This window comes from Triticum aestivum, chromosome 6A (assembly GCF_018294505.1).
Source record: "Triticum aestivum cultivar Chinese Spring chromosome 6A, IWGSC CS RefSeq v2.1, whole genome shotgun sequence".
Taxonomy (NCBI): Eukaryota; Viridiplantae; Streptophyta; class Magnoliopsida; order Poales; family Poaceae; genus Triticum; species Triticum aestivum.
The window spans coordinates 598,768,893-598,840,981 of NC_057809.1; the positions used below are offsets into that span (position 1 = coordinate 598,768,893).

Below are 72,089 nucleotides of genomic sequence, written 5' to 3' on the forward strand. Positions count from 1 at the left end.
CAATTTTTGAAAAATACAAACATTTAGAAAAACAAATGGAAAAGGAAAAAGGAAAACAAAAAAGGAAAGAAAAAAAACAAAAAATAGAAAAATGGATAGAAAAGCGAAAAAACAAACAGGTTCTAGAACGTTCGCAGAACCGGAAAAAAATCAGTTGGGAATCCTTAGAAGGTTCCCAAATCCGGGATAGCTGAAACGATTAATGGGCCGGCACAGATCGGCGTTGTTCGCTCAGGAAGTCTGTGCGAATCCTTGACAAGTTGACGCAACATGCGTCATATAGGATTTTCCTAGGAATTGTGCACCTCATCTGCTACTAAACCGAAAGTCTAATTACATCCCGAACACACAATGGCTAATAAGCCCACGGGGAACAAACAACCAAAAAGAACAGTGCACCAAATATTCACTCTTGTCTCAAAAAACCATTCTCTATGCAGGTGACGGAAAAAACAGTACATAAAAAAACGGCGAGGGAAGACGAGCGTTAGTCGCTAGCACAATTACTAAGCTCCCTATAAATGAAGACATATGAGAGCTTCACCATTTATTTCCCAAACTGGTCCCGTCTGTAGGGATCTGGACGTGTCATGGATTCTGCATGATAGTATTAGAACTGACATGGCCGTGGCCCATATAGTGCTAGAGCATATTACATTGCCGATTTTTTTTCTCGTCGATCAATCAACCACCTTTTTATTTTGGTCATTTTTCCATTAAAATAGTTTTTATTTATTCAAAAAGTAGGATTGTGAGCAAACGTGTGGCCTTGTGGCCTGTGCCTATTGCGCTGGTGATTGTTACCCCATTTGGTTTTTCAGCAATTATTTCTTTCATCTGATTGTCCTATTGAAATGCTTTGATGTTTTAATGTTCTATAATTTTAATTATTTACAAATTAAGAAAATGTTCAGAAATTTTAGTAAAATCTCAAAAATTTCAGTACATAATTTAATAATTGGTAGTGAATATGAAAAATATATACATGAATTATAAAAACATTCACAAGTTTTTTTACAAGCACAAATATGGTTATTTTTCCAATTTAATAATTCTCATGAATACGGAAAATATTTCATAAAGAAAAAATTCTCATGAATTTAAATCATGTTCCCAATCTTTTTTAAAATATACCTATTTCGAAGAAGATTCATGAATTAATTAAAAAAAGAAATATAAAACATGTTTCCTCTTTTCCAAGAAAGCCGACTCACAGGCGACAAGGTTTTTCTGCCTCCTGTCGGCGTCGATGCGTATCTATCTCATCTCTTGTGGCCTTAGGGCGATGGAGGCGTGGTGGACCGCCGACGCAGTCAAGCGGGAGGGCTCCTGCTCTATGTTGAGGCAATTTCTTGAGTTTGATTATGGTTTGTCTCCTGCTGAAGAAGGCGAGACGATGGCGGCTCCTGAAGATGAAATACGTTTTGCCCCACCTGTCCCATGACCCGGTGATGCGTCTAGTCTTATCGGAGGGCTTGTCAAGGTGTGTCTTCGACTGATCTTACGGGATTCAATGGATGTTTGTCTTTGGTGGATTGTCTACGTATCGATATTTGTTCTTCTATGATCGTGTGTCTACAAGTTTGTTTCTTCCATTCCATGTTTCTCTTCATCAGCTAGAGTGTTGTTTCTAGCGTGTTAGTCCTATGGAGTCTTAGCACGACAACTTCCAATAGTCTAAGGTGGGCTAGACTCCGGCGAGGGAAGGGCAACGGCGGTGGCGCGACTTTAGCTCACTCCAGTTATTGTAGTCGTCGCTAAGTAGTCTACGGACCTGTATGTAACTTTTGTTACTTCCCGTGTTCGTTGTACCACAACGACATTTGATGAATACATTGAAAGTTTCTCTTGCACAAAAATCATGGTTTTTAAAACGAAATGTCCAATTTATGTACATTTTAAACTATAATGTTTAGAAAATGTTCATTAACTTTACAAGCACACAAGATTTTACAAATGTGCAATGAATTTCAAAAAATTACAAACTCATAAACTGAAATTCGAAAATATTCATGACTTTGGGAAATCTTCAAGATTTTCAAAAAAAAAAACATCATGAAACCTAAGATGTTTTCATATTCTAAAATGTCAATAAAGTTTTTTAAAAATGTTTGTTATGTGTTATAAGTGGTGTATCCGAAATTTTTAACATGTACTTTAAAAATGTTCAACATCTCTATTTTTGTAAAAAAAACATTGCAAAAAATGAGTGTAAAAGACTAACTGGAAACGTACGGAAGAAACCGGCTTCGCACAAAAAATTCCACCAAAACCGGCAGAAAAGCCCCTCATGATAAAAACCGGGTTGCCAACAAAAAAAATGTATGTAGCGATCCCTACTGGACTGGCCCAGGTCGAAGCAGCTGTGGGCGGTTCATCCATAGCGCTCGGGCAATATATAGCAATTGTGCCCCTTATCTACTACCACACCGACAGACTAACTATACTCACTCAGAACACAGAAAGCCTAATAAGCCCAGGGGGAACAAACAACCCAAAACAATAGTGCACCAAACATCCATTATACAAGTGATAAGAAAAATATTATATTTTATTCATCAAGTTTCTTCCCAAAATATTATGTTTTCAGCCAAGTTTTTTTTGAATTACAAAAACTATTATTATATTTTAAGAAATGCTCAGAAATTTAAATAAATATTTTATAAATTGTTCACGAATATGAAAATATATTCAACATTCAAAATAATGTTCACCAGTTTTTATGAAGACAAAATTTAAAAAATGGTGAAATCTAAAAAACATTCGAGTTTTTATTTTATTAATTTAAAAATTCTTCACGAAGATGAAATATATTCACAAAATTTAGATATGTTCACATCTTAGGATAAATATTCATGGATGTAAATTATGTTCCCCAATTTTTTAAAATATTACGAAATTTGAAAACTATTCATGAAGTAATTTTTAGAGATTAAAATATATAAAAGTAACAGGAAAAGGAAAAAAAGAAATCCGGAAGAGAGAAAAATAAAAGACCGAAATCAAAGGGAACATTTTCAAAACCAGAATGATCGTCCTAGATAACCGCCCAAAAGCACCCGTAGGGTTCCGCGCTTGCTCAACTGGCTCCATGGTATGCGCGTAATATAAACTGCCGTAATAACCCTTGAAAGAAAATAATAGGATTAATTCTACATGTGTAAACAGCAAGGTAAAACACGTGTTGCCCTCTAGTATCTTTTCAGAGTGAATGAATTTTTCACCCCGAATCTGAGTTACTCCCGTGTGGCGCCTTGACCGATGCCATGTTGGCTTCTATTTTGTAAAAGAAAGGTCATTGATATTTTTAGTTCGTTTTGATCATCACATATTTTTATGTGTGTGGGGGAACAATTGCAGGAGATGACATGAAGGGATAATAGGGTCTAGAACATATCAACGAACACATCAACAGTGTCCACCATCAGAATGGTGGACATTCAATTGTACGGTCGATTGACCACACAACATTTTGACTGAAACCCTTAAATACAAGTAAATATTGTGTATGAGGCAGTATAAAAATTATAAAACACAAATTCATTTCAATCACAAGTTTAAATCAACATAACGTGCTTAAATTCCTAGCATTGCCAGTGCACCATCATCTTCTGCAACATCAAGAAAGAAGCTACGATATGGTAAAGCAGGGACGCATTTGAAATGTCTTAGGGGGATTCGATATTTAATTTGGATGGCTAATATTCCTCAGAAGATCTGGATTTTTGCGTGGCGACCCACAACCAATAGGTTGGTGGTCCAGATGAATAAAGTTAAGAACCATCAGACTGATTCAGGTATGTGTTCTATTTGTGGTGTAGAAGATGAAAAACACTTTTCATGCTCTCGTGAGTTGTTTTAAAGCTCGTGCTCTACAATTGGCCTTGAGAGAGTAGTGGAATATTCCGGATGAAGAGTTCTTCAAGTGCTCGGGACCGGATTAGTTATTGATTTTGCTGGCTCAGTTGAGCTTGCAGCAGAGGGAGCAAATCTTGTTTTCTTTTCCTAGTGAGCATGGCATTTGAGAAACGATTTAACTTTTGGAAAGGGGAAGGAATCCATTAATTCCTCTGCATATTTTATGGACAATTATTGGTCCACTTTCACGTTCTGCCACGACACTGTTTAGTTGGACGCTAGCAACAAGGATAAGTAGAAGGCGAGAGGTGTTATAGCTGATTATGCACCATTAAAAGATCATGTGCACTAGTAGAAAAAGGGGCTTTCGTTCATGCCTGGCCAGCCCATTAGTCCCGGTTCTGCCACGAATCGGGACCAATGGATGAGCCCAGGGGGCCGGCCGGGGCCTCGTGGGCGTTGGTCCCGGTTCGTCTGGGCCCATTTGTCTCGGTTCTTGGCATGAACCGGAACCAATGGGCGTCGCTCCTGGCCCACAAACATAGGTCCCGGTTCTTGGCTCAAACCGGGACAGAAGGCTGGGCTTTAGTCCTGGTTCGAGCCACGAACCGGGAAAAATGAGTTGCCTATATATACCCCATCACCGGCGAGCAGAGCACTCCACAGTGCTCTGTTTTTTGCTGGCCGGCGAGGGGAAAGGCATTGGGTGCTCTAGCTCACCTCCTATGCACATGAGGTGTTCGATGAAATGCCCGAGCCACGCTAGTTAAGCTTTCTCCTCTCGAAGCTCGACCTCGGAGCTCCATTTTTTCCGAGATTTGTCTAGGTTTAGCGGTCCGTCACGCCCTGTCCTTGTCTTCACCGCCGTCGATCGCCCGCGCCGATCTCGTCGCCGGCACCACCGTGGTGAGCCTCTTGTTCTTATCTTCTTTCTGAAAGAAAAAAAATCTTACTTCAGATAGATACTTGTCTAATTTTCTTACTTTTGACACACATAATTATATATAATGCACGCAGATGAATTGGCAATGGATGTACGGTGACAGACACACCTCCGAGTACATTAAGGGCTTGCGTAACTTTCTCGAAGTAGCTGAGGCAAACAAGCAGAATGGTTTTTATGTGTTGTCCATGCCCTGATTGTGGGAATACGAGGTCTTACTCTGACAAGAAAATCTTTCACACCCACCTGCTTTATAAGGGTTTCATGCAACACTATAATGTTTGGACGAAGCACGGAGAAATAGGGGTTATGATGGAAGACAACGAAGAAGAAGAGGATGATGACAACTATGTGTCCCCTGAATACAGTGATGCTGCAACGGGGGAAGCTGAAGATCAAGAGGAAGCTGAAGATCAAGAGAAGCTGAAAATCAAGAGGAACCAAACGATGTGCCCGATGATGATCTCCGTCGGGTCATTGTTGATGCAAGGGAAAATTGCGAAAGTGAAAAGGAGAAGCTGAAGTTCGATCGCATGTTAGAGGATCACAAAAAAGGGTTGTACCCCAATTGCGAATATGGCAACACAAAGCTCGGTACCGTACTGGAATTGCTACAGTGGAAGGCAGAGAATGCTGTGCCTGACAAAGTATTTGAGAAGCTACTAAAAATATTGAAGAAGAAGCTTCCAAAGGATAACGAATTGCCCGACAGTACGTACACAGCAAATAAGGTCGTATGCCCTCTAGGATTGGAGGTGGAGAAGATGCATGCATGCCCTAATGACTGCATCCTCTACCGCGATGCGTACAAGGATTTGAACAGATGCCCGGTATGTGGTGCATTGCGGTATAAGATCGGACAAGATGACCCTAGTGATGTTGAGGGCGAGCCCCGCAGGAAGAGGGTTCCTGCGAAGGTGATGTGGTATGCTCCTATAATACCACGTTTGAAACGACTGTTCAGAAACAAAGAGCATGCCAAGTGATGCGATGGCACAGTGAGGACCGTAAGAAAGATGGGAAGTTGAGAGCACCCGCTGAGGGGTCGCAATGGAGAAAAATCGAGAGAAAGTACTGGGCTCAGTTTGTAGGTGACCCAAGGAACATATGGTTTGGTTTAAGCGCGGATGGAATTAATCCTTTCGGGGAGCAGAGCAGCAACCACAACACCTGGCCCGTGACTCTATGTATGTATAACCTTCCTCCTTGGATGTGCATGAAGCGGAAGTTCATTATGACGCCAATTCTCATCCAAGGCCCTAAGCAATCCGGCAAAGACATTGATGTGTACCTAAGTCCATTAGTTGAAGAAATTTTACAGCTGTGGAATGGAAATGGTGTACATGTGTGGGATGAGCACAAAAAGGTGGAATTTAACCTGCATGCATTGTTGTTTGTAACCATCAACGATTGGCCCGCTCTCAGTAACCTTTCAGGACAGACAAACAAGGGATACCACGCATGCACGCACTGTTTAGCTGACACCGAAAGTATATACCTGGACAGATGTAGGAAGAATGTGTACCTGGGCCATGGTCGATTTGTCCCGACCAACCATCAATGTTGAAAGAAAGGCAAGCATTTCAAAGGCGAGGCAGATCACCGGAAGAAGCCCGCCATGCATACCGGTGATCACGTACTTGATATGGTCTCTGATTTACACGTAATATTTGGAAAGGGTCCTGGCAGACTAGCTGTTCCAAATGACGCTGAGGGACACACACCCATGTGGAAGAAGAAATCTATATTTTGGGACCTACCCTACTGGAAAGAGCTAGAGGTACGCTCTTCAATCAACGTGATGCACGTGACGAAGAATCTTTGCGTGAACCTGTTAGGCTTCTTGGGCGTGTATGGGAAGACAAAAGATACACCTGAGGCACGGGAGGACCTGCAACGTTTGCATGAAAAAGACGGCATGCCTCCAAAGCAGTATGAAGGTCCTGCCAGCTACGCTCTTACCAAAGAAGAGAAGGAAATCTTTTTTGAATGCCTGCTCAGTATGAAGGTCCCGACTGGCTTCTCGTCGAATATATAAGGGAATAATAAATATTCCAGAGAAAAAGTTTCAGAACCTAAAGTCTCATGACTGCCACGTGATTATGACGCAACTGCTTTCGGTTGCATTGAGGGGGCTTCTACTGAAAAACGTCCGATTAGCCATTGTGAAGCTATGTGCATTCCTGTAACACCTGGATGTAACTTTCCCAATTTGTACTCCAACTCTTGCCGTTTCCGGCGTTAAGTTATATTTATTTCCTCGGGTTCGGGTCTTTGTCTCCGTGTGTTGTTATCATTGTCATGCATTTCATATCATGTCATCATGTGTATTGCATCTGCATACGTGTTCGTCTCATGCATCCGAGCATTTTCCCCGTTGTCCGTTTTGCATTCCGGCGCTTCGTTCTCCTCCGGTGGTCATTTCTAGCTTTCTTTCGTGTGTGGGGATTAAACATTTCCAGATTAGACCGAGACTTGCCAAGCGGCCTTCGTTTACTACCGGTAGACCGCCTGTCAAGTTTCGTACCATTTGGACTTCGTTTGATACTCCAACGGTTAACCGAGGGACCGAAAAGGCCTCGTGTGTGTTGCAGCCCAACGCCCTCCAATTCGGCCCAAAACCCACCTAACTCTGCTCCATCATCTAGAGCGTTCGATCACGATCACGTGGCCGAAAACCGCACCTCATTTGGACTCTCCTAGCTCCCTCTATGCCTATATATAGACCCCCTCCTTCAAATTCGCGGTTCCACTCTCCCCCCTAACCCTAGATCCATCCACCGCCGCCGCCGGACGTGTCCGGAGCGGGCCGGACAACGTCCGTCGCCGCCCGCGCCCACTAGCGCGCTGCCATGTGGACGCCGCCACCCACCGCCGCGGCGGCCCGCTCGGCCCACGGGGAGCCCGCCCCTGGCTGGATCGGGCCCGAGCCACCCCGCGCCTCGCGCCTCCTCCGTCCCCGCGCCCGGTGGCCAGCGCCGCCGCGTGCCATTGCCGGCCTCGCCGCACCGACCGGTGACCGCCACCCCGCCACTCGTCGCCTCCGCCGCCAAGCTCGACGCCGGCAGCCCCGCGCCCCGCGACGCGACGCCCCGCCTCCGTGAAGCTCCGGGCGACCGCCTCCTCGTCGCCGGCGGCCTCTCCGGCGAGAGATCCGGCCGCCGCGGCTCCTTTTTTTTCCGGCGGTCCTCGAGCTGCTACAGTGCCCCGACTGCGCCTCGGTTTCCGTGCAAACCCTAGATCTGTCCCGGAGAGGTCGATTTTTTTTCACTAAGTCTCGGATTTTTCCAGTTCAAGTGCTACTGTTCTCGGCTCCGTAACTTTGCATTCGTAGCTCCGATTCATGCATATAACATATCAAAATGTTCATGTCAGAGAGTACATCATTTCGTTCCATTGCATCATTTTCATTTGAGCTCATCTTGATGCCCGAAATGCTGTTAGAAGAGGGCTACTTGAGTTAATTGTCAGATCTGCTACTCCGTTTAGCACTTTTGTCATTTTTGCCATGATTAATGTGTGCATGCTATAACCTGATGCTCTACATATATTTTGTTAAAGGTTTTGTCATCTTTCCAGAGGTGCAACCCATGTATTTTTAGGATGTGTGTGGTGACTTGTGCAAGCTTGCAAAGTGGTGCACTTGCTAATTCTATTTTCAGGGACAGTGATTTCACTAAGTCCTGGAGCTGTTCATCTCATGATGCCATATGTTCATGTTATTTCCTAATGATCCGTGCCTCTTTTGAGGATGATCAGTAAGAATGTTTTGTTAATATTGTAGTGCTCTATCCATCCATATCTTTGTTTGCAATTATGGATCACCCTAGTTTGAGTCAATCGAGCTCTACTTTTGCTACTTTGTGAATCTGGGCAGATTGTCAACTTGTTTGCAATTTTGCCGATGATGTTGTAGTTGATCCGTGCATGCTATGTTATTGTTCTTGCCATATCTAGCTTGAATTTTGTGCCTTCTTGATGGGTGTATGCTTGTCTTTCCATGACTTGCACCGTAGTGAGTGCATCGAGCTCGTAAACATGCCTACTTGAGTTATATTTTAGCATGTGCCAGTTTTCACTAAGTATGAAAACTGATTATGTTTTTGCCATGTTCACATGCTTGCAATTATATTTTCTGATCCCTTTTGGCTCAAGGTCACTAAGGGACTTTTGTTAAGCTCTTTGAGTAGCTCCATGCCGTGCTTTACTTTGCCATGTTCAGGTCCTGTAGCAGGTAGTTTTGTTTCTCCGAAGAGGGCTACCTGATCTGAAATTCCAGACAAGTGTTAATTTCACTAAGTCTGAGATCTGTTTGCCATTTGCATTTTTGCCATGTTTGTTTGAACCTGTTAATGGACGAATTAGCCGTAGCTCAGTGCTAGACTTTTGCTAAGCATCTTGTAAGCATCCCTGCCATGTATTTTGTTGTCATGTTTGGGTGCTGTAGCATGTTCATCTCATTGCATTTAGATGCCTACTTGCTGTAAATCGCAGACCGGTGTCATTTTGAATCGCTTGCCATTTCCAAACCGTAACTCCGATTCCGGCGTTCTTTATATCGTTTTCAAGCGATTTCATCTCATCTTTCCAGTGGCACACTTGGTTTTCCATGTTGAGGCCCGGTTCATGCATTTCCTGTCATATCTTGCATTTTGCATCCCGCATCGCATTCCACATAGCATATCATCTTTGCATCGTGTTGTTTGAGTTGCACGTGGTTGATTGTATCCTTGTTACTTCTTTGTCTTGTTTGGGTAGAGCCGGGAGACGAGTTCGCTAACGAGGAGCCCGTTGAGTTTGCTTTCGAGGATCCAGTCAACTCTGACAACTGTGCAGGCAAGATGATCATACCCTCGAAATCACTACTATCTTTGCTATGCTAGTTTGCTCGCTCTTTTGCTATGACATTGCTATGATGCCTACCACTTGCTTGCAAGCCTCCCGAATTGCCATGTCAAACCTCTAACCCACCATGTCCTAGCAAACCGTTGATTGGCTATGTTACCGCTTTGCTCAGCCCCTCTTATAGCGTTGCTAGTTGCAGGTGAAGATTGGAGGCCGTTCCTTGTTGGATCATTTATTTACTTGTTGGGATATCATTATATTACTTTGTTATCTTAATGCATCTATATAATTGGTAAAGGGTGGAAGGCTCGGCCTCTCGCCTAGTGTTTTGTTCCACTCTTGCCGCCCTAGTTTCCGTCATATCGGTGTTATGTTCCCGGATTTTGCGTTCCTTACGCGGTTGGGTTATAATGGGAACCCCTTGACAGTCCGCCTTGAATAAAACTCCTCCAGCAATGCCCAACCTTGGTTTTACCATTTGCCACCTAGCCTTTTCCCTTGGGTTTCGCGGACTCAAGGGTCATCTTATTTTAACCCCCCCGGGCCAGTGCTCCTCTGAGTGTTGGTCCAACCTAGAGCACCGTGTGGGGCCGTCCCTTGGCAACTTGGGTTACGTTGGCTCCCGTACGCTTAGCTTATCCGGTGTGCCCTGAGAACGAGATATGTGCAGCACCTATCGGGATTTGTCGGCACAGCGGGCGGTGTTGCTGGACTTGTTTTACCATTGTCGGAGTTGTCTTGAATTACCGAGATACCGAGTCTGATCGGAACGTCTTGGGAGGAGGTCTATTCCTTCGTTGACCGTGAGAGCTTGTCATGGGCTAAGTTGGGACTCCCCTGCAGGGATTGAACTTTCGAAAGCCGTGCCCGTGGTTATGGGCAGATGGGAATTTGTTAATGTCCGGTTGTAGATAACTTGAACCTTAATTAATTAAAATGAATCAACTGAGTGTGTTACCGCGATGGCCTCTTCTCGACGGAGTCCGGGAAGTGGACACGGTGTTGGAGTAATGTTTGCGCAGGTTGTTCTCTAGTTTCTCGCTCGTGCTTTGCCTCCTCTTCTCGCTCTATTTTGCGAATAAGTTAGCCACCATATTTGGTAGTCGCTTGTTGCAGCTCCACCTATATTTACCTTGCCTTACCTATAAGCTTAAATAGTCTTGATCGCGAGGGTGCGAGATTGCTGAGTCCCTGTGGCTCACAGATTACTATTACACCAGATGCAGGGCCTGATGATTCTGCTCCAGGAGACGCGTATGAGCTCAAGTGGGAGTTCGACGAGGACTCTCAACGTTACTATGTTTCCTTTCCCGATGATCAGTAGTGGTGCCCAGTTGTGGGTGATTGGGACCGTGTCGCATGTTGGGTTCTCTTTTATTTTGGCGCCGTAGTCGGGCCATGAGTGTTTGGATGATGTAATGTTATTTATGTACTTGATTGACGTGGCGAGTGTAAGCCAACTATGTTATCTCCCCTTTTATTATTATATTACATGGGATGTTTGTGAAGATTGCCTAACTTGCGACATATGCCTTCAATGCGATTATGTCTCTAAGTCGTGCCTCGACACGTGGGAGCTATAGTCGCATCGAGGGTGTTATAATTCCTCAATGCAATCTCTCAGAAGGTGATCGATCTAGATATCATACCAAGGCTAAGGAGTGATGTGGCGCAATGTCTTGTCAGTTTCGAGCTGGTGTTCCCACCATCCTTCTTCAATATCATGACACACGTCCTAGTTCATCTAGTCGACGAGATTGTCATTCTGGGGCCCGTATTTCTACATAATATGTTCCCCTTTGAGAGGTTAATGGTAGTCCTAAAGAAATATGTCTGTAACCGTGCTAGGCCAGAAGGAAGCATCTCCATGGGCCATCAAACAGAGGATGTCATTAGGTTTTGTGTTGACTTCATTCCTGGCCTTAAGAAGATAGGTCTCCCTAAATCGCGGTATGATGGGAGACTGACTGGAAAAGGCACACTAGGAGCAGACTCAATAATATGCAGGGACGGGCATTCTTGGTCTCAAGCACACTACACAGTTCTACAGAACTCTACCTTGGTGACCCCGTATGTCGATGAACACAAGAACAGTCTGCGCTCCAAACACCCGGAGCAGTGTGATGACTGGATTACATGTGAACACATCATGACTTTCAGCAGTTGGTTGGAAACACGTCTCAGAGGTGACAACACTGTTTGTGATGAGTTGTACTCGTTGTCCAGGGGACCATCTTTGAATGTATTGACTTACAAAGGATATGAGATAAATGGGAATACATTTTACACGATCGCCCAAGATCAAAAGAGCACCAACCAAAACAGTGGTGTCCGCTTTAATGCAGCAACCGAGAGGGGAAATGACACATATTATGGTTACATAGTGGACATATGGGAACTTGACTACAAATATGATTTTAAGGTCCCTTTGTTTAAGTGCAAATGGGTCAATCTGTCAGGAGGCGGGGTACAGGTAGACCCACAGTACGGAATGACAACAGTGGATCTGAATAATCTTGGGTACACTGACGAACCGTTCTTCCTAGCCAATGATGTGGCACAGGTTATCTATGTGAAGGCCATGTCTACCAAACCGAGAAAAAGAAAAGATAAGGAAGCGAATACATCATACGATGAGCCAAAGCGCCACATAGTTCTTTCAGGAAAAAGGGACATCATGAGAGTGTAGGGCAAGACAGGCATGCCCGAAGATTATGAAAAGTTTCATGAAATTCATCCCTTCAAAGTCAAGGCTGATCCCAAGCATCCTGATAAACGATGAAGATTATCCATGGTTACGGTGCAATAAGCAAAGCACACAAGCGGAAAAAAGTGAAGACTTTCTCTCCATAACTATTATGATGATACCATGCCAATTTTTAACCTTTTCATAGTTCATTTGAAATGCTTGTTGTAACAGACGAGTTTCCGTATGAAATCCTGATACTTCGAAACAGATTGTCCATTTTTTACACGAAGTGCATCCATTTTTTGCCGTAACCCTCTCTAATTTCTTGCACATGCTATGTGGGTGAAATGATGATACCATGCCAACTTTCAACCTTTTCAGAGCTCATTTGTAGTGCTTTTCAATTTCAGGGTCTTATAGCTCAAAATAATCAGTAAATGCATGGAAAATAACAAATGAAGTCAGAAAAGATTGAAAATTGATGATGTGGCTTTGAATGGTGCATTTTGAACACAGAAAAACTATGGAGTTCAAATAAATTCTAAAAAATGAAATCCCTTTGTAACAGACGAGTTTTCGTATGAAACTCTGATACTTCAAAAGAGATTGTCCGTTTTATACATGAAGTGCATCCAGTTTTTGCCGTAACCCTCTCTACTTTCTTGCACATGATATGTGGATGAAATGATGATATCATGCCAACTTTCAACCTTTTCAGAGTTCATTTGTAGTGCTTTTCAATTTCAGGGTCTTATAGCTCAAAATAAATCAGTAAAATAACAAATATCATAAAATAAAATAAATAAGTAATTAGAAACAGAATAAAATAAACTTTAATAAAATATATAAGTAGAAACAAAATAAAATAAAATAAAATAAACTTTAATAACATAAATAAATTTATGAAACTAAAATTATCAGCGTATTTTCTGTTCAAAACATTATAAGCAACCTCTAGTATTATTGAAACTAAAATTATATAAAATTGATGCAACTAAAATTATCAAAGTTTTTTCTGTTCAAAATCATTAAAAGCAAAAAGAATTTTCATAAAGAACTTTTTTGTTAGAAACTTTAATAGCAAAAAGAATTATCATAAAATAAAATAAATAAGTAATTAGAAACAAAATAAAATAAAATAAATAAGTATTTTGATGTAAGTAGAAACAAAATAAAATAAATAAAGCAAAAAAAGAAAAGAAATAAACTGGGAAAAAAATAAAACATGCCACCTACTGGGCCACCACGGCCTGAATACGACTAGAAATCCATCCATGGGCAGGAGTCAAGCCCGCAGAAGGCCCACCAGGCCCACAGGCATAGCAGTGCGAGATTAGGCCCAGAGGCCTGCAATTCAGAGGAGTTCAATGGAGATGGCGGGGCAGGGCTTATAAATAGGTCCTGCCGCTCCTCGGCTAGCGAGGTGGGACTAAATATCCCACAGCACCGCGGCTTTGGCAGGCGCAGGCCTTTGGTCCCGGTTGATAGCACCAACCGGGACTAAAGGGAGGCATTGGTCCCGGTTGGTGCCACGAACTGGTACCAAAGCCCCCCTTTATTCCCGGTTGGTGCCACCAACCGGGACCAAAGGCCTCTTTGGGCTGCCGAAAAGAGGCCTTTGGTCCCGGATGGTGGCACCAACCTGGACTAAAGTGGGGCTTTGGTCCCGGTTGTTGCCACGAACCGGGACTAAAGCCTTTCCTATATAAGCCATCACCTAGCATTTTTTCCAGATTTCATCGCCAGTTGTCGCCCGACGATGCTGACCTCCTCGACGCTGCCAGGCTGCCCGCCACCGTCGCCGTCGCCCATGCCCCCGAGCCCACGCCGACGCCGTCCGCCGTCCCCGAGCTCACGCCGTCGCCCTCTGCCGCCCCCGAGCGCGCCCGGCCGCGCCCCTGCGCCACGACCCGCCCCCACCGTCACAGTTGTCACCGGCCACGCCCTGCCCCGGCCCGCGTCACCCACCGTGGCCGTCGCCGACGCCCTCGTCGCCCCCGCTGTCACCGACGCCCTTGCCGCCCCCGCCGTCGCCCTCGCCGGCCGCCCCCGATGTGAGCCACCGCCGCCATCGCTCTGTTTTTCAGTGCTTTTTTTTCATATAATGTGTATTATTTTTTTGTTCATTGCATTTTTTTCATATATAATGTATATATGTATGTGGTAGCTAGATGATGAATGGACGTGGCTATGTATGTATGAATATAATGTTCATAGCATTTTTTGTTTATATATGTTTTTTTCATATATGTATTAATTTTTTATTTGATTGTTAGTAGATATCGATTTTAGGTTAGTGCATTTTAGGTTAGTGTAGAGGAAAAAGTAAAATAAGGAAAAGGAAGAAAAGATGAAGAAGGAAAGAAGGAAGAAGAAGAAGAAAAAGAAGCTGCGGGAGAGGAAGAAAGAGAAGAACAAGGAGAAGAAGAGGATAGGAATATTCTATTTTTTCTTCTTCTCCTTTATTCCTTTCTTCTTCTGTTCTTTTTTGTTCTTTTTTTCCTTCGATCTTCTCCTCTATTAATCCTTTCTGCTTCTCCCCTTTTTCTTCTTCTTCCGGACACCGCGGAGGTGGTTAATTAGTAGTTGAACTAGTTAAACTAGTTTATATATAGTAAATGCTTAATTAGTAGTTGAACTAGTTGATTTACTAAAACTACTTTATTTATAGTAAGTGCTTAATTAATTAGTAGTTGAACTAGTTGATTTAATAAAACTACTTTATTTTACTATATATAGAAGTAGTTTATTTTTAATAGGTACTTCTTTATTCTATTTATAGTAAGTGCTTAGTAGTTGAACTACTTGATTTAATAAAACTAGTTTATTTTACTATAGAAGTAGTTTATTTTTAGCAAGAAAATTAATAGAACTAGTTTATTTTTTTAGTTAAAGCAATTATTCCCACATCGACGTTGACGATGCCTATCCCGCATCCTCGTCGTCGACTCGGTGGAGGAGGCCGACTTGATCAGAGGGGCCATGTCCGGGACTGGGCTCCGCCGAGATGGTTTTGGGATGTGCTACCTTCCGGGGGCGTAGGTTGGTGAGGAGCCAGCCTATCGTTGACCCGATCCTTGTTTGGTGGTGGTCGCGTGGGCCAGTGACGATGCCGAGGCTCCCGGACACCGCGAAGGTGGTATGTCACCGTGTCAGCGAGGAGGACGAGCACGTCCGTCGCTACATGATTGCGTTGGAGGGCAGGTTCGACAATACCTGGAAGGTTCTTCAGGGATCTCACTAGAGCGATCCTATGATGATTCCTTCTCTTTGGGTGTCCACCGCCCGTGCCGATACCTGTCGGGTGCTACGTTTCTAGCTGTACTAGCGAAGTTATATGTATGATAGTATTCGAGGTGTATTAGTGATAATATTCGATGATGTACGGACGCAAGAGATGATGTCATTTTGCTTATAATTGAATGCATCCTAATTTGAATACTAATTTATTTTGCGATTTGATTTTGCTTATTGAATGCTCAAATTGGAAAACTACTCCTACTTTGAATGCTAAAATTGGAGAGCACTATGCAAGGCGTATGCATATGATTAGTTGATAGCGTATAGGGTTTTTGTTTTGGCAGAAATCTAGGAGCCCCCCTCCATCATCCCCGCCGTCGTCTCCGTCACCGACCCCCTCCGACCTTGAGGTGAGACCAGCCAAATCCTTTTTTAGAAAGATAATTAAACGATATTTCGGGTTGACTTTAAGTCTGTCGAGTCTCCACCATCTATGAGAGGACGAAGAAGCCCGACTGCTGTCGTGGGGGTCGTTTCTCCTTCTTCTCCGGGTGCTAGACCTTTGTTATGCACTAGGGGAAGAAGGAGTAACGACCATCACCGATGGTCGCAAATGTCAGAGAGGAATCAGTGAGGGAGAGTTCCACCATATATATATGAGAGGACGAAGAATCCCGAATGTTGTCGTGGGGGTCGCTTCTCCTTCGTTCCCGTGTGCTAGACATTTTGGTGTAATGCACTCGGGGACAAAGTGAGGAGCGACCATCACCGAGAGTCGAATATATACACCACGTGAGTTGAAAGTTTTCAAGAAAAGACTCGACAGACCGATAGTCAACCCGTGATGAATAATAATGATCTAATTTAGTTTTTGTAGTACATATATTTAATTGTACAAGTTTAATCTTTGAATTATGAACGTAGGAAATGTCGTCATTAGATGACGAAAGTCTCCCGAGGGAGTGCAGCTGGTGCCACGACGATTGAGGTCTGTGCGACAGGCCTCACCTAGACGATGATCGGCGCTTCAACATTAAGCTCGAGGAGACCTTCGATGTTGAAACGGTACGCAACGACGACAAGTGTTTTTTCTTAATTAAGCATGACTACAACTATTTCAACGTGTAATTTTCATCTTTTACAATTCGAGTAGATTATCCCATGCCATGCAAGGCGCTATGCCTTGGAGAGGATGGGTTTTGAAGACCATGAAAGTTTCGAACTAAAGAAAATTCACCTAAGGACTCATCATGATGTGGATTTTGAAGTAAAGTTGTACAATTCTGAGAGCGTAACCCATTTTGGTTGCAAAAAATGAGAAGCACTTTGCAAGATGTATGGTTTTGATGAGGGTATGCTTATCACCATGGATCTTGGTGATCCTGAAATCGAGCAAGACAATATGGACATTTGGGTCCTTGTTGATACGCCTCCAATTTTACCGCTATGTGAGTTTCTCAAACATAGTTATTAGCTAATTTATATTGTTTATTTCAAAATAGTTGACAGTTTATTTCCATTGGCAGCTTATTTTTATTCTTCAAAGAATGTGCGGGAGATGGTAGACAAAACCCACTACACCAATGGCTCCGAATTAACTTACAAGGAGAAAAATCATCTGGTCGGATTTTGTACTGACATTGAGAATTACAATATCTACAACAAACTCCTCAACATTATGGTCAATACGTGCCACTAGTGCATGTGTTGAACTACGGTAACTACCATGGAGATACCCTGGTAAGATTTTTTACTATTACGACATCCGTGCATCTTTTCCATACTTCTAAAACTAGTACATGATTGATAACTATGAAGTTATTACTATGTTTTTCAACAGATAATCTCAGAGAATTGTGTGCCTCATTTGATGTATTAGAAAGGTAGCCTTAATGTTTTGAACATACAGCCAGGTCATCCTACGAATCTCAACTGTCCATACCAGATTTCTAAAAGGAATGGAGACATGCAAATCAAAGGATGAAAAAAATGTATGGACAGTCGTAAGGAGGTTCTTGGAAGCAAAAGGAAGCGAATCGCAAGAATTGGAGACAGGATGATCTCCATTCTCCATAATGGAGAGTCAGGGTCTATATTATTTTATGCTATTTTACACTACTAGGAAAAACCTTATACACAGAAGCTTATCAGCAGCGAGGTCTAAAAAAGGGTATAAAACCCGTGCTACTACTAACTTGATAGTAGCAGCGAAGGTTATAAACCCACGCTTCTACTAAGTGATCTCCACCAATGCCCCCGGTACAGGTCATAGTAGTAGCGAGGGGTATAAAACCTGCGCTACTACTACGTACATAGCTATAGCCACTACAAGAAATATGTTAATTCATGACGAACTTCCGATGACGTTCCTAAAAATTGTCATAGACCATGACGGTTTAAGTAGATCCGTCATGAATCTGGGAGCGGCTGACTGGTCCTAAGACTAGCCACAATGGATAGTAACATACACTAGTAACATACATATATCCCTAGACTATGTTACTACCTTCATAGTGGGTAGTAACTTAAGTGTGGTAACATGCAAAGATTCATTTATTAGGTTATAGACTCATATTGCATTGAGACATGTGATGTTATAGTAACTAGCTAAGTTACTACAATTACCTCTTTCTTCATTAACTCATTGCCACATAAGCAAATCTGCTGAGTTGGACTCGATGTTACCGCTGAAGTTACTCCCACTGTGGCTAGTCTAAAATGCAGAGTTTTGTCTTTCATTTTTACAATGTTGTAACCGTCATGGATTTATAGTTGCAGACGTGGCGTGAGAGGGTTGGCCCAGCCCATGATTCTTTTTTAACTACGCTGCCGTGTACTGTCTCACGAGCGGGGAGAGCAGTCCTTGCCATTGAGCTACAGTTGCAGATGTGTGAAGCCCTTACACCTTGTATATTAGTACTATAGAAGTTCAGCCTTAAATGGCTAGTTTTTTTAGTTGGGCCTTGTGTCGCTTGTTACAATTGAGACTCCAAGTTCGAACACTGACCTCTAAATTGAGGTAATCACTTACCCGCGGTGCTCAACTGAAAAAAAACTTGCCCGTGATGCTAGCTAAGCTATGGTTTATCAAGTAAAATTTTACGAATTTTGTACACTTAGTACTACTTTCTCCTATACATACCAATTCTGTCTATTGCTCACCTCGCATATATTTGGGCCACCCTGTACGCGAAGCGGGTGGTTTTCTACTGGATTTCTTTTTTATTTTGTGCAAGTTCATGTTTAATTTCCTCTTTTTATTTTTAAATTTGTGTTCCCTATATATAAAAGTTTCAACAATTTTTATTGTACAATTATTGTGTATTCTAAATCTCTACTCTATTTTTGTTATTTTGTACCTTGAAGAGGTAAACATGAACTAATTTTCTTACACACTAATCTTTTAATGCACGTTGAACATTTTTTGAAAACACGTCGACCAATTTCTAAAAACACATTGATAATTGTGTAATAGTAATAAATTTTAGAAATGTACTAAAAATGTTAAAGATTTTTGTAAATATCTAAGAAGAATTTTACACAATAATATTTGAATGCACATTGAACATTTTCTAAAAATATGTCGAACATTTTTTTCAAATACACTTTGCCAAAAAAATAATGCTTGACGAACATTTTGCAAACACGTTGGCAATCTTTTAATTTTGTAAAATGCAAACGTGATGCGGAGCATCCCTCCATCATCCCCGTGGAGTCTACTACAAATCATCAAGCACCTTGAGAAGGACCAATGACCAGAGCTCGTGCACGTGCCATCGAAACTGAGGTTAACTCTTTCCTCTTCGATCTTCATTGGAATTCACATGAGAATTGGGTTCAACCTCAAAGAGAAACATTGTGTATTCATAGGTACCAACGAGATGGCCGTAGGAAGCTAGCAGGGAGTCACAAGCAACCAAGAAGGGAGAAGGAAGAGCTCCAAGACACGAAGCACCAGAGGCTCTCTGGACACCCCAGGTGCCCGCACCATCCACCCCTGAGTGACCAGACCCCCCGGTGCCCCCGGACTTGTTCTTGAGTGTTTCTCTTGTGATTTCCCCTCTTGTTCTTCGTGTTCTTCGTGTTTTTTGTGGATCACCCTCCAATTTGTGAAAGATCTCCACTTAGGGTCTCCACCCTACATCAAAATGAAGTCTTGAAAATATGAAACTTGGCATGGTGCCCTCGTATGATACCTAGAGGCTCTGGTAAAAATTTGAGAAAGTTTCACAATAGTGGTTGTATCCGCTACTTAGAAATTGGCCACTTTGAGGAAGAATCTATGTTACGAGAAGGAAGAGGTCAGTTGTGAAGGTAAAGCGACCATTGCATCATATGTTGACCTTAAAATGTTCCGTACACTTAATATACACCGTTGTATGATCCATGTCAAAAATTGAGATTTTTCGGGATTCGTTTGCCATATTTAAGTCATTTCATGCATTTTTGTGGCATTTAATGAATACAATTCAATTTTGAATTGCAAGTGCATGAAAAAGTTGGCCAATTTGGTTTAAAAAACCCTACTTGTTTTACTGAGTCTATATTTGCGTCTTATCCAAGAAAATAAAAGGAGTTACACACATGAGGGTGACAGACTCAACCTTGAACATGGAGTTTATTGATTTTTTTAATTCTACAAAATGCAAACGAATTTTGAAAAAAATGGAACTTGGCATGGTGCCCTCGCATGAATACTATTGAATGCTCCCGCAAAAAAAAGAATACTGTTGAATGCATGCACGAAAGCATTTTTTATTATTCTCAAAAGAATTAGTACGCTGTTGAAAAAATTGTACGCATGACAATACTACCTGTAGAAAATATGCAAACAGCCTATAGAAAATTTAGATAGATTTAATTTATTTATTCTTCATAGGATGTTAAGTTATTTAAAGTTTACGGTTTGAAAAGGAGAAAATTAACATCAAACTAACTTTATCTGTATTTTCAAGTTTGAATTTGAAAAAGCTAAAAGATTTCGCAAACACGTCAATAACATTTCTTTTGGAATAAAAGTCTATTTTCAAAAGAATTCTTCATATAGAAATTTGTTATGCTACCGTGATTCGATACGAATTGTAATAAAACAGTCCACAAGTTCCCAACATGATAATTTTATTATAGCATGTAATATCTTACTTTTAATTTTCATGATTTACTAGTATTGTGATGACACATAATAATCTAACATGCAAATCACTTACAAATTACTAGTAAAAAAAGGGGGTTCAAAACCTGAGGTTGCCTAGACTTGACCCAGGCATAGAGTTTGGTTATTTCGTTTTTAATTCTGAAAATGCAAACGAAGTCTAGAAAACATGAAAATTACCCTCGTGCCCTCATATGACACCTAAGGTTGTGGTAAATATTTGAGAAGGTTTTGCAAAAGCTATGACGTACGCTGCTTAGAAACCGGGCCATCTCCAAAGAAGAATCTATGTTTCGAGAGGGAACGAGCCATGTTTGAAGGCGAAAAGACATATGATTCATCCACTAGCCTTGAATTAACTATTTTCAGAGAACTTAGTACATGTAGTACCTTCCACTCTCACGTAACAACACACAAGCAGTATACACAAAAATTGCTAAATTTCTAGCAAGTGTTTCCTACCACTGCACATCGTTGACGATGGCTAGGTCACCAGTGAGTTGAAAATATTTATTCATTAAGTAAAATCCATACATTAAATAATTATTCACTAAAAATATGACTAATATATGAAAATATTTACCAGTTATAATGGTATACTTTAAATCTAGAAAAAACATAATTGATTGATGTTCACTCAAAACAATATGTGTAAAAACTCAAAATATTTTTGAAAAGTGTTCTTTGGTTATTCTAATGATTGGATAATATTGTTCAACCTATTTTGGATAGAGAACTAAACAACACTTTTTAATATACTATACTTATAATAAATGTTATATTTAGTGCTTCTCAACTTTAACAAAAATATTTTGTGGTTCATTAGGTAAAGATTGAATTATCCCTAACTATCATGTGATTTTTTTCATCTATTTTGATGTTATGAGCTAACATAAATCATAAGTCCTTCAATATTGTTTTTGTAAAATTTGTTTCAAAAAGATATTGTGATCGGAAATATAGCTTTCAGTATATGACCACATTTAGATATTTTATTATTATTATTCTTGATTGGTTGCCAATAGAATTTTGAATTACCCCAACATAATTTAAGTTATGACAGGGGAGATGTTTCAACTATTTTCAGCTTTGAGAAAGAACAACACATATGCTCCTAATTATTGGTTTGTGATTTTATGTTAACCTTATTTGATTTACATGCATCTCAAATTAACTTAATCAATAAAGAGACATAAATTCATTTAAACTATAACAAGTATTAAACAAATTCAAAGTTTATTGAAACTCCAATGAAATGATAACAATATGTTAAACCACTTTGAAAAATACTGAAACTTTTAAAAATAAAATATATGTAGTATGTAGATGTAGAAGGTGTGCTGGGGTCATACGGTAATTTTTTTGTAAATTATTTTAGAACGGTGCCTTACTTAGTTATTTGCGAAATGGAAAAAAAATTCAAAATCTGGACTGCCTTGCTCACAGCTGGGCCGAGAGTCAACAAGAGCCCATTAGGTTCCTAGCTCAGTATGCATGTATCCTGCGTGAAGAAAACCGTGGCATCTAATTGGTTCACTCTACCCTCACGCGGATCGCCGGTCATAGCCGTCAGATCCTCTCCAATCCAACGGTGGTAGACCGGTTCCCATCTCCTGTGTTTCTTCTCCACCCACGAGACGTATCCGTCGATCCTTCCAGATCCTATCCTCGCAGCATCTCCATTCCACTATCCTCTCACCGAAGGCAAGCACAACCCCCACGAGTCGACGACGCCCATGCCGCCACCGAATCCTTTGCTGTACCGTGCTGGGCCGCCGAGGGGTCTGCATCCACCGGTCGACGAGGAGCAGCGCTTTGGCAGACGCACGGCCGAACGGTGCGACGACCTCCACTTCCCGAGCGTTGGCGGACGGGGCCTATGGCGCCAGCGGGATGGCTTCCCGTTCAGCCGCGACCGGTGCCCGTGTCGCTGCAAGGCGCTTGCCGCCTCGACGACTGCCTCGTCCATATAAGCAGCGATGCCCCCAAAGGCCGACCTGGCGCTGGTACCGTTGGTGTGGCCTGTGCCTGAGTCGCTGCAGGCCGCGAACGGGAACGGCGACGGGCTCGCAGACATGGATGGGTCTGGCGCGGCAGAATACCCGACGGGCGTGCTCGAGGTCGCCCGACAATGGGTACTGGGGTGCCGACGGGCTCGTGACCGGCCCTCCACGGCCACGCGTCCAAAGTGCAGGGCGGAGCGGACGCGAGCTAGATGGCGATGGGCACCGAGGCGGCGTCGTGCATGTGATCCCCTCCCATGCGTGCTTGAGGAGCCAGAATCTAGGGGCACCATATGCGGCAAGATCCCCTCCTAGGCGTTCTTCCGTGGTGGAAAAATGATGGCTTTTTTTTTTATTTTTTTAGCAAACGGAAGACGATGGTGGTACTGAATGCAGTGGATCCTAGCCTAATAAGTTCAGCGTCATGATGTTGTACTCTTGCTTCCATTTTCTCAAAAAAAAAATCAACGAGCATGACTTGGCTGTAACTTGCATTTATGTAATTTTTTAGTGGGTTTCATTTTCCTTTTTATTATTGGTTGTAATTTATGTTTGTCTGATTTTTTTAATTTAATGGTGTGAGCAAAAATCTTTTAAAAAATTATGTGCTTGAAATGTTAACAAACACAAAATAATAGGTATTGGTCTATACTATAATTGGTGGGCTAAAGTTGCATCTAATGGAAATGAGTGGGCCAAAATTCTAATTGGGCCACAACTTCAGCGGGCTGAGATTTTAACTGGGCTGATGATCACATGGGCTGAAGCCGAAAACAGTGGACCGAAATTGTCTATGGGCTGATTACTAGATGGGCCGCCATGTTGGATTCATGTTGGCTGCCATGTCGGATGATGATGTGGCATGCGCGTTAACGTCGTTGTTAGCACGTCAGTTAAGTGCCATACATGACGGTCAGGAGCCGTCATGGATCCATGACGGTATTGGTAGCTCCGTCATGGAGTGCATGGTGGTCAAATTATGACGCGATATACATGACGGATTTTGAATCCGTCACGCATGGCCATCCATGATGGTTTTGTGCCCAGCCATGACGGTTTGGTTCCGTCATGTATTAACTGATTTCTTGTAGTGAGCGCTGGTATGACCCCCACGCTATTACTAATCGTGTCCACTCCCACCCCACCCCGGCTGGCCCGATCCACTCCCACCCCACCACTCTCTCTCTCTCATACCGGAAAAAAATTCTCTCAGGAACTCATGATCTCCTCACGATCCAGCCCAGCTCCTCTCCCCACGATCTCCTCGCCACCGCCCCCACCCACGCCGGCCGGTTCCGGCGAGCACCGGCCGCGCGCAACGCTCCACCAAGCGCGCCCCTCCCTCCCCCCACACCCTGATCCAGCAATATCCCTTCCTCCCCTCGTCGACCGCTTCGGCTTCGATGACGACGGCGCCACCATCCGCGTCCTCTCCGACGTAGACCCGGCCGCGCCGCGGCAGCAGCAGCCCATGGGCGCCAACATCCGCCGCGAGCTCGTGCGCTTCGTCGCCGACGCGCGTCCCGAGGACTCCCTCTTCTTCCACTACAACGGCCACGGCACGCGCCTGCCCGCCGAGACCGGCCAGGACGATGACACCGGCTACGACGAGTGCATCGTCCCCTCCGACATGAACCTCATCACAGGTGCGCAGATCCGGAGACGCCCTTCCGTTTTCGTTTTGTCTCGTGCCATGTTGCTCCTGTAGCTGTTGTTCTGTCTCAAACTACCGGTTAGATCTGAGAGAGGTTGGTGAGATCTGAGAGAGGGACGTTATTTGATTGATTGTCATGTTTCTACGGCTTAGCGGATTTAGCACTATGGTAATTTCTGAATTTCTGATTGGATTAGTTTTTAGGTGACTATGATTTTGGGTTTGCTAACCCTTTTGACCTCAAGTACTACTACAAAGCAGAAAGGATCCCTGTAAGTTACTTTGTAGTAGCTTTGTACAAGACCACTGGCAGCTAGACTTTGTGTTGTGGTAAGGACTTGACAGCAGCTAAAAACCCTTTTTTGGGGGAATGCTTAGTGTGCCAAGACAAGTTTTTTGTGGGATGTGGGTGGACGCAACAGATCGAATTTGGTAGTGTTCGTCTTATTTTACGGTTTAGTACTCAATTGTCAGCATAGCTCTCTAGTCTCTCTGGTTCGTCCAACTGCAATTTCACATAAAACACATATGCATATTATGTTGCTGTTGTCTGCATGAATGAATTTGATATGCACTATGTGTTTTTTGCCATGCATTATGCTGGTCTCAGCTGGAAAGAGTTTCTTACCAAATCATATGGCCGCAAGCAACTAGGAGCAGTTCCTGCCCAATGCCAGCCAGCATGCAATTTCACTCTGATAGGATATATGTACCCTGATGTCAGCTTTATGGAGTTCTTAAGTTCACAGGCGAAGTAGCCTGTATACTCTGATAGACAAATGAGCTTGAGCGCTTTATAGATTTATCAGCCCAAGATGAGCAGCTCATATATAGTACTCGTAATAATAGTTTGGCCATAGGATATATATCAGAATTCAGAGCACACATCAATTCTGTTAACGGTGTTGATTAGCCATCAAGCAGATCATACTACAAATTAACCTGCTCGTTAATTAATGAAATTAAGGTACATAGTCATGCATGTGTCTCAACTCGTACGAACTCACTACTCATGCTCACTCCACTCTTCTCTCTACCATGTAATGGCACTGAAATTATTCAATCTCTGTATAAAAGGACTCACCAGTATATGCCACATTAAACTCCAACAGCATATATGTGTACAGTGTACTACATGTTTAGCATAAAAAACAAAACTGCATTCCAGCAGCCTTCAGTAGGTTTCTTTCTACCTACCTCAATTAACCTTTCTGAACATATAAAGATCCAACATCTAATTTATTTCTCATAGATGAGTGATGGACGATGCAGCGGAGGAGGCATACCGATGGCAGGTTGTAGCAAATCAGGAGGCCGCCGCCGTCGGGGGACGCTGCCGAGTGGAGAAACTACGTGGACGGTGGACGCTGCCGAGTGAAAAAACTACAGCGGACTGGTGAGATAACTGAAATTTCATAACAGCGACTCCATGCATGGTATGTTCCCCTTTTGCCATATTTTACATACGCATCTTATATATTCTTTGAGATCTAAGCCCTTAGAGACAATAGATTATGATCTTCTGGTCTTTGCCTGCTGATGCTTTTATTATTCAAAGTGGTTCAGTTCCAGTACGTACACACTAGCCATATTATGACTTGCAGGATTTTTTTTACTTTTTGTACATTCCCATTTAAGTTTTCTTGCGATAGCACACTAATTAACAGAAAAACCTTATGACATATGACCTTTTCTATGTGTGACGTATATGTAAAGTTAGTTTTCTCTTAAAAAAAATCATCCGTCGATAAGCTGAATTAGAGGGAAATTCATGGAAAGTGAACCAGCATACAAACCATAGTAATAATCCCAGTGAACTAGCTCTACAGATTAGCATACATGTTATTTAGAAACAAGGGGTTTGCCATGCTACAACAGATTCCTGACTAAATTTATCTGTTCTACTTGGTCTTTTGATTTGAAACATCTATATATTCCTCATAAACATATTGGTTTTGCTACCAGCAGTAGGTGCTTTCTTTGTTCTGCAGCTGGGATTTCAGTAAAAAAAATGTTTAACCTTTAGTGAATATGCACAGTACCAAGACTTTGTTCTGCAGCTCGCACGCCGCATCCGTGGCGAGAGGGCCTAGGCTGCTCTGTGCGCGTCGTCGTCTTAGCCAGTTGTGTTAATCGGTGGAAATGTGAGAGGGCCACGCCTCACTAGTAATCTTGTTGATTGCCTCTGAACCTGAATGAACAACCTTGCTCGTTTAGTTCTGTGTGTCCATATGATTTATGCTTTACTGTTTTATTCTGTTGTTCCTTTTGATCCCTGTGACTGTTGCAATCAACTCTCACATGTACCATGATGCTAACTGGTAAATTAGGACAAGAGATGTTTCTATTTTGCACTGCTCATACTGTACATACTGTGATTCATCTGATGGGTTTCTTGCACCTGCAAATGACAACATCATGATGTTGTCAACGGTGTGGCTGAGGCAGAAGGTGTAACCAAATATGATGCAGGTGAAGCTGCTGCAGATCAGAAAGGTGAACACATGTTCGGCTGTATTAAGATATTTTCAGTAATTTAAAGCTGAAATGATATCCTGTGGCGAATTGGGATTATGGTCTGTCTCTTAAACTATCTTTGGTCTTGTCCATAATGCTTCCCTGCAGAGCAAAAAGGTTCAACAACCATGAAATCCTAGCTGAGGACGTGCGAGCCTGGGATATAGCCAGTGACCGGGGGCAAGGGCAGCGTGCGCAGGTGCTTTCTTTGTTTTCAATCTAATTGTTGTGTGTTATTATCTTGAATACATTTCTCTTTTAATTTATTTTCAATCTGCCAAGCCTGGACATAGTTATTGTATCTTATTATCGTCTTTGGAAGTGGTCGGACCCTTCCGTGAACCCTGCGCAAGCAGGAGCTAACTAACAAGTTTTCACTTTCTCGACTGGGTGCAGGGTGATCGACGAGGACTACTGCGGCCCGATGGGAGTCGTGCTCTTCAACTACTCGGAGGCAGACTTCACCGTGAAGCCCCGCGACCGCGTCATACAGATTATCGTCCAGGTGATTGCGACGCAGGAGGTCCCCGGGTTGGAGGACCTCGACGCCACCGTCCGGACGTCACCGAGGTGGAGGACAACGCCACCGTCCGGAGTTCCTCAAGGTGGAGGACCTCGACGCTTTGTACATACATCTAGAGAAGTGGTCTGGTTAGGTTGGTGGTGAAACGCTAGGGAAGGTACCAACCTTTTGATGATGGTTGTGTGTGTCCTCGTGATCTCTTCGAGTTGAGATGTTGAATGATGCATCCATGAACACTACAAGTGTTAAGATGGTTCTATGAAATTTATTTTGCACTGGACGTGTCTCTGATCTCCATTCATGAATACTGCATCTATTTTTATTTTTTTTAATTCCTAATTTGCTACTAGTAGTGTTGGGAAAAAAGTGCCCTACTAGTATTTAGGATACTAGTAGCGCTGGTATTGTAGGCACGCTACTACTACTTCATTAGTAGTAGCATGAGTCTGTAATAGCAGTAGCGTGGGTGGCACACACTACTACTAACAAAGTTAGTAGTAGCACAGGTTCCTCCCACGCTACTACTAACTATTAGCTGTAGCGCCTTATTAGTAGCGCCGGTACCCGCGCTACTGATACACCTAAAACCCGCGCTGCTGCTAGCCTTTTCCCTAGTAGTGTTACCTTAAAGAGGGTATTTAGGTCCTACCTAATACTGATGATCATGTGCTAAGAACAATTAAGTAGGGTTGGTTCGATGACTATGAGGATGATGATCGTATGACTTGTTATTAATAACGAGCAGAAGCTGTATGATGATGATTAGTAGACTTGTTATTATATATGATGATGCATGATGCGAGTATGAAGAGTTATTATATATCAGCGGGTGAAATGAATATGGATTGGATTGAAGTGAAGGCAACATGCATGTGGTGCATGTCGAAAGTAGTACAGTCCAAACTTGATCAAGTTAGGATTAGTATTACTTTTGACATGCACCACATGTTGCCTCACTTCAATCTAAGTCATGTTTAGGCATCGCAGTAGCAATAGCACGGAGATAAGAGATGACACAACTCTATTAATTAGCTACCTATACCAACCTAAATTAACCCCCAAAACCCCAAAACCACCCCCTTTAGAAAAAAACTAACCCCTGAAATGCTGATGCGTGGAAGCTTATTGATCCCGGTTAGTGCTACCAACCGGAACCAAAGGCCCTCGTGCCTGGGCTCGCCGGAGCAACCACGTGGAGGCCCATCTGTCTCGGTTAGTATAAGAACCGGGACTAAAGGCCTAGGGCATTAGTAACGACCCTTTAGTCCCGGTTCCCCAACCGGGACAGATGGGCCTTATGAACCGGGACAAATGGGCCTTTTCTACTAGTGGTGGTGTCGAAACCTCTCCCTAGTGACCCGCAAAAAAAAGAAACCTCTCCCTAATGACCATATCAACATCAATGTCGATGCCAATTTTGTGGAGAGTACTAATGATGTCAGTTTCTTCTTGGGATTTTATTGATCGGTGTACCATTATGAACGAAGCTGAGCCCCGCGACTGTCTTGCATGATTTTATATAGACATCACTCTTCACCAGTCTATTATTTTAGAGGCTGACTGTGTTTTCATACATTCTTTCCTTACAAATGAGAAGCTTGACAGGCCCCCTCTAACTGATCTGATGAAAAAGGCTCTGAGTATCTCTAGAATGATTCAAAAATTTAATATTTCAAAGATAAATCAGATTGCCAATGGGATTGCACATGAGATTGCTAAGTTCAGCTTTAGTACAAGGTCCGATGGGATTCTTATTAATTTTCTTCCGCCCCGCGTTGCGTATGCTGTAATGGATATGATTGTAAGAACATCTGTTTTAATTAATTAATATATGGGGTGCTTTTCAAAAAATAATTATTCCTGGAGAGTTATTCCTGTGTGTGCTCCACGGCCGTCTATTTGTTAAATAGTATTTTCTCCTTCTCAACCAACCAATGAAAAATGGCAAAGCTTTTGCCGTTGTTTTAGAAGAAAAAGAAAACAGTCGGCCTGGTATTGAAAACCCAGCATGAATGTGCCTCGGATGCGCCGGTGGGCGGCTGTGCATGCACATACTCGCATCAAATTCACGGCTCGGCTGAGCATCTCCAAGAGCAGCGCAATATAAGCGCCGCGCTGGAAATTTTTTGCTTTTGCGTGCGCAGCCGCTCCAAGCGTTTCAACGGAGGCATAAAAAACATGCACGTGGCATAAGTGGTTTAGCGCGCGGGGCGAAACGGCATCGCGCGCCACTTATTTCATATGCCCGGTCCCATGCGCTGCACATTCGATCGCCCGCGCCGCGACTTTCATCTTCTCTCAATCCAGGCGCTGGCGCCGCCGCTTGCACCATCCCATTTGCTCCGGCGACCCGATGGCGCTTCCCCGGCCTATCCCCGCGCTGCCGCTGCTTCCTCCGTCTCCCTCTAGTCGCCGCCGACCCTCGCGCGCGCCATTCCTTCGACGAATAGCGCCCGGCCGCCCACTGCCGCTCGGCGCCCACAAGGTGTTCGACAAAATGCTTGTAAGGTATGTATTGCTTCAACTTCACATTTTTATATGAATTTGATGCATGTTGTTTGTAGTTTTTATAGACTAGTTCAAATTTAACATTGTAGATGAGTTTGTCATATGACTCTTCTGAAGAAGAATTTGATATTGAAGAGGAGGAGGACCTTGCAATGATCCTAGCTATGCACATCAATAAAAAACCGAAGCACGGTGGTTCGGTTATGGGTCGGCAGAAAATTTGGAGGGATAAGATCGATGCCGACAACAGATTGATGAGGCACTGTTTTGTGGATAATCCCGTGTACCCCGAGTTGTACTTCTGGCGCCGGTTTAGAATGAGCATCGAATTGTTCAGGCGCATTGGAGAGAAACTGGCGAGCCATGATCGGTTTTTTAAGCAAAGGAGGAATGCCGCCGGAGAACTCGGGCATAGCACCTTTTAGAAGGTCGCAACCGCTTTGCGTATGTTGGCATACGGTATTCCGGCTGATCTTGTTGATGACCACTTGGCCATGAGTGAGAGTCAAGCCATCATGTGTGTCAAGTGTTTGGTCCGGAGTATTTGAGATCTCCCAATGCTGAAGACGCCGCAAGGTTTTTGGAGATGAACAAAGCTCGCGGGTTCCCAGGTATGCTTGGCTCAATAGATTGCATGCATTGGAGTTGGAAGAACTGTCCTAAGACATGGCATGGACAATTCCATAGCCAAAAAAGGGTTCCACTATAATCCTTGAAGCGGTGGCCGATCAAGAGACTTGGATTTGGCATGCTTTTTTTGGAATGCCTGAATCTTTGAATGACATCAACGTTGTTAATCGGTCACCACTCATGAATAAGATTGCAAATGGTGAATTGCCACCGGTGCAATTTGTAGCAAATGGCCATACATACAACTATGGCTACTATCTTGCGGATGGCACCTACCCACAGTGGCAAACATTTGTGAAGCCGTTGAAAAAATCGGAAGGTAAGAAAAATCTTGATTTCCATGATGCTCAGGTGGTGGCTAGGAAAGATGTGGAGAGAGCTTTTGGGATTTTGTTAGCCCAATTTGCCAATGTGAGAGGACCGACTAGATTTTGGGATCAAAAGATGCTTTGGTACATTATGCACGCTTGTGTGATCATGCACAACATGATCATTGAGAATGGCGTGGTCAAGATTTAGACTACTCTCAGTATGAGTTCTTGGGACATCCCGTGTGAGTTCGGCGGAGGCTGCGAGGGTGGCCCGATTTGTTGCCTCCTACCATGCCATTCGACGTGCCGAAACACATGATGATCTTCAAAATGATCTCACTGAGGAGTGGTGGGCATGGAATGACCGACAAAGAGCATGATGATTTGTATGTTTGATGTTGTATTGTTGAACTATTGTTGTATTGAAAGATAAATAATTTGTTTGAGTTGTAGTAAAATTGAACTATTTATTGATGATTTATTTTTTGTGTGTTTGATCCTCTTGGTTTTGTTTGGAGTGCATATGTTGTTTGTGTTGAGCGCGCATGCCGTTTTTTTGCAGCGCCTGCTGAAGCGGCTCGTGCGCGCTATATTTTGCAGCGGCACGCAGAAACTCACGATTCCGGCATTGTAAACGGTTTTTTAATCAGCGCGCCACTTGCGCGGCTGTTGGAGATGCTCTCAGGGTGATGTTTTTGAGTTGAGTCACAGGGTGACGTAAACACTAAACAGGAGTTCAGGAACAAGATGATGGGCCTGGGGAGGCGATCCAACTATCACAGACATTATGTATACAGAGCGTATGCATTTGTTATTCGACAATCGGTCGCAGGTTCAGCCTAGCTACCTTTAAACTGCACATCCCGGCCCTTCCACGGCGCGCGCTTATGTATACAGAAAGTGTGCACGTATATATGGAGTATACGTAGCAATCTTCAGATAGGCTCTACGTAGATACTCGTATGTCAAGAGGCGATCACTCGAATGCATGGCTCCACCGTCACGTGGACGCATGCCGCCGTGCCATCGAACTGCTCACTCTGCTCGATCCGGCCGGCCGCCTCCACACCCGTGCAAACAAGTCCTCACGCAGGCACGCAGCCTCGGGCAGAACTTCATCATTCACGGCCACACTCGATCGGCACTCGATCGATCGGGAGCAATGCATGCACCCATGCAGTGCAGGTGATCGATCGAATCGATCGGCTGCTCTGACTGACCGGTCTCCCGCCGGTGCCATGAACCAGTCAGTTGCTCATCATCAGGCGACAGACAGGTGCCTAACTTGCCGGGGCCTAGGAGCGCGTGCGATCGTGTGCATGGAGTACGCTGCATGCATGCGCTGCACAGCAAACATGCGCATGCAGCAACGTCGATCCATCGATCGATTCATGCATGAGTGCAACGCAATGATATTCGTGGCCAGTCGGAGATTCGATCGTTCGCGGTCGGTCGTTCAACGCGCAGCTCGATCGCAGGTGCTGTGCATGCATGCATGCATGGCGGGAGATTCATGGACGGACGGACGGACGGACAGAGATTCATTCAGCAGTGCACTAGCTCGTTTGAACGCAGAGTTTATTCGGCCGAGACTCGATCTCATTGACCTATCGCTAGTTCCCTACTCGATCGATCCTCGTCGGGTCAGGTCGCCATCGATAGCTGCCGCGCGCCATGGAGTCGAATCCATCTTTTCTTTGACGCCAGGAGCTCTCTGGCTGCGCTTGATTCTTGCTGTACGTGGTACAGACGTCGGGTGACGTGCTAATCCGTTATTGGGAATGAAAACATCGATGAAGTATGAAAATTTTACGGGTAAAGCTACACCTACGTAATCATTTTTATGTATCTTACGTACAGTCCAATTTGATAGTTTTATAGTATTGGTTAGTATTTGAGCCGGGGGCACACACCCTTGAATTCAAGAAGGGATAGTTTAGTTAGTGGGGAAGGAATTTATGTAGGTTACATTATATAGGAGCTTTAGGTAGATGTAGATATTTTTTAAATTTCATCTGGTGCAACAACTAGACCGTTCAGGCCAACTCTAGCCGATCCTCTAAAAAATAGAGTAAGATCTGGTCGAGTAAAGTTAGTGGAGTAAATGTTTACTTCTCTATAGGTGGTCGTACCTAGTCGATCCTCTAAACTTAGTCGGGTGACGTGCTAATCGGCGATTGGGTGCAAAATTATCGATGAATTCGTATGAAATTTTTACCTGGTGCAACACCATCACTTGAGACCATTAAGGCGAGAAGTATACATTGATCCGATATTTATTAACGAGATGCAGCAAACTCCATGGCATGACCATATATAAGCACTCCTTTCCATGTGTTAAATTGGCGTACATGTTCTATTGACGCCATCAAACAAGATCACAACCATGCGCCACGACTTGTCCAGTAGCCTTAACGCAGACGTCTGTGCCATCCCATCGATAATCTTGTGCCTAGCCTACTAGTATTCGTTCGTCTGGTTTATTCTAGCTACCTACGCTATTTTGTCTTTATAGCAGGCCAAGTTTCCTGTGTGTTTGACTCCGACATTGACACTCTAAATATAGCCTTCAAATATTTAGAATATAAAGCCTAATTTCACTCCTCTATCATCATTGTACTAACAGTACAATTCAGACAAATTTACATTAAACTCTTTTACTCACTCATAACTAATTTTACACCAAATGAATGCATTTCATGTTGATACATCTATCAACCTTATATCTCAAATAGTAGTTTCATGCATAAATAGAAAGTTACATTAAGGTACACATTTGTCATGCGGTCTAACATTTTTCATTTTAATTGATAGTTTTGTGATGAACTAAAATTGCATTTTGCTACAAAGACCTTTTTTTATTTTTAAAGTTAGTTATGGATGTTCACAAAAACTATTACATCAAGGGGTTTCGATACAAATTTAAGCAAACAAAAGGCATCACACTACACCATAAATTAGCCATTGCCTCAATATATGCTATAGTGTCCCAAAATATACATGTCCATATACTATCCTTAAATATCTAAAAAGTTTCAAACGTACAATGTTTTAGGGCATAAGATTAAAAAACACTTGTAGGGGGTTTCTAGAGTAGGTTTGTCAAGCTTTGGTGCAAGTAAATAGATAAATCCAAAGACTATGAGGTGTCCTAAGGTCACCTCTTTTGTTCATGCTCATCAGCGGTGCTCAGGAACGGAAGGGGTCACCTTCGGACCTCAGTGTGTTGATTTGGTCTAGGACACCGGAAGGTCAAGTTTAAGTACTGCCTAGGGGAGGCTAACATGCTGCCAAGAAGATTGTTACGCCATGTTTTTATGAGAAAACTTCTTATAATTGGGCCGACAAGCGCCCTAGTTTTCTTGTGAACATTTTGGTGGACAATCTAAGCATTGTTCGCAGGCAATAAATTTGCCATGGTGATTTTCCCTACAAAAACGCATGTGTACTTTACTACTCCCTTCGATCCATAATAGTTGTTGCTCAAACAGATGTATCTAGCACTTAAAAACATCTAGATACATCTGTTTCAGTGACACTTAATATGAATCGTCAGGAGTACTAGTTTTTAAATAAAAAACAAGAGTTATTACTAGAATGCGTAAGCTAGAAATGAGAGGGTGCAAATCACTTAATCACTCGAGCGAGTTTCAATGCAAGAGATTGATTACACGTCAGGATAATTATTCTCTCTGAATCGGCGTTCCTTTTGGACATGCTTCCCCTTTCGTCCGGTCTGTTATGTGGCCGTGTAAGAAGAGAAGACGTGAAGAAGGCCCTATTTCAAATAGGTGACATGAAGGACCCTGGTCCCGATGCCCTTCACACAATTTTCTTTAAAAGGTTTTGGCACATAGTTGGTGAGGAGCTAGCCACTGAGGTGCTTCAAGCAATCAACACAAGAAAGATACCAGAAGGTTGGAACTCTACTAATGTGGTGATGATCCCCAAGGTGGTTAGCCCACAGGTAATCACTCAGTTCAGGCCCATTAGTTTGTGCGATGTTGTGTACAAAATAATTTTGAAGATGCTTGCAAATAGGCTGATTTGTTTGCTAGAAGTTATTTCCCCTACCCAAAGCGCATTTGTTCCAGGAAGGTTGATCGCTGATAATGTGTTGGTAGCCTATGAATGCTTTCATGCCATAAAGAAGAAAACCGATGGGTCTAATGGGTATTGTGCAGTTAAATTAGACATGCTTAAAGCATATGATAGAGTTGAATGGGGCTTTCTGCCTCATATGATGATAAAGCTTGATTTTAATGCACAGTGAGTTGAGATGATAATGGAATGTCACTAGTAGAAAAAGGGTCAAACGTGACGCACATTAGTGCCGGTTTGAATTTGAGCCGGCACTAATGTGTACATTAGTGCCGGTTCCAACGGCTAGCCGGCCGCTCTCATTAGTACCGGTTCGTGGCGAACCTTTAGCACCGGTTCGTGTCACGAACCGGTACTAAAGTGAGTGGTGGCAGGACGTTGTCAGTCCGGGGCCCCTCCAGCACCTTTAGTACCGGGTCGTATCACGAACCGGTACTAAAGGTTGTCCTAAATAGACCCTTCGTCCACCCGAGCTCGCTCTGTTCTTCCCCTTTCCCCTCTCCTCTCTGTTATTTTCCCTCTTCCTCTCAAGCTCATCACACATTTTGCCCAAGATTTGAAGGCCCCCATCCATTCAAATGATCACAAATGTTAGCAACTTTTTCCTTTCATCTCTCATTGCTAGATTAGCTCGTGCAATGCTTTATGTAGTGATTGATTTTTGAGTTTAGTAATTTGGGAGGAATTATATATATGTGCTAGTATTTGATTTATATGCAATTTGAGGTCAAAAATAACACTTAGTTTTGCATATGTAGGTGTGGTTTACTTAGTACCTTCTAAATCTCCGTCGTAACCACCGTCGATCGCTCGCAACGTCCCGTCGCCGGCACCACCTTGTGGTGAGCCTCTTGTTCATGAAGTTTTATATAAAAAAAATGATGTTTGTGTGATTTGGATATATAGTTACTCGTATAATTATCTTACCCATACGTTGTTTGTTATGCATAATGCCATGGTTTTGATACCCGTCCCCGTCGGCCCTCGTCCGGGTTACGATTCAGATGTGGTATATTCTCTTTTAAAACTATTCATTGCATTTCGTGTTTATGACAAATTATGCCCATCAAGTTGACATAGATATTTGTATGTAGGAGGTAGTTGAACCCGAAATTCCAACCGACCCTATTGTCGAGAGGTTAAATTTAGTTGAAAGAAAAAATGAGGATTTGAAGGAAAAATTGAAAAGAATTGAGGGGGAGAAGATGGAATTGGAGTTGCATGTTGCCGATGTCGTTGATGATCACAAGATTAAGATGGAGAAAATGCGCTTGAAGATTAGAAAGATTAGAAAATATGCCATTCATAGTGAGGCTTGGTATCATTATGCTGTTGGATCAATTGTTACCTTAGTTGCGATCTTGATCGCATTTGTTGTTGCATTTAAATTCTTTAGCTAGAGAGTTATTTGTTTGTTGCATTTAAGTGTTGTATGATCTTTATGTATAAACTTTATGTATTGTATTAATTTGATGTTTTCGGTGCTGTGTATTGAAGATGAGCCGGCAATGGATGTACGATGACCGATGCTCTCCCGGGTTCATTAATGGCGTGCATACTTTTCTACTTGCGGCTGAGGCAAACAAGTGAGCGGATGGTTTTATGCATTGTCCATGTGTTGGCTGTAAGAATGGTCGCAATTACTCTACGTCAAGAACCATTCACGTCCACCTGTTTGAGTCCGGTTTCATGCCCCACTATAATGTTTGGACCAAGCATGGAGAAAGAGGGGTTATGATGGAAGACAATAAAGAAGAAGAGGACGACGACAGCTATCCTGGCCATGGGTTCCCTGAATATGATGATACAACAATGAGGGAAGAAGCTAAGCCAGTAATGCGGGAAGAAGCTGAGCCAGCAATGCGGGAAGAAGCTGAAGAAGAGGCATCAGATGAGCCCGTTGATGATCTAGGTCGGGCCATTGCCGATGGAAAGAGAAACTGCGCAAGTGATTTGGAGAAGAAGAAGTTGCAGCGCATGTTAGAGGATCACAAAAAATTGTTGTACCCGAATTGCGTAGGTGACAAGAAAAAGCTGGGCACCATACTAGAATTGCTGCAATGGAAGGCAGAGAATGGTGTATCTGACAAGGGATTTGGAAAGTTGCTGGTAATGATAAAGGATATGCTTCCAAAGGACAACGAATTGCCCAAGAGTACGTACCAAGCAAAGAAGGCTGTTTGCCCTCTAGGGTTAGAGGTGCAGAAGATACATGCATGCCCTAATGATTGCATCCTCTACCGCGGTGAGTATGAGGATTTGAACGCTTGCCCGGTATGCGGTGCATTGCGCTATAAGATCAGCCGCGATGACCCTGGTGATGTCGAGGGCGAGCGCCCCAGGAAGAAGATTCCTGCCAAGGTGATGTGGTATGCTCCTATAATACCACGGTTGAAACGTTTGTTCCAAAACAAAGAGCATGCCAAGGCGATGCGATGGCACAGAGAAGACCGTAAGAAAGACGGAAAGTTAAGAGTACCCGCTGATGGGTCGCAGTGGAGAAAAATCAAAAGAAAGTATGGGAAGGAGTTTGCAGATGACGCAAGGAACGTATGGTTTGGTCTAAGTGCAGATGTCATTAATCCTTTTGGGGAGTAGAGCAGCAACCATAGCACCTGGCCTGTGACTCTATGTTTGTATAACCTTCCTCCTCGGTTGTGCATGAAGCGGAAGTTCATTATGATGCCAATGCTCATCCAAGGCCCTAAGCAACCCGGCAACGACATTGATGTGTACCTAAGGCCATTAGTTGAAGAACTCTTACAACCGCGGAATGGAACAGGTGTACGTGCGTGGGATGAGCACATGGGGGAAGAATTTGACCTAAAGGCGTTGCTGTTCGTGATCATCAATGATTGGCCTGCTCTCAGTAACCTTTCAGGACAGACAAACAAGGGATACCGCGCATGCACGCACTGTTTGGACGATACCGACAATATATATTTGGCTAATTGTAAGAAGAATGCGTACTTGGGACATCGTCGATTTCTTCCGAGCAGGCATCCCGTAAGAAAGAAAGACAAGCATTTCAAAGGTGAGGCGGATCACTGGACGAAGCCTCGCCACCGTACTGGTGCTGATGTACATGATATGGTCAAGGATTTGAAGGTGGTCTTTGGAAAGGGTCCTAGTGGACAACTTGTTCCGAATGACGCTGACGGACGCGCACCCATGTGGAAGAAGAAATCTATATTTTGGGACATGCCCTATTGGAAAGACCTAGAGGTCCGCTCTGCAATCGACGTGATGCACGTGACGAAGAATCTTTGTGTGACCCTGCTTGGCTTCTTGGGCGTGTATGGGAAGACAAAAGATACACCTGAGGCACGGGAGGACCAGCAACGTATGCACGGAAAAGACGGCATACATCAGGGTCATGCAAGCTATGCTCTTACCAAAGAAGAGAAGGAAATCTTCTTTGAATGCCTACTTAGTATTAAGGTACCGTCTGGCTTCTCATCAAATATAAAGGGAATAATAAACATGACAGAGAAAAAGTTCCAGAACCTAAAGTCTCATGACTGCCACGTGGTTATGACGCAACTGCTTCCGGTTGCATTGAGGGTGCTTCTACCGGAAAACGTTCGATTAGCCATTGTGAAGCTATGTGCATTTCTCAATGCAATCTCTCAGAAGGTAATCGATCCAGAAATCATACCAAGGTTAGAGAATGATTTGGTGCAATGTCTTGTCAGTTTCGAGTTGGTGTTCCCACCATCCTTCTTCAACATCATGACGCACGTCCTAGTTCACCTATGCGAAGAGATTAACATTTTGGGTCCTGTATTTCTACATAATATGTTCCCCTTTGAGAGGTTCATGGGAGTCTTAAAGAAATATGTTCATAACCGTGCTAGGCCAGAAGGAAGCATCTCCAAGGGCCATGAAAATGAGGAGGTCATTGAGTTTTGTATTGACTTTATTCCTGACCTTAAGCCGATTGGTGTTCCTGAATCGCGGCATAAGGGCAGACTGGATGGAAAAGGCACGCTAGGAGGGGAACAAATAATATGTATGGACGAACATTCTCTCACTGAAGCACACTACATAGTTCTATAGAATTCTGCCTTGGTGGCTCCGTATATGGATAAACACAAGAATTTGCTACGCTCCAAACACCCGGAGCGGTCTGATGACTGGATTACACATGAACAAACCAGGAGTTTCGACAGCTGGTTGCAGACACGTATCATGCATGACACCTCTATTGAAGATGACCTGTACTTGCTGTCCCAGTTACCATATTCGAATATAATGACTTTCAAAAGGTACGAGATAAATGGTAATACATTTTACACGATCGCCCAAGATAAGAAGAGCACCAACCAAAACAGTGGTGTCCGCTTTGATGCAGAAACCAAGACATGAAAGGAAACATATTATGGTTATATACAGGACATATGGGAACTTGACTATCGACGTGGTTTGAAGGTCCCTTTGTTTCGGTGCAAATGAGTCAATATGACACGAGGCGGGGTAACGGAAGACCCACAGTACGGAATGACAACAGTAGATCTCAACAATCTTGCATATGCAGACGAACCATTCGTCCTAGCCAATGATGTGGCGCAGGTTTTCTATGTGAAGGACATGTCTACCAAGCCAAGAAAAAGAAAAGATAAGGAAGCGAATGCATCATACGATGAGCCAAAGCGGCACATAGTTCTTTCTGGGAAGAAAAACATCGTGGGAGTGGATGACAAGACAGACATGTCAGAAGATTATGAAAAGTTTGATGAAATTGCTCCATTCACAGTGAATATTGACCCGGGCATCCCGTTAAATGATGAAGATTTTCCATGGTTACGGCGCAAAGGGACACACGCGAAGAAAAAGTTTCACACCCAAAGATCTGGGATATGATCGGCTTCACTATCATCACTTTCTTCTGTGTTTCACACCCAAGAGGGAATCTCTGTAATAGTTAGGGTAGTTATGTGTTTTGGCATTTGAAACGCGAAGAAATTTTATGTGCAAACAAATTCTTTCATGCCTTTACTGATTTTTAAAGTTAAGTTATTCACAAACTAGTGATTCACACTAATTTCAAATAATTCAAAATTTAAACTATTCAAATTTGAAAACCACGGGCACTAACAGAAAGTTTGTAATTTCTTGTACCTAAAGCAAAAATATTCATAAAGAAACTCTAAATACACAAAAAAACAACTCAAAAATAAATAAAGCAAAAAAATAAAAAAGCCCGCCTACTGGGCCAGAGCGGCCTGCATACGACTAGAAACCCAACTTGTTGTTGGGCCAGGATGCAGGCCCGCAAAGGCCCAGTAGGCCCACAGGGCAGCACAGAATATGTAGGCCCAGTAGGCCTGCTTTGGAGAGGAGCTCGAGAGAGCTACCGCACGGGGGTTTATAAACCAGTGCGGACGCCCCTCGGCTAGCGAGGTGGGACTAAACTTGCCGCACATCACCTTGCCAGCGCACCCCCTTTAGTACCGGGTGGTGGCTCCAACCGGTACTAGAGGCCCCCCTTTAGTACCGGTTGGAGCCACCACCGGTACTAAAGGGTGTGCGGTTCCCGCCGCTTGGCCTGGCCAAAACAGGCCTTTAGTACCGGTTGGTGGCTCCAACCGGTACTAAAGGTCCATCCTATATAACTAAACACTTCAAAAATTCCAGTTTCTCATCTACTTCTTCTCCTCTGCCCTGTCGCCCGCCGCCCCCGTCTCCATATCCCTCGTCGCCGCCCCGTCCCCGTCGTCGCTGCCCCGTCGTCCCCGTCCCCGTCGTCCCCGTCGTCACCGCCGCGCCGTCCCGGCCCGTCCCGCATCGTCCCCGTCCCCGTCATCGCCGCCCCGTCCCCGTCGTCACCGCCCCGGCCCGTCCCCGTCGTCGCCGCCCCAGCCTGTCCCCGTCGTCGCCGCCCCGTCCCTGTCCCCATCGTCGCCATCCCCGTCGTCGCCGCGCCCGTCGCCGTCCTCATGGCCGCCCCCCGTCGCCTCTCGCCTCGCCGGTGAGCACACACACACACATACATTTTTTAGTTTTTTAGTTATAGAAATAGTTATAAAAATGTTAGAAATTTTTCTTCTCTTAGTTATAGAAATAGTTAGTTATATAGCATTGTTAGAAATGTTATAGAAAGGTTAGAATTGTTAGGAATTTTTCTGTTTTTTAGTTATAGAAATAGTTATAAAAAAGTTAGAAAATTTTCTTTTTTTAGTTATAGAAATAGTTAGTTATATAACATTGTTAGAAATGTTATAGAAAAGTTAGAATTGTTAGGAATTTTTCTGTTTTTTAGTTATAGAAATAGTTATAAAAAAGATAGAATTTTTTCTTATTTTAGGTATAGAAATATTAGAAATGTTATACAAATGTTAGTTATATATATAGAAATGTTATAATTTTTTTTCTGTTTTTTAGTTATAGAAATATTAGAAATGTTATAGAAATGTTAGTTATATAGCATTGTTAGAAATGTTATAGGAATGTTAGTTATATAGAAATGTTAGAAATTTTAGTTATCAAAATCCAATCATTAAAAAATATTACTTTTTGCGGGCATATAGCTAGTATTTGTTCTCGATGATGCCCGGCCCGCATCCTCGCCGTCGACCCGTCCGCGACGACGTCCGGCTGACCCATGTCCGGGACTGGGCTCCGCCGGGCTGGCACTGGGAGGTGCTGCCTGGAGGGGCGCGCCGCTTGATGAGGAACCCGGCCCCGGTCGTCGACCCTGATCTCGTTTGGTGGCGTTCGCGTGGGCCAGTTTCGGTGCGGAGGGAGCCGGCCCCGCCGGAGGTGGTACATCGCCGTGTCAGGGAGGAGGACGAGCATGTCCATCGCTACATGGTTGCGTTAGAGGGCGGCAGGTTCTCCAATACCTGGCAGTTTCTTCAGGGATCTCACTTCAGCTATGATCCTGTGAGGGTTTCTTCTCTTTGGGTGTCCACCGCCCGCGCCGCATGATCCGACGATGTATTCGAGATTATATCTATTATTCAAGATGATGTATTCGAGATTATATCTATTATTCGAGACGATGTATTCGAGATTATATCTATTATTCAAGGTGACGTATTCGAGATTATATTCGATGATGCTTATTATGTACTATGATTGATTCAGTTTTTCCTTATTAATTGATTGCATCCATGCATTGTAATTTGAATATATTTCTTTTGGATTAGTTAAACAAAACCTATGGCGGACAATACCGGCAGAGAGGGAGAAGAGGCCATGTTCAATATCATACGCAATCCTCGCGGGCCAGATGATGATCAGAATGAAGAAGATTATGACGGCTCCGAATATCTAAACAACACCGGGGAGGGTGATATGATATTCCATCGCGACGACCGAATTGATGAAGTCATGAAGTATGAACATGACGAAGAAAATGTTGATCTTGAAACAACAAAGACCGGTGAGGTATATATATTTATATAAGCAGGCATCTGGTGATCATCACATGTTTTAAATGACTTGAAGATATATTAACGAATCGATCTTTCTTCTTTCAGCCATCCGGATCGAGCAAATCTTCAGGCAACAGGACGAAACGAGGCCCGAACAAAAAGTTGAAGGAGGGCATAAAGTACAATATCGAGGCAATCAGACCTAATGGCGAACCATTCGCGCCTAAGAAGATTGCGGACAAGTTCGTTCGTCAGTGCGGAGTTCTTGTGAAGGACCAACTCCCGACTCCCTTCAAGAATGGAGAGAGCCAGCAAAGCCACGTCCAGGAGTTACTTTTATCAACGACAGACAAAAACATTTGCTTTGGGAAACGCTCATGGAACATTTCACCCTACCAGATCATTTCACAGATGCAGATGTGGAGAAAGTCAAGGATGCTGCTCTTAGGAAGATGGCGGTTGCATTCCAGAACCACAAGATTCGTGAATGGGCCAAGTACGTCAATGGAGGAAGGAAGACTCCAGTATTCAAGGGAACACTAGAGAACCAAAGTGCTCATCGGGACGATTTCGTGAAATTCAAGGATTCGGAATTATCTAAGGAACGGTCGAGAATAAACAAGGACAATGCCGCAAAAAAAGGATAAGTTCCATAAGCTGGGGCCAGGTGGCTATGCGGTGGGAATGCCTAAGTGGGATAAGTCTGAAAAAGAGATGCTGGATGCAGGTGTCACTCCAGAAACATTGAGCTGGCCCCCAGGTGCAGGACTTGGTTCTATGCGCATGGGGGGGAGTTGGACCCGAAGACAGGCAAAGTTTCGAAGAAGGCATGTCTGGACGGAGCCGAAGATAAGCTACTTGTTGCAATAGAAGAGGCTCGATCCGGGTTGTTCGAGCCCAACAGAGAGAACGACGAGCTTACGCGTGCCCTGGGAAATCCTGAACACCCAGGAAGAACACGAGGCATGAGCGCTATTCCGTGGTATGAGGGGTTTTCGGACTAGAATGCCGACTACAGAACCCGTGCGAGAAAGAATATTGCGGAGGAGAAGAAGAGGAAGATGGAGGAGGAGCAGAGGAAGCTAGACTATGAACGCCTTCAAGGCCTAGAATCAGCGGACGCGGACTTGGCAATCAAATTCCAGCGGCAGCAGGAGCAGATCGACTCACTTAGCCAGCAAAGGGGGTCTCAGCAGCTAGCGGATGATCCACCAATGGATAGCACCGTCCCATCCATGCCGAGAAGCAGCGTGGGTTCCGCCCCGGGCGACGCATTGCTGGATAGCTACCTAGTGGATGACATCATGAAGAACACTAACTGCGAGCTACACTTCAAAATGAAAAACATATCCATGAAGGTGGCGGACGCCCTTGCTTTTACAAATCCCCCTGAGGCAACCTTCCATTGCAACCCGATTCCAGCGGGCTATGCTCGTGTCTTGGTTGATGAGGTGGTGGACCAATATTCGGGGTTAGAGCTTGACATTCCTGGAGGTGACGATGAGCACACACTAGGAGAGGCCAACCATCGTATCATCCTATGGAGAAAGGATTGCATCATCTTTCGAAGGCCACCGACACCGCGTCATCCGACTCCTTGTCGCAGTCCGCCACCGAGTCAGCAGACTCCCACTCCTCCAAGTCCACCAACGTGTCAGGCCACTCCTCCTCCAAGTCCGGCACAGCTTCAGGCGACTCCTCCTCCAAGTCCGGCAAAGCGTCAGGCCACTCCTCCTCCAAGTCCGGCACAGTTTCAGGCCACTCCTCCTCCTCCAACTCAGCCACGTCAGCCGTCTTCGCCGCCTCAGCAATCACGGAAGAGAGCCGCCTCAGCTATGGTGCGTAGCGGTACAAGTCGAGGTAGTACTGCAGGTACAGGCGGAGGCAAAAGATTTCAATATGGTCCAAGCCTCGCGCCTCTTCCGCAGAGGCCTTACGACAAGTCCGAGGAGGAAAACGTAGCCATATCGAAGGCCGAGGTGGAAGCCCATTTTGCACCAAAACCGCCACCACCGCCAAGGGAGAAAGTGCCTGTGGAAAAGATTGACCACTTCATTCGTATGGCTAGACCACCAGCTCCCAAGCCTGTTGACACAGACTATGAGCGCCACCTTAGGAAGTTAAATCGAGCACGTCTACAGAAAGAGGCGAGCTCGAGCTCGAGCAAATCAGCTGGCAAAAGGAGCGGTAAAACCGTTCCCCAGCTGGGAAAACAGGCGGCGCAATCAATCCCCCCGCTTGTTGTGCCAACAACACATGAGAGTAGGCGCGCCCAATATTATTGTGGGCAAACCGTTAACGTTCCCAGGGTGGGCGATGTGGTAATAACCAAGGAGCATATTGCGCAGGCTGAATCGATCGGGATCACTGTTGGACAACTCCTCGATATCGAGCCCACGTCTCCGACTAGAGAGGAGGAAATAAAACGGAAATATGCCCGGGGCAAACCTTTGGTCGAGCCAGAGGAGGTCAATAAGCTCCCAACGAGAATGTATGAATTGCATCAATGGTACATGGACATTACCAAGATTTCCAATCGAGAGTACCTCATGGTGAATGTCAACGAGGAGCATTACTACCATAAGAAAGCTGTGACCGTTGAGTATTCAGAACTATTTCAGCTATACAATAAAGACACACTCGACAAATCTATCGTCAGTTGCTATTGTCTGTAAGTGATTTCTTTCTATAATTTAAGTCTCAAGCTAGCTGATCATTTTGATCAATCATTACCTGTAATTATCCTCACTATATTCTTTTCTGTGGTATTATGCAGGATGAAGATTTATGAAATGAAAAAAGGTGGACGCTATGGCATTGGGTTCGTTGACCCAAATACCATTAATGAATACACATGGAAAATAGATCCATATCACGAAAAATGTGTAGAGGAAAGCATGCTACAGTTCTTCAAGGAACTCAAATACAATGAAGATATACTACTTCCTTACAACTTCCAGTGAGTCACACTGTCTTGTACTACAAATTCTGTTTTTCCCTACTAGCTATAGCTACATGTTTTTGCTTATATATGCCCGCTTAATTAAGACATGCAAACATGTGTGCATGCAGATTTCACTGGATCTTGTTAATCATTAAAGTTGATGAAGGAACAGTTGAAGTACTAGACTCGCTACTTAAGAAAGCAAGTGACTACACCATCGTGAAGGGGATAGTCAACAGGTAATTTCAATCATTATTAACTATATCTCGGCCTATTTAATTAGTTCGTCATTTCCTGATAACAACTATTTAATAACCCATTTATTCATTTTCTTTGTTGGCGGGGCAGGGCTTGGGCAAAGTTCATCAGGGCCACTCCAGGCGCATGGAAACAAAAACTGAAATGGTATCGACCCAAGGTAAGTAATTAAGTAGTACTAGCTAGCTGCCATCTCTTTAATTATCATGCTTGATTAATTATTATCTGATCAAATTCCATTCTCGTAAAGGCCCTGAAGCAGGCGCTGGGGAATGATCTATGTGCATACTACGTTTGCGAGAACATTCGGATGATGGCGTCCTAAAGGAGCAAATCTTAAAGATAGGAATGGGTACGATATCGATTGTCAGAACACTATTCACAATTTTTACACCATTATCGATATCTAGTCACACAACTAATACACATGCATATTGATCTCCTTCTTAACAGTTCAAAGAGGTGCGGGACAAGCTCCTAGCACAGGACCGCATAAAAGCAATTCAAGAGGAAATAGCGGGATTTTTGCTCGACCAGGTCATAGATCCCAAAGGAGAATACTATTACCCGCTACCGCCCCCATGAAGCACTTCCAATTGTTATCGTGCTCCGAAGGCACCAATTAGCTAGGCTAATGCCACTGGCTCTGAAGGCACCAATTAGGAGAAATTATATATATATATATATATATATATATATATATATTATGATCGGTTCTACTAGAAATTCTATTTATATATATGCATAACGTGTACAATATGTAGTATCGTAAAATACTAGCAAACGAAAAAAATTAAATGGAAAACACAAAATTAAATGAAAAAGAAATCATAAACCCAACCCCCCTCCCCCCCCAACATTTTAATACCGGTTGGTGACACCAACCGGTACTAAAGGGCTCCCTGCCCCCGAAGCTGGCTCATGCCACGTGGTTGCCCTTTAGCACCGGTTCGTGCTGAACCGGTACTAAAAGGGGGGGGGGGCTTTAGTGCCTACATTTTAGCGCCGGTTACCAAATCGACACTAAAGGGCCTTACGAACCGGTGCTATTGCCCGGTTCTGCACTAGTGTGTGTCTCATCGGTGAGCTACGGGATCAGGTTTAATTACACAGAAACCGATGAATTCACACCTACTCGAGGCGTAAAACAGTGGGGTCCACTATCTCCTTATCTTTTTTTATCTGTTTAGAAGGTCTATCCACTTTACTAGCTATCTCATGAGGATGAGACAAGTGGTATTGAGGGTATTCACATTTGCAGAAACACACCCTCTATTTCTCACCTTCTTTTTCTAGATGAATTGTTAATTCTGATGAGAGCAACTACCCACAATGCAAATACTTTGAAGAAAATGCTGGATACTTATTGTGACAGCTCGGGAGAACGTGTAAGTATAGCTAAATCTAACGTTTTGTTTTGTCCCAATACAAGTGTCAGAGTCAGGAAAGTTGTTTGTAGGGACCTAGATATTTTGACAGAAGCTCTCCCACATAAATACTTGGGGTTACTTACAGTGGTTGGAGTTGACACGAGTGACTGTTTTTAGCACCTAGTTGATAGAGTTTGTCAAAGGCTTAAAGGTTGGAAGGAGAAAGTTCTCTCGATGCAAGGAAGGACATATTACTGAAATCTGTAGCACAAGCAATCCCTTCCTATGCAATGCCAGTGTTTAAGTTACCAAAAGGAATTTGCAAATCAATTACTGATGAGATCTCAGGTTTTTGGTGGGGAGATGGAGAAGAGAAGAAAAAGATACATTGGTCCGCTCGGTGGAAAACGTGCATGCCAAAGAAGATGGCGGCGGGGGGGGGGGGGGGGGATTGGGGTTCAGGGACCTTCATATCTTTAATCTTGCTAGTTTAGCAAATCAATGTTGGCGACTACTCCAATATCTAGAATATCTTTGTGTACAAGTATTAAGTGCTAAATACTTTCCTAACGGGGACATTCTAAAGGCTGGACCGAAGAAAGGATCGTCATTCACATGGGAAAGTATTGTGGCTGGTATTCAGACATTCAAGTGAGGCTGCATATGGCAAGTTGGTTCGGGCTCACAAATAAATATTTGGGAAGTCCTCAGATCCCCTCTAGTGAATCCAGGAGAATTGTCATCCCAAGAGGGGAACGATGCTAACCAAAGTGGAGGAAATCATGGGTCTTCATACGGGACAATGGGATGTTGATTTCATAAGGTCCATTTTTTCACCTGTGGATATGAACAAAATCTTACAAATTCCTCTCCGGACTAAGGATATAGATGACTTTGTAGCTTGGCATCATACCAGATAAGGAACCTACTCGGTTCGGTCAGCTTACCATGTCGAGTTTCACCATCAGTTCGGCCATCATATGAGGAGGGCGGACGAACAAGGCAGTGTACACATAAACCCCAATGGAACGTCATCTGGCAGCTTCAGTTACCAGGCAAGATTAAACACTTCGGATGGAAGGTCCTTAAAGGTGTGCTACCGTGCTTGGGTGTGATGGCCGGACGACACATCCCAGTCTTACCCCAATGCCCAAGGTGCAGTATTGAGCATGAAGACATCCAACATACCCTGTTCAATTGTAAGCATGTAGAGGAGGTTTGGAATGAAATTGGACTCAATGGTACTATACAACAGGCGGTGGCTCAGGATCATTCTGGTTATGTTGCATTGGAAATTTTATTGAAAAACTGGGTGAGACTAGACGATCTACCTACGACTGAATTTATTTTGATTGCTGTCTGGTACACCTGGTGGCAACAACGGCAAGTTTCTAAAGGAGAAAATATATAATCACCAGACTGTACAACTGTTTCAATTCGAGTTTTTGTCAACTAATTTTGTTCGAGCTGCAACACCGAATCACCCTATCAGCAAGGAAATTCCTACTTGGAAGAAACTGATGGAGGTGACTGTAAAGATCAATGTTGATGCATCTTTTCATGCTGAGACACTCTCGGGCTCTAGCAGAGTGGTGGTGCGAGACTACAACGAAACTTCATAGCTTCTACGACCTAGGTCTTGCCACACGTTAGTAACGCAGAATCAGCTGAAACGAGTGCAATCCACATGTCTCCTACATGTCTCCCACGTTCTATCCCCGCTTCGATGATGCGTCTAGCATCGTCAGAAGGCATGTGGAAGTGTGTCTCCATTGGATCTCGCGGGATTTGATCGGTGCTGGTCTTCGATGGATCTGTTTGGATCCGGTCATCGTTCGTCTTTGTTTGGGTGTTTACAGGTTTGACGATTCCGATCTAGGACTTTCTTCACCGACGATGGGTGCTGCTCTGGTGCGCTGGTGCTACGGGGTCTTAGCACGACGACTTTCCGACTGTCTACTACAACAAGGTTTGTACGGCTTCAACAAGGGAGGGACGATGATGGCGACGCGCCTTCGGCTCGCTCTAGTGCTTGTAATCGTCGTTAGGTGGTCCATGTACCTGGTTGTAATTTTTATTATCTTTTGTGTTCTTTGTATTACTATAATTTCTTTTTTTCGCAGAGGTCTACCATAATTAGAGATGAGTAGATTAGAAGTTACTCACGCAAAAAAGAAAAGAACTGGGACCAAGGGATACAACGATTTTTCACATCACACTACACATATCCATTCCCTCACAACATGGCAGCGGGGTTCCACTACTGGAAACAATAACGGAGCAACAGAAGCTCAGGTCCCTCTGCCCCTATTTTACAACAAGATGGAAACGGGCCTCATCAGTGATAGATCAACCACTCCACGCTAACGCAGAAACAATAATTCCATTTAGCCAATAATTAACCCATGGATCCATCTTTCCGATTACCATAATTAGCATCGGCTAGCTGGCGACGGATCGATCGCACCGGGCGGCCGGCGGGCACTGCTTCCGCTGGGGACAAGCCTGCCGGCACTGCAACCACATGTGCTCTCCTGCACGCAGCATCGCGTCGCGTTCGCACGCCAAATCAGCAGCGCGCGGCGTGCAAATGCAGATGACAATGAGGACGACGGATGGATCATGGATCAGATTCAGATCTGCTGCCAGGATGTCCACCCGTCCGGAGATCTCTCCGCATGCAGATCTTGGCCGTTGCGTACGTACAGTGGCGTACGCTACGTACGTCCGTCGTATCCGTTCCATGGTCGGTCGATCTACAGGCTGGACATGCAGGCAACGCATGTGTGTGTGCCATGGATCAGCAAGCCAATTAACCAAGCCGTTAAATAAGCTAGGCTCTGAAATTCGTCGATCCATGATGGCTCACATTTTTCACATTACCCGCAGGGGTAGCATTTTTGCTTCTTGTACTACTACTGATAGTGAAGCTTTCCCGCCCGGCAAGACTCAGCCAGGCAGCCACCACCACCTGGTTCCTCGGCTCTCCGGCCGGTGGGAGGGGGGCGAGGGTTTTCTTCTCCGGCGCCGGCAGTTTCCCCTACCCTGGACCTAATCCGGCACCGCGGAGCCGAGAAACCCTCCACGGTCACCTTCCTCCGCGTCTTCGCCTCCGCCATCGCCGCCTACCCCACGAATGAGCGATGCACAGGCATGCAAAACTCGATGCAGATCTGGAAAAATCACGGCCGTCTGAGCTTTAACCAAGCCGTTAAATAAGAGTTAGGCGATCCTACAGCTACAGTGAGTCAGTGAGGCACATGCACACAGGCGTACCTACAGGCTACAGTATATCTACTGCAATAATGCACATGTACGTACGTGTACGTCCCTGCGTACGTACGTGGGCGTGCACGCTCGACCAATACGAGTTAACCCCTTGTTGCCCGCTTGCTTGCTCGTCTACCTACGGATCCATCCCATGTGGATGGTAGTACGTTGCTCATCTTCTCTGGTACTCTACTCTCTGAGTCCATGTCAGTGTGTCACTGGTAGCAGTAGCACGTACGTGAAAGCAACTTGAAAGCAATACGTACTATGCAAGGAAGAAAATTTGAGAGAGGAGAAAATCTTGAAGGAGCCAAGCAGCGTGTTCCTTCTAGAACAGAACAGACAGCCATAGAAAGGTGGTCCAAGGAGGAGAGATGAGCTGCTAGCTACCAAGCTGTGGATGCATATGAGACGGATCTGCGCAGCACGCCATGCATGCATTCATGCGTGCATGGCCTACTTGTTTCTGCGACCTCTCATTTAGATCGACCTGATGCATGCATGCGTTCCATGCTTTGGATCCGGTAAACAAAATCTACAACCTCTGTAACTTAACGTAAGATGTTTTTCACACAAGAAACAAAACCAAAAAACGTCTTATATATTACTCCTTCGTCCCAAAATAAGTATCGCGGATTTAGTGCAAAAGTTGTAGAGGGAGTACCATCTACGGCGGCCATAAAGTTCTCTCTCTCTTCCACCCACACACTCTCTGGTGTCTGTACGCACAGTAGGCAGCAAACACGCAGCTGGCTAGTGCTCGTCGGGTTATATAAGCAGCGTGAGGGATGGAGATCGGGAGGGCAAATGGCACGGAGAGATGAGCAGCCAGCAACGTGGATAAATTCCAGCTAGCTAGCTAGCCTGCGGCAGGCAGATCTCCCATTCAAGCTAGTCCATGCCATGCCTTTCCACAGCTTTCTTGAACTTCTCTTGCGCTCTCCTTAATTACCCCCCACTCTCTCTGTCTCTCCCTTTCTCTCCGTTGGTAGAGAGAGACATGAATGGGGAGGGACAGGAGCAGGAGCAGCAAGAAGAGGGTCAAGAAAGCTGTGGGAAGAAATGGCATATCCAGGACTTTCAATTGCGACTAATTTCCAATTGCTGGGAGGGGTGGGAGATTTCATGTTAATCTCCACGCAAGTGTAAGTTGATTCGTATCAGATCACTGGAATTAATTAGCTCTTTCCCGCAAAAAAGAATTAATTAACTCTAGATCATCGGTGCATTTTGATGTTCCTATAGTTCCCATACATCTTAATTTGCTTCATTTCCGACTCCTTGGATTCTTGATTTCGTGGTTGGATTGGATGATGGTTCCTTTTTTTTGCCTCTCTCACTTTAATTTTACTTTTAGATTGGCGTTCTTCTTGGCTCCTCAAATATAGCTAGCTGGTTCAGTTGTACTATGTGAAAGTGGTGAAGTTATTCGGAACCTCTCTATGTCATATGAATCCATTTTGGAAATTCAGGATAAAATAACTGTACTATAAAGTTAAAAAATCACATAAGTTGGTACGGTGCAAACTTATCCTTGTGAATTATAAATACAAAAATGATCATTTTCAAGCGGCGTGAATTTGAAAATCAAGCTATTAAACAAACTAGCTAATTGCCCTTGGGTTGCAACGAGACATACATATTCCAGTGGTTCAACATCAATCGTGTCCGACATAAGTCTTACACCGACGACATTCTATATTTACGTAAGTTTTGATTTGATTTGAGTATCAGTAGGGGAAGGAAAGGACATTTTTTTATTTAGTTGACGTGTTGGTAAGATTTAATTTGATTAGATTGAGTTAATGCAGGGCTTGGAGGAGGGGAATCCGAGGATAGGGGCAGTTGGATGTATGAACGTACATTCCTCGGCTCTCTTTTAATAGTAGAGATTGCTATGTAGACATATATTCTTCTAGTTATTTTTGCTTTCAGCATAAATAATGATAATTTCTATGTAAACTCGTAAGGATGGGTTTGTACCTATTACCTACATACTCCCTCCGCCCAGTAAAGAGTGTACGTTTGGCATCAAAATTTGTCCATAAAAGAGTGTATTTCTATCTTTTCAAGCACTTTAAAGTAGAAAAAAAACTCCTCTCTCATCACACGGTAATCAAGACCAATAGCAATCTATACATGGTCTTCTTAATTTCTACATGCACTTAGCTCATTGAAGGTTCGTTAATTAAAGAGGAGAGAGATGGTGGCTTGCACTTTTCCAATGCATTTTTTAACTCCATAATTTGTCCTAAAATCTCTAGATGTACACTCTTCACCGGATGGAGGGAGTATATATATATATATATATATATATATATATATATATATATATATATATATATATATATATATAAATGTATTATTTTCTAAAAGCTTAAATGATTTTTGTTACATACAAAAAGTATGTTCATACAAACTCAAGTTCAAAGTACTTCTTTCTTTAGCTTTTACTAGTAAATATGTACGTGCAATGCACGATGATATTAGGCAGATATTAATTGCACACAAATATTAAATAGGATATTATTTAAGCATTAGTTATGTGATTAGCGTTGACGTCAATATTTAGTATGTAATTAATTGTATGCTAAACGTGTTGAGCGCTGACCAATGGAGTAATTTAGGTCATTGGATTGACCTGATTTAATGGTGAAGATCAGTTGGATATGTCTCTTTGAGTCTTTTATATTGTTATATAGATACATAGATATATGTTTTCATATTAACAATTTTTTCTCAAATACGCTCGAGTGTGTGTAATATATTAATGAAGAAGTGGGTGTGAAGAGTGACACTTGAAGGAGCCGGGCCATGTGTATATATTGGTTGTGTGCCATAAAATATATACTATTGTTTGTGTGCCATGTGCAATGAAAAATGAACGGATATGATGGCTTGGTACAGTATACACATGACAAAAATGAAGAAGAAAAATCGGCCACCGTTGTCTTGGATCATAGATAAGATTGTCATGCATGGGTTTGTTCACTTCAGAAATCCAAAAATTATACAACCGGTGTAGAAAACATTGAGAACTGTATGAGCAAAAATAATAAAAGAATCTTCATTGCCGTTATTCTGAAAAGTTCTTAAGAATCGGACAATTGCAATGACTGCTAAAATTGCTCTAATGTCACCTATGCATCCTGAGGTATACTTCATACTCCATCCGTTCCACAATGTAGCACATATAGGTATTTTCAGAAATCAAACTTTGCAAACTTTTACCAAGTTTGTAAAAATATATACATCTAGAATACTATGGAGCTGTTTGGTTTCTAGCCACAATTTGCCATACCTCACCTTAGTCAAGTTTGACCAAGTTAGGTGGGTGTTTGGTTCTAGTCACACCTAAGATAAGATTTTTTTTATGAGAAGTGAACCCCACATATTATAGACACAAAAAATATGACAAGATTCTCTTAGTCACGTCAAAGTGTGGCTAACAATTTAAACAACTTAAGTTAGACAAGTGTGGCAAAACTAATGTAGCAATATATGGCAAACATAGTCATGATCCAAACAGCCCCTAAATACATCATAAGACATATTTTGATATTATATAAATTTGGTATTGTAAATATAAATTGTTCCGTCTATAAACTTGATTAAAGTTTATAAAGTTGGACTTTCAAAATATTTATATGCATTACATTATAAAACGGAGAAAATAGATTATATTTTACTCTGCAGGATGCTTAGTAATCTGATACGGTAGTGGCCACAATGAGAAATGCACGGATACGATGGCTTGGTACGGTATACAACACAAGACAAAAATTGAAGAAACCGTCGTCTGGCGTCCAAGATAAGATATGGGGTAAATTTCAGTTCAGAAACCCAAAAGATGGACAAACTGGGGTATAAATGAACGAGAACTGTATGAGCAAAAATAATAATACTAGAAATTAATGTTTGCCTGCCGACATTCTACAAGGCTGGATCGATGCAGCAGGGGATGTTCCACAGCCTGTCAAGGTTAACTTTCGCTTTACCCCACTGACAGCCGGACAGCCAGCCAGCCACACATGCCCAGGCAGTGACACAAGGTAGCTTTCCCCTCTGCTCACTCCACCTCCTGCTTCATCTCCTTCCTCAGCCCACTCACCCATAGCAGCGCAGAGAGAGCCCTGTGCCCCCATCCATCTCCATCACAGGGACAACACTCCGGCGAGGACCAAGGGGAGGAAGGGAGCACTGACGCCTTGGACCCGTAGCTGCCGCCGGCCCACATTCATGTGGTGGCAGTGGCCCCTGCTGCTGCGTGTGTCAGGTAGGTAGGCTGCTTGGTCGGTGTCAGTCAGCATTACTATCACCCCTCCCGCAGTAGATCTCTCTCGTGTCAGAGTCACCGCCTGCCCAGGAATGATGAATGGTTTTCACCGCAAGGGCCATGGCCGTGTCAGCAAGCAAGGGATCACTCCAGTAAAAATTCTCTCTGGGAGCGGGTAGGTTTCTAACCCGGCTGCAAATGACACAAGGAGTCAAGGAACAATGTCAGGTTGGTTTAGCTCTGGGCTATTTTGTACTTGCCGTCGGCATCTTGTTAAGAGCATTTCCAACATTCGCACAAAAGTTTCGCATGCTAAAATAGTTTTAGCATGACATGATAGCATTTTTAGTGTGCCGGACCCAATATTGATTTAGCACATGCTCAAAAATACGCGCCTAAAAAAACACGCAGTGTAAATTATGAAGCGCGCGCAATCCGGCGTTTCAAGTTTGTAGCTTCTGATAGCGCTTTTTAGCGTCTGCCCAAACTTTTTACGCGGGCACTATTTTATAGCTTCTGCTGAAGCTGTGTGGCATTTAAAAAACCTGAATTTTAGTACGTGGAGCAGTTTTTGTGCACGTGTTGAAGATGCTCTGATGGAAACTTTGGAAGGGGAAAATGCCATGTTGGTTTTCAGCCGTGCGATCTACTACGCGCCGCTGCATAAGTTGGGCAGACATCAATCGAGCTGCACAGACAGCTAGACGTGGGCCGTGCTGCACTACACACGCTGCGTGCTGAGTAGTACCACTCCACGGTCTCAGTTATACTGTCAACGATTAATTAGAACTTGGAAGTTTGGATTTTCTGTGGTCACACTCCTGGAAAGCGTATATGGTGCGTTAACTAATCGCAGGACAGTCTTTTTAGCGAGCAAGCTACATCAGGTATAGTTCGGAGTGGATTGGATGCACATGGTTTATCAACCAGTACATCTCTGCCCGCAAAAAATAAAACAAAAAAAGCTACACCCTCCTATCCATATTACTTGTCTTAAATTTGTTTACATAAGAATGTCTTTAACACTAAAATGTGTCTATGTAATTCGTATCTAGACAAATACTATGGATCAGAGGGACTATTAGATCTGTAATCACACCCACCTGAATTTTTTTAGCGATAGTCACTTTTCCTACACAACACGAGGTTGAAGGCGGGGACGGCCTGAGGAACGTGAGCAACGACCACGGGCCGCAGCAAGGTCGAGTCATGAACGAGCGAGAGCCAACGATAGCCAGCGAAAGCAATCTCGAAACTTGATGGGTGCGGGTCAGGGGAGAATTGCGGGGGTCATCAGAGTTGGTGCAGGGGGGGGGGGGGGGCTTAGAGGGATGGCCGCGGTGGTGGCCGACACGGCGGTGGGGGGAGGTGGAGAGGAGGGCTGGGTGGTAAGGCGGTGCATGATACCGTCTGCGGCTAGGGCTTGTTCAGAGGGCGGTTGCGCAAGGAAGAAGAAGAACGTGTAGCGGAATGAAGAAGGAGGGGTGCCATTGGATGTTGATCTCCAAAATAAAATGATTGGCATGATTTTTTTTAGCTAACTGATGTTTAGGCGCTCCCATCTCTAATAGATGCAAGAGGCAGGTAGGTGCCGAGGGGCTCGGTTGCCTTGTGTTCCATAAAATTGTTGGCTTCCGCATGAGGGCCACCGAGTTTTAAGTTTCAATTTTGAAACTTATGATTTTATCATTCGCTCGTAGCAAGTTACAGTCGATGAAACTTAATGAAGTTTGAAAACTCATCAAAACGTATTCAAAATGGATCTTATTTGAAAGCCATCATTGCAAGAAACATGAATATGCAAATGAGACTTTTGGTTCAAAAGATTTACAAGATTGAAAATCAAAAGACAAAAGAAAAATAGGGTCGGTGCCCTCGCCCCCGCGTCTCACAAATTCCCTTCTCGTGCATGGGGTACTAAGGATGCTTTTGCTTACCTGCATGAATTTTAGGCACTTTACATTTCTGGCCCGACTTGGTATGGTTGAGTGAACATAGGCAAAAATATAATGTTCTGTACATAGTTTGTTTGCATGCATCCTCTCCAGCCTTGCTGAGCAAAAATACACGCAATGTTGTTTGGTTGCAAGCCTGTTGTACGCAGATGCAAAGTGTTGTTATTTGGTTACATACAAAACACTGGTCTCGTACCTTTTTGTTAGAGTGGTGAGATTACCAGCCCACACACGGTCTTATGTACAACATAGTCATAACCAGTTAAACCATAGTCATACGTAGTACATTACCGTAGTCATACACAAAAGTCGAAAATCATAGTCATGCATGGCAAGGCCTTAACCTAACAGTCTAACGTAAAAGTAAACTAACACGCAATAGTAAAGATAATACCCTAAAGGTCTAGGGCAAATACCTCCTTGTGCAACTTGCACTTGGCCACCACCTCAACGCCCTTGGTGTCGAAGATGATCACCTTGAAGATCTTGAAGGTCACTACTTTGAAGGTCACGAGGTACCAGATCTTGAGTCGATCACTTATGGCGAAGGGGGGGGGGCTTCCTTTATCAATGGTGAACTTAACGTTGACCACCTAGACAATGATTTTCCAGGCGCAATGTTCATCATCAGCACGACTTATGATGGAATGGTGGTCATGTGCTCGGTGAAGCCTATAGGAATTGGCAGGCACTCCAACCTAGTTGCAAGAATGATTTTGCTTAAGTGAGTTGGGCTTGAGTCTGCTACCTCTTGAGCACTGCGTTGGTTTTCCCCGAAGAGGAAGGGATGATGCAGCAAAGTAGCGTAAGTATTTCCCTCAGTTTTTGAGAACCAAGGTATCAATCCAGTAGGAGGCTACGCGCGAGTCCCTCGCACCTGCACAAAACAAATAAATCCTTGCAACCAATGCAATAAGGGCTTGTCAATCCCTACAGGGCCACTTACGAGAGTGAGATCTGATAGATATGATAAGATAATATTTTTGGTATTTTTGTGATAAAGATGCAAAGTAAAATAAAAGCAAAGTAAAAAGCAAAGGAAATAACTAAGTATTGGGAGATTAATATGATGAAGATAGACCCGGTGGCCATATGTTTCACTAGTGGCTTCTCTCGAGAGCATAAGTATTCTACGGTGGGTGAACAAATTACTGTTGAGCAATTGACAAAATTGAGCATAGTTATGAGAATATCTAGGTATGATCATGTATATAGGCATCACGTCCGAGACAAGTAGACCGACTCCTGCCTGCATCTACTACTATTACTCCACTCATCGACCGCTATCCAGCATGCATCTAGAGTATTAAGTTAATGAAAACAGAGTAACACCTTAAGCAAGATGACATGATGTAGAGGAATAAACTCATGCAATATGATGAAAACCCCATCTTGTTATCCTCGATGGCAACAATACAATACGTGCCTTACTGCCCCTACTGTCACTGGGAAAGGACACCGCAAGATTGAACCTAAAGCTAAGCACTTCTCTCATTGCAAGAAAGATCAATCTAGTAGGCCAAACCAAACTGATAATTCGAAGAGACTTGCAAAGATAACCAATCATACATAAAAGAATTCAGAGAAGATTCAAATATTGTTCATAGATAGACTTGATCATAAACCCACAATTCATCGGTCTCAACAAACACACCGCAAAAAGAAGATTACATCGAATAGATCTCCACAAGAGAGGGGGAGAACATTGTATTGAGATCCAAAAAGAGAGAAGAAGCCATCTAGCTACTAACTATGGACCCGTAGGTCTGAGGTGAACTACTCACACTTCATTGGAGGGGCTATGGTGTTGATGTAGAAGCCCTCCATGATCGATGCCCCCTCCGGCGGAGCTCCAGAACAGGCCCCGAGATGGGATCTCATGGATACAGAAGGTTGCGGTGGTGGAATTAGGTTTTTGGCTCCGTATCTGATCGTTTGGGGGTACGTAGGTATATATAGGAGGAAGGAGTACGTCGTTGGAGCAACAGGGGGCCCACAAGGGTGGAGGGCGCGCTTGGGAGGGGGTGATGAAGCTATGTACCTAGGGTAGGGTCATGGATCTGTCCAAGACACCCTCCCCAATGACATCTCTAAAGGAACCAGAAGCGGTCGAAGCAAAATCATCATCCACTCGACCGTGAAGCTATGTTCCACTCGATAGTATAGAAGACACTCGACTATGCGAACAACCACTCGACGATACAAGAAACCACTCGGAGTGTAGAAGGCCTAACGTCACTCAGGATGACAACGGTCGGTCTTTCACTCTGTAACCTTAAAGATCATTTATATCTCTTTATTACTAGCGTTACCAGTAACGCCCTGCCTTAATGTACATTGAACCCTTTGTAACATGGGCTGGCTGGGGTCTTGGCGCACTCTATATAAGCCACCCCTCCTTCGGGACAAGGGTTCGCACCCCCTGTAACGCACACGCATATATCCAGTTACCGCCTCCGGGATCCGAGATGTAGGGCTGTTACTTCCTCCGGGAAGGGCCTGAACTCGTAAAACTCGCATGTACAACTCCTCCACAGCTAGGATCTTGCCTCTACATTCCTACCCCCATTCTACGGTCAGGATTAGAACCACGACAGTTGGCGCCCACCGTGGGGCAGGTGTCTTAGCGACTTGTTGGAGAAGTTACAATTTTTCCGATCCCCTTCATCATGGTTCCAGGATGGAGGTTTGGCTGAGGGCCGCAAGATCCGTCTCGGCGCGCTCGTGTTCGTCGCCGACGACTCCACTTGGCTTCAGGAGGCTCCACTCGACGTCGACACACTCCCCGCCAGCGGTGCGACGCACTTTCACGCGTGCGTCCGCGGCATCCTCCTGCGGCAGCCGTTGACCCAGTATCAGTCGGCTCCAGCAGCTTTCCCCCTCCTTGCGGCCCACCGGAGCAAACGTTCCGGTCGGTCGAGGCTTCAGCAGTGGGTGAGGCATGTGGTGGCTCGCCAGTCGGCCACCCCTCAAGTCGTGGCATCGAGCCCGACGAAACCCTCTACAGCTTGTTCGATCTGTCGACTGGCTCCGTAGAGACCACATCCGAGTGCGATAGCAGCGACCTCGCAGTAGAAGTTTTGATGGTCAATGGACCACGCAGTCCTCCTGCCTTCACCCGTGAAGACGGAGGTGATGGGAACGGCGATCCGTCACGCGTTCATGAAGAATACCGCCCCGAACCCCTCTCCTCGCAGCGGAGAGAAGAACTTCGCCGCCGGAAGATGGATGCACTTCACACTCCTATCGTTGGAGAAACCCCTGAGGCCCAGGCCTTGGAGGAGGCGCGCCTGGCCAACTTGGCTGAGCGCACTCGACTGGAGAATCTCTAGCGCGCGCTCGACGAGCGTGCTCGACAGCGTGCTCCTGAATCCAGTCGACGTCAACTCTTTCCGCCTCTGACTCAGGTATACAGAACTCCGATCCAGAATCTCGCAGCTGTAGCCCGGATAGCGGAGTCGATCCAATCTTCCCAATCAGAAGCTGGTCGAGGTCTGGTGCAGATCCGAGCTTTGCTCCGTGCAGCAGGAGAGCAGAATACAGTAGTATCTTAGTCATGGAATAGGATCCATAGTAGGTCTGTGGTTGCAGACACAGTTCAGTCGGCTCACAGCCCAAGGTCGCCCCCGAGGCACGAGGGACGTGGAGACCGACGAGATCAGTACAGAAACCGTGAGCATTATGATCACCGAGTCGATCACGATGATCGTCATCGAGTGCCCACACCTCCCCCAAGGAGTGGGTCGTACGTGCCGCAACAACATGATGACAGACGCCCTCACAATATGGGGCGAGGGGTTCCAGTCGACCCCAGAGAGTCGGGCTTTGATGCGAGATCTATTCTTGTTCAGGGCTTGGTCGACAGAAATAGAGCTCACCAAGAGGGTCCTAACAGAGATGTACCAACCAGCAGCAGGGTGCATGTCTCAGGTCCGGAGTGCTTCAGCAGAGCCATCAGGGCTGCAGTGATTCCTCCCAACTTCAGGTTGGTGGCTGGAGTCAGTAAGTTCACTGGTGAGTCCAAGCCTGATACTTGGCTTGAAGACTACTGAGTGGCTGTCCAGATTGGTGGCGGCAATGAAGTGGCCATTAAACACCTTTCTCTGATGCTCGAGGGCTCGACTAGAGCATGGCTAAATCAGTTAGCGCCGAGCAGTATTTATACTTGGGAAGATCTTGCCCGAGTATTTGTCAGAACGTTTGAAGGGACTTGCAAACGGCCGGCAGGGCTGACCGAATTACAGTGTTGCGTGCAGAAACCAAATGAGTCTTTGAGGGATTATATCCGGAGATGGATCACATTGCATCACATGGTGGATAATGTGTCTGATCACCAGGCGATTTGTGCCTTTAAAGAAGGTGTCAAGTATCGGGAATTGAATATGAAGTTCGGTCGGACAGGAGATATGACTCTGACTCGGATGATGGAAATTGCCACCAAGTACGCCAACGGAGAAGAACAAGACCGACTCGGGAGTGGCAAGCACAAAACAGTCGCCCATGAAGTTGGAGGAGGTAACTCCAGTCGGAAACAGAAGCGCAAAGCCGAGCCAGCTGCCCTTGGTGAAGCCTTAGCTGTGACTCAAGGAAAGTTCAAGGGGAAGCCCAAGGGGCCGTGGAACCCCAAGAAAGTGAAAGATCAAGATGGAAATGATGTGTTGGATTTGCCATGTCACATCCATACTAAAAAAGATGAAGAGGGTAATTTCATTTACCCAAAGCATACCACTCGACAGTGTCGACTCCTAATCCAACAGTTCTGAGAGAAACAACCCAAGGAAAAGGAGAAGGAAGCAGACAAGGTTGAGGATGAGGAAGAGGATGATGATGGTTATCCCCACGTGAATTCCACCTTGATGATTTTCGCTGACATTGAGAGTAAAAGTCGATTGAAAGTCATCAACAGAGAAGTGAACATGGTCGCTCTGGTGACACCCAGTTATTTGAAGTGGTCCCAGACTGCCATTACATTCGACCAGTCCGACCACCCAGTGCACATAGCCACCCCTAGGAGGCAAGCGTTGGTGGTCGACCCAGTAGTCGAGGGCACCCGACTGACAAAGGTTCTGATGGATGGTGGCAGTGGCCTGAATATACTGTATGCGGAGACATTGAAAGGAATGGGCATTCCGATGTCCAGACTCAGTGAGAGTAACATGAGTTTCCATGTGGTCATTCCAGGCAAGAAGGCTGCATCACTCGGCCAGATTTCTCTCGACGTGGTTTTCAGTGATTTCAAGAATTACCGCAGAGAAAAGTTGACGTTTGAAGTTGTGGATTTTCACAGTGCCTATCATGCTATTCTGGGCAGGCCAGCTTATGTAGGTTTTATGGCTCGACCATGTTACGTGTACCTCAAATTGAAGATTTCTGGTCCCAAAGGGGTGATCACTATCACTGGTAATCGGAAGAAGGCAGAAGAGTGCTTCCAGAAGGGCTCAAAGATCGCCGATGCACAGATGGCTGTAGTAGAATTGCAAGAATATCAGAAAAATGCAGATCCGAGTGATTTGTTGCGATCCAAGAAGCCCGCCACGGATTCAGCATTCCAGTCGTCTGGCGAAACAAAGTCGATTCACATTCACCCGACAGATCCCAATGCTACTCCGACTCACATTTCAACAACACTCGACTCCAAATAGGAAGAAGCGCTCATCCAGTTCCTCCGTGAGAACTGGGACATCTTCGCATGGAAACCTTCGAACATGCCAGGTGTTCCTAGGGGACTGGCTGAGCATCATTTGCGAGTTGACCCAAAAGTGAAACCAGTCAAAGAACATCTTCGATGGTCCGCCGTACAGAAGAGGAAGGCAATCGGTGAAGAGGTGGCTCGGCTTTTGGCAGCTGAGTTTATCCGTGATATTTACCACTCTGAGTGGTTAGCTAATGTTGTCATGGTCCCAAAAAAGGACGACTCACTTCGCATGTGCATTGACTTCAAGCATATCAATCGGGCCTGCCCGAAAGATCACTTTCCTCTCCCTCGCATCGACCAGATAGTCGACTCGACTGCAGGGTGCGAGCGTTTGTCCTTTTTGGACGCCTCCGGGTACCACCAGATCCGTCTATACAGACCCGACGAGATAAAAACAGCTTTCATCACCCCATTTGGGTACTTCTGTTATGTCTCTATGCCATTTGGTTTGAAAAATGATGGAGCCACATTTATGCGGATGATTCAGAAGTGCCTGCTCACTCAGATCAGTCGGAATGTGGAAGCATACATGGATGACATTGTGGTCAAGTCACGTAAAGGTTGTGACCTACTGACTGACCTTGCTGAAACCTTTGCTAACCTCAGAAGGTATGATATCAAGCTCAATCCATCAAAGTGCACGTTTGGAGTTCCGGGCGGAAAATTACTCGGTTTCCTCGTTTCCGAACGAGGGATCGATGCTAACCCAGAGAAAGTGGGTGCTATACTCCGAATGAAACGCCCTGTGCATGTGCATGATGTCCAGAAGCTTACTGGTTGCTTGGCCGCCCTAAGTCGATTCATTTCTCGCCTCGGTGAAAAGGCACTGCCTCTTTACCGACTGATGAAGAAATCAGATAAGTTCGAGTGGACTCCTGAAGCTGATGCAGCATTTGCAGAGCTAAAAGCCCTGCTTTCCACCCAGCCGGTGCTTGCTGCCCCAATCAGCAAAGAGCCTTTACTGCTTTATATAGCAGCCACTGGACAAGTCGTTAGTACAGTACTTACGGTCGAGCGGGAAGAAGAGGGAAAAGCCTATAAAGTTCAGCGCCCAGTTTATTATATTTCTGAAGTTCTGACTCCATCAAAGCGGAGATATCCACACTATCAGAAGCTCAATTATGGGATTTACATGACCACGAAGAAGGTTGCACACTATTTCTCGGATCACTCTGTTACAGTCATCAGCGACGCTCCATTGTCAGAGATTCTGCACAACAGAGATGCAACTGGTCGAGTGGCAAAATGGGCGATTGAACTCCTCCCCTTAGATATCAAGTTTGAGGCAAAGAAGGCTATTAAGTCCCAAGCAATAGCAGATTTCCTCGCCGAGTGGATTGAACAACAACTGGCGACTCAAGTTCACTCGGAGCACTAGACCATGTTCTTTGATGGATCCAAAATGTTGAATGGTTTCGGTGCTGGGGTGGTTCTGGCATCCCCCCCGAGGAGACAAGCTCAGATATGTCCTCCAGATTCACTTTGATTCTTCCAATAATGAAGCTGAATATGAAGCACTCCTGTATGGGTTGCGTATGGGCATCTCACTCGGCGTCCGTCGCCTCATGGTCTACGGCGACTCAGATTTGGTAGTCAATCAAGTGATGAAGGAGTGGGACGTCAGAAGCCCAGCCATGACCGGTTACTGCAACACAGTGAGGAAGCTGGAAAAGAAGTTTGAGGGGTTAGAGCTCCATCACATACCCCGACTGAAAAATCAAGCAGCCGATGACTTGGCAAAGATAGGTTCCAAGAGAGAAGCCATTCCCAGCAATGTGTTTTTGGAGCATATTCACATGCCGACAATTCAGGAAGATCCTTTTACTGAAGAGCCCCGCAGCCTAGGAGCGCCACAGATCCAACTGAAGTCGAGGTCCCAGCCGTGGTCGACCTGATCATGGAGGTTCTGGCCATTACTCCCGACTGGACAGTGCCGTACAATGCGTACATCCTTAGGAAAGAACTCCCAAAGGACGAGGAAGAGTCTCGACAGATCGTCCATTGATCCAAGGCCTTTACTGTGATAAGAGGACAACTGTTCAGGGAAAGCGTGACTGGAGTCGGTCAAAAGTGCATAACGCCAGAAGAAGGTCGAATGATCCTCAACGACATCCACTCGGGGACCTGTGGTCACCATGAGTCCTCTCGGGCCATCGTGGCTAAAGCATACCGAGCCGGATTCTATTGGCCACGAGCAAATGAAATGGCGAAAGATATAGTCGACAGATGTGAAGGCTGCCAGTTTTACTCTGACATGTCTCACAAGCCAGCGCCAGCCCTGAAGACCATTCCCCTCGTCTGTCCCTTTGCTGTTTGGGGGTTGGATATGGTTGGACCACTGAGAACTGGTAGGAGTGGATTCACTCATGTGCTCATAGCAGTCGACAAGTTTACCAAATGGATCGAAGCTAAACCTATCAAGAACCTTGAAGCCAGCACCGCTGTTAGTTTTATCAGAGAATTGACATTCAGATATGGAGTTCCACACAGCATCATCACGGACAATGGGTCGAACTTCGATTCTCATGAGTTTAGAGCTTTCTGCGCTTCTCAAGGCACACGAGTCGACTATGCTTCAGTCGCTCACCCGCAGTTGAACGGACAAGCAGAAAGAGCCAATGGCCTAATTCTCAAAGGGCTGAAACCCCGACTGATCTGTGATCTCAAACACGCAGCAGGCGCTTGGGTCGATGAACTTCCGTCAGTTCTGTGGGGTTTAAGGATAACTCCCAATTAGTCAACTGGACGAACTCCTTTCTTCTTGGTCTATGGAGCCGAAGCTGTTCTGCCAAGTGACCTGCTCCACAACGCACCCCGAGTCGAGCTCTTCTCCGAAGAGGAAGCAGAGCAGGCCCGACAAGATTCAGTCGAACTCTTAGAGGAGGAAAGAGAGATGACCTTGATCCGGTCGACCATTTATCAGCAAGACTTGCGTCGATTCCACGCCAGAAATGTGAGGGGTCGAGCCTTTCAAGAGGGAGACCTGGTTCTTCGAGTGGATCAACAGAAACCGCACAAGCTCGCCCCGGCTTGGGAAGGCCCCTTCATCATCACCAAAGTTCTCCACAATGGAGCATGCCATCTTTACAGTATTGAGCATCAGAAAGACGAGCCACGGGCTTGGGACGCGGAGCTGCTCCGCCCCTTTTATACTTAAGCACTCATTCGAATAAAATGTAATAAGAAGTACCTTTCTAATTTGTTCGTCAAAGATAAGAGCTTTTCAGTCTTCTCGCATGATTGTTGTTGCTTTTATTTACCTCTGAAATCCCCCAGTGGGTGGGCTTAGCCACGAATCCGTTTCGCCTAAGTTTGAAAGAAAATCCTACCGAGTGATGGGTAAGCCTCTCACTCGGGAGGCTTAGCCGCGAATCCGTTTCGCCTAAGTTTGTAAAATCCTACCGATTGGTGAGCAATCCTCCCACTCGGGGGCTTAGCTGCAGTCCAGTACTCGCCTAAGTTCTCTCACTCGGAGACTTAGCTGCAGTCCGGTACTTGCCTAAGTTTGAAAAAATCCTACCGAGTGGAGAGCAACCCTCCCACTTGGGGGCTTAGCTGCAGTCCAGTACTCGCCTAAGTTCTCTCACTCGGAGGCTTAGTTGCAGTCCGGTGCTCGCCTAAGTTTGAAAAAATCCTACCGAGTGGAGAGCAACCCTCCCACTCGGGGGCTTAGCTGCAGTCCAGTACTCGCCTAAGTTTGAAAAATCCTACCGAGTGGAGAGAAACCCTCCCACTCGGGGGCTTAGCTGCAGTATAGTACTCGCCTAAATTTGAAAAAATCCTACCGAGTGGAGAGCAATCCTCCCACTTAGGGGCTTAGCTGCACTCCAGTACTCGCCTAAGTTTAAAAAATCCTACCGAGTGGAGAGCAACCCTGCCACTCGGGGGCTTAGCTGCAGTCCAGTACTCGCCTAAATTTAAAAAATCCTAACGAGTGGAGAGCAACCCTCCCACTCGGGGGCTTAGCTGCAGTCCAGTACTCGCCTAAGTTTAAAAAATCCTACCGAGTGGAGAGCAACCCTCCCACTCGGGGGCTTAGCTGCAGTCTAGTACTCGCCTAAGTTCTCCCACTCGGAGGCTTAGCTGCAGTCCAGTACTCGCCTAAGTTTGTAAAATCCTACCGAATGGAGAGCAATCCTCCCACTCGGGGGCTTAACTGCAGTCTAGTACTCGCCTAAGTTCTCCCACTCGGAGGCTTAGCTGCAGTCCAGTACTCGCCTAAGTTTAAAAAATCCTACCAAGTGGAGAGCAACCCTCCCACTCAGGGGCTTAGCTGCAGTCTAGTACTCGCCTAAGTTCTCCCACTCGGAGGCTTAGCTGCAGTCTAGTACTCGCCTAATTTTAAAAAAATCTTACCAAGTGGAGAGCAACCCTCCCACTCGGGGGCTTAGCTACTGTCTATTACCCGCCTAAGTTCGGAGCTATGCCACAAGTACAATGTGCGCTCCATCCCTATCCGCAAGGACGACGAGGTGCAGGTCGACTGCAACCTTCCCCTTCGGAGCTACGCCACAAGTACAACGTGCGCTCCATCCCTATCCGCAAGGACGACGAGGTGCAGGTCGACTGCAACCTTCTCCTTCGGAGCTACGCCACAAGTACAACGTGCGCTCCATCCCTATCCGCAAGAACGACGAGGTGCAGGTCGACTGCAACCTTCTCCTTCGGAGCTACGCCACAAGTACAACGTGCGCTCCATCCCTATCCGCAAGGACGACGATGTGCAGGTCGACTGCAACCTTCTCCTTTGGAGCTACGCCACAAGTACAACGTGCGCTCCATCCCTATCCGCAAGGACGATGAGGTGCGGGTCGACTGCAACCTTCTCCTTCGGAGCTACGCCACAAGTACAACGTGCGCTCCATCCCTATCCGCAAGGACGACGAGGTGCAAGTCAACTGCAACCTTCTCCTTCGGGACTACGCCACAAGTACAATGTGCGCTCCATCCCTATCCGCAAGGACGATGAAGCGCAGGTTGACTGGAGTCGCCACCTCAGAGCTGCATCTCCAGCGCAAATATTCCGAGCAGAGAACAAAGTCCACTTGAAGGCAAAACGCAAGCATATTCGGAAATAAACCAAATTCGGATAAATCCTAAAGTTCCAAGCAGCAAACCAAAAGTATTCGAGCATCAAGCCCAAAGGAGTTTAACGGTTACAGCAACCACTCGGCATTCCGAGGCAAATTTAAAGCAGATTCAAGTCTCATAAGTTTGTTCACTCGGCAGGAGGAGGGCTGACAGGCTCGACGAATTCATCCAGGTCGATCCCATCTGCGATCCGAGTGGCAGCAGCGATGAAAGTCTCCATGAAGGACTGGAAGTCATGCCTTTTAGTGTTAGCGACCTTGATCGCCGCCAGCTTGTCTTCACGAGCTTCCTTGCAGTGGACTCTCACCAAGGACAGCGCCATGTCAGCACCACACCGGGCGGAGGACTTCTTCCATTCCTGCACTCGGTTAGGGATCTCGTTGAGTCGAGCCATCAAGGATTCTAGGTCATTTTGAAGCGTCGCCCTTGGCCAGAGCAATGCGTCGACTCGTGAGACTGCCTCCTTCAGGCGCGCGAGGTAGCTTGTGACGCTGGCGACATGAGACTCTAGTCGGAGCACGTTCATTGCAGTTTCGTCGCAAACTGGAGAAGCGATAGGGTCCAGACCCGTCTCGACCTTTCCAGTTTCCTCGTCAAAGTCTTGGCAGAATTCTGCAGCCAAAAATTAGTGAGTCGACCGGACAGGATCCGTTCGCAAGCATCAACACAGTCGGTTTAAAAGAAATACCTTCCAGCATAAGATAAAGCTTCTTGGCGAGAGTTCTCAGATAAGCCTCCGTGTCATTCCTCTTGTGGACCGCAGACTCCAGCTTTTCGTTCAGGGTAATTTTGTCCTTCTTCAGACGACTCACCTCTCGGTTAGACTCGTTGAGACAGGACTTCAGCTTGGTCACCTCCCCTTCCAGTGCTTCGACTGAAGCCAGCTTCTGGTCTGCGAGGGCAGTTTTATCTTGGGCTTCCTTCTATGCAGCGGCGAGGTCCGAGTCCTTCTTCTCCAGAGCCAACTTCATTTTCTCTGCAAAAGAAGCAATCGGATCAGACAAGAGCTCGAAGAAATGTTTTAAAAAGACAGTCGACAGGCAGTTACCTTCCATACCAGCAGCTTCGTCTTGAGCTTTCTTCAGATTCTGCTGGGCCAACTCCAAGTCGAGGTTGAGTTGCCTCTGCTTCTCCTCAAGTTCAGCAAACTTGGAAATGACAGTACAAGACTTCTGCACAAGGCAAAAGACGTGTCAATCGACAAGATCAAAGGTTGTTCACTTCCGAGTGGATAAAACTTAAAGAAGTTCGCTTAGACCCCAGCCGACTGCACACAGTCGACTGCGGTCTCGGGGGCTACACCCAGCGGGTGCACTTGGCGTGCCCCCGCTGATTAAGACCCAACTCGACCAGTCCGCCCAGGTCAAATAAAAAAACTGTTCAGACCCCAGTCGACTGCCAGCAGTCGACTGCGATCTCGGGGACTACACCCAGTGGGTGCACTTAGCGTGCCCCCACCGGTTCAGATCTCATTCAACCGGTCCGCCCGGGTCGAGTGGAAGAAAATAAAGGAAGGTAGAACTCAGACCCCTGTCGACTACCAGCAGTCGACTGTGGTCTCGGGGACTACACCCAGTGGGTGCACTTAGCGTGCCCCCACCGGTTTAGATCCTACTCGCCCAGACCGAGTGGAAGAACGCAACTACCAAAGATAACAAAACACCCACTGGGTGCACTGATTTGACGCAAACAACAGGAGATTGTATGGAAGAAAATGTTTTAGATAGCATATCCTAACAAAACAAGGTCAGCCAAAAAGTCTACTTACCTGGACATTGGCCCAGAGAGCAGCGCTGGCGTCATAAGCAGCCTGGTTATTCTCATGCACCGTCTTCATCCGCTCCATCATCACGTTAGCCTGACAGATGGCTTCCGCAGCCGCTTCCGACTGGTTGTTCGGAACAGGGTAGCTGGTGAAAAAGAGAGCAGACGACCCAGGTGTGGCAGTTTGGAGCTCCGTGGCGTGGAGTTGGACAACTGAAGGAATCACCGATGCAGTCGACGGTGCGGAGTGCTCACTCGACAAGGGTGCAGCGAAGGTTACATAGGCCCTGCCCGCGTCTTCAAATTGATGGACGGGTGGTGTTGTTGTTGGCCCTTGCTGAGACATCTTGCCATCTGTTACCTTTTTGCTCTTCCCGGGCTTAAGAGCCACATCTTCATCGTCATCTGGAAGATCAATGACGTTGGGTGGAGCTGCAAGACAGATAATTCGACCCCAAGTGAACCACTAGAATGCAATCGACCCAGTAATCAAGAACAAGATCATAAGAGTTTCTACCTGGGTTGGAGGTGACCGCGTCTTCCATCTCCTCATCTCGGTACTGGAGGGAAGAGGTTCCTGATGTAGCAGCACTGCAAGTGTCCATACTCAGTCGGTTACGTTCTGTTGCTCGAGTCGATGAAAAGAACAAGTCAGATGATTACACGGAGATGGTAGGGACCGTCACTTTGATCCTGGGTAAAGCCTTGGGCAGTTTGGAGGAGGTGGCCTTCAGTGCTTTTGGAGTTGGAGGCGGCACAACCTTGGGCTGCTTTGGGGCCTTCTCAATCGGCGCTGGAGAAGACGTCCGGGGGCGCTTCAAAGACTGCCCAGTCGGGGCGGTCGCCAGGTCCGGGGTGCTCGCCAGATCGTGTGCGTGCTTGGATCTCCTCTCTCTGCGAGGAGGCGAGTCGACTTCTTCGTCATCGCTCGAGTCGTCGCTCTCCTCGTCCTCCTCTGCATCCGAGTGCCACTCGCCGCTCTCGCCCCTGCTCGCTCCCTCCTCGACGTCTTGCTCCTGCACTCCGTTGGGCATCGAGTACATGTCAATGAGAGCCTGAAAGAACAACAAGCAAAAGGAGTACAGTAGACCATCAACAAGGTGTCACACAGTGAATCGGAAAGATATTTGGTAAAACAGAATCATACCTGTTCCGGCTGACGTGAGTGGTCGAATGGAATCACCCTCCTAGACCCCCGGGGGTTGTCTTTGTTGCTGGTGATTCCCATCAGCCACTTCTCCAAGATGTCCTCACTGACATCCTACGGGTGGATCCGAGTGGAGTCCTCGAGTCTAGAGTACATCCACATCAGATGATCACGGGCCTGGAGCGGTTGGATGCGTCGACCGAGAAAGACCTCCAGTAGGTCCATCCCAGTCACCCCGTCGCGGACGAGTTGGACGACCTGCTCGACCAGCACCTTGACCTGCGCCTTCTCTTCGGGAACCACCTTCAAGGAGGAGGGATTATCCACTCGAGCCGGGGAAAAGGGAGGAAGTCTAGTCGGCTGACCCCGGGTCGGCTGATCCTTGCAGTAAAACCAAGTCGACTGCCAGCCGCGGACCGAGTCAGGAAGGATCATCGCCAGGAAGGTGCTCTTGTTCCTCATCTAGATCCCCAGGCCCCCACACATCTGGATCACGTGCTTCCTCTCATCACTCGGATTGGCCTTTTTGACCGACTGGGAGCGGTAGGTGAAGATATGTTTGAAGAGGCCCCAGTGCGGTCGATAGCCCAAGAAATTTTCACACATTGACACAAAAGCAGCCAGATAGACTATGGTGTTTGGAGTGAAGTGGTGGAGCTGAGCCCCAAAGAAGTTCAAAAAGCCCCGAAAGAAAGGATGGGGAGGCAGAGAAAATCCGCGATCGAGGTGGGTGGCGAGGAGAATGCACTCACCTCCCTTGGCTGCGGCTCGGTCTCGTTCCCCGGGAGCCGCGCCAATTTGTGGGGGATCAGTCCCCCCTCCACCAGGTCGTCGAGGTTGTCATGGCTGATCGTCGAGCGGATCCAGTCGCCCTGGATCCAGCCCGGCGGCAGGCCGGATCTCGACGAGGATCCGCCCCGGCTGGTCCGCTTGCCCTTCGACTTCGTGGTCGCCTTCTTCGCGCGCTCCAGCGCCACCGTCTTCTCTTTTCCCATGGCGGCGGATCGAGTTCGAGCGAGGGTTCAGTGACGAGAGCAGAAGTGAGCGTGGCGGAGAGGTCGGAAGAAGAAGAAAAGAGAATGGGAGCGCACGGTGCAGAGACCCGGTCCGGTGCCTTTTATAAGGTCATTCCCTGAGTGACTGACTGGTAGGCCCAGACGATCTAAACAAATCCCGCAACAGTCGCGCGCGCAGTACGTGGCGAAAAAGGTGGCGCGGAGATCGAGGAGACCTGCCTAATCCGTCCCGATTACCACGGCCTCGCCCGTCTGGCGCGCTTCCCAAAATTCGAATCCCGCGAAATCCGCGGAGAGCAGAGCAACTGGTCAGACTGAAAACATCATCCACATTATCATTCAAAATTCTACCGTGAAAGTTCACTCGGCAAAAACTAAGAATGGACCAAGGCGACTGAAAAAGAAGTTGATGTTGTCTCCTCGGTTCATTGTTCCAGAACAAGTTATACTCATAGCACAAAGAATGAGTCGGAAGTGTTCCCAACTCCTTCCTCACTCAAACCCTGATCCATTCGGGGGCTAATGATGAAGCTATGTACCTAGGGTAGGGTCATGGATTTGTCGAAGATACCCTCCCCAAGGACATCTCTAAAGGAACCAGAAGCGGTCGAAGCAAAATCATCATCCACTCGACCGTGAAGCTATGTTCCACTCGACAGTATAGAAGACACTCGACTATGCGAACAACCACTCGACGATACAAGAAACCACTCGGAGTGTAGAAGGCCTAACATCATCAAGATGACAACGGTCGGTCATTCACTCTGTAACCTTAAAGATCATTTATATCTCTTTATTACTAGCGTTACCAGTAATGCCATGCCTTTATGTACATTGAAACCTTTGTAACATGGGCTGGCTGGGGTCCTGGCGCACTCTATATAAGCCACCCCCTCCTCCGGGACAAGGGTTCGCACCCCCTGTAACTCACACGCATATATCCAGTCGAC

General features: G+C 45.2%; 1 long non-coding RNA gene across 1 annotated transcript; it reads left to right on the plus strand.

Annotated features, from left to right (window-relative positions):
- The first annotated feature begins 23,915 nt into the window (after positions 1-23,915).
- LOC123131255 (uncharacterized) lies at positions 23,916-27,699 on the plus strand. Its single transcript, XR_006464109.1, has 4 exons — positions 23,916-24,376; positions 25,637-26,880; positions 27,010-27,100; positions 27,298-27,699. It is a non-coding gene; the product is annotated as an uncharacterized lncRNA (long non-coding RNA).
- Positions 27,700-72,089: the final 44,390 nt, after the last annotated feature.